Source organism: Mytilus trossulus, chromosome 10, assembly GCF_036588685.1.
Source record: "Mytilus trossulus isolate FHL-02 chromosome 10, PNRI_Mtr1.1.1.hap1, whole genome shotgun sequence".
Lineage (NCBI taxonomy): Eukaryota > Metazoa > Mollusca > Bivalvia > Mytilida > Mytilidae > Mytilus > Mytilus trossulus.
Window position 1 is genome coordinate 533,240 of NC_086382.1, and position 72,089 is coordinate 605,328.

The window sequence follows — 72,089 nt, forward strand, 5'->3', positions numbered from 1 at the left end:
ATTTAAAAGATTAGAGTTATATCCCTTTGTATAAAGTAACTTGCATGTATGCATATATGTTTGTTATTTGTGCATTTTCAGTGTTAATTATTGATTTCGAATGAAAGAAATTTTTAATCTAGACGAATTACTTTTGTTCCAATCAATGAGCCCTACAACATTTGGCTCCTGTGTGTTCGTTAGACGTTTCAACGACATCTTTCGATATAGAGCCTCACTAAAGAGATTGATCTACGACGTCACCATGGTCACATCAACCGGAAGACAAAAAAATAAAACAAGTGTGTGAAAGTTGTTTACTGTACAGGCTTTTTACTGTTCTATACGTTGTTCATGTAAAGAAATGGTGAGAATATACAATTAGGTTACACTTTATATAAATATATTACAAATATTTTGTATAAGAAAGCTATTATTTACTCAAGCGACACACTGTCCTTTGCAAAGCAGTGAGCGTAACGCTCTTTTGACTGTTGTTTATACAAATTAGATAAAATCACTGATTTGTCATTACCTCCTGATAAATTAATGGGTTGCAGAACCTAGTATATGTTAATTATTATTACAGGCATAGAAATATGCGTCATCTGTAATGGAAGTAAATAAAAATTAAAAAAAAAAATGTGGTTTGCTTGTGTTTTTAATTTATGCACATGTAATTATAAAATAAACTACATTTGTGTGCATCATTTTATACTTTTATATTATATATAGTTATACATGTAGATGGATATATATAGAGGTTGAATGAAAAACAAAGATATAATAATAAGTTGATACTTGTATTAAATGATATTTATTTATTAATCCTGTGAAATGGAAACAGATCAACCGTAAACAAAGAATAAGAACAGGTAAGCTTTTACGTTTTGATATTTAACCTGTTTTTGTATAGTTTTATACACTACCATTAAGTAACTTTAGATGAATTTACTTTAACATTTAACTCAGAAAATGAATGATTTCATAGAAACCAGTTTCGAATGACCACATACATGATTGCTTGTGTGTATAAGAGGGGGAAGAGGGGAGATTGATCAACAATTACATGTACATGCTTTTCCACAAACTATGCCAGATATGTATTTATGAGAGGCTTGCCTTACCAAAATTTACCTATGTTTTTATTTATACCATTAACATAAGTTGTATTAAAAAGGGTATAAGAAGAGTAAGGAAAACTAACTCCGTATTAGGAGATTACTTTAAGGCAATCCAAGGTGAACAGACAAACAGTATCAGTACAATGTATAATTAATCTACATAAAAAAGTTAAAAAAAGTGTGATTTTAAAAAAATGAATTCTTCTGGCAGTAAATTTTCCAGAGTAACAATTTGAAAGAGGATATATGAATACATGTTGACAATTTAGGGTTGGGGTGGGGGATGGGAGGTTTAATTATATGTTAAGGGAGACCAATCATTATTGAGCTTGTCAAATATAGATTATTAATAAAAAAAAATAATACTTCCAATATTTCACATTTTTTTTTCAAAATCATTCACATAAAAACCATCTCAAATTGAAGTTAACATCATTTAAGACAAACCCTCTAAAGTTGATTTTACTTTTCAGCAAAACACCAATCATCTGCAAGTAGTTAAAGATTTTAGTCTAATAACCACTTGGCATTAATAGAACTTGGGAAGATCACCAAATACTTACGCGAACTTGAAAACAATTTAATATGCACTATCCTACGGCAGGTTTCAAAATATAAAGATGACATATGCATAAATGTAGGGCCTAACAGTTGTCATTTGGATCAGACTTTACATACATGTATCAGCATAAGAATGGCTTCAAGTTTGGAAAAATTATGTTCTGCTCGTTTTGGCATCAGCACTAGGAAAACAAATCATAAAAATTCTTCGGCATAATCGTTCGCTTCATAATGACATAGAACTTTAGCAATATCTTGATTAAGTTAGAACTGATATCAACATAAGTAATATCGACCTATGAAGTCGAACACGATGAGTTTTTCACTTAGGTAGAACATTAAAAGACAGACGTGTGCGAGTGCGATGGTTGAGCTCAATATATCTAGAAATGTTTCTACATAAGCACTCGACGGAATACATCTGGAGGAGGAGGGACACACGTTTATACCAGAACACCTAAAATGGGATATTATGACATGTATGAAACCATATATATCAGAAAACATAGCCTCTGTATAAGGTGATGACTGTTCGAACACATGTTACTATTTGAAAGTAATCCATGTCCTAGTTGATCTGACAGTAAAAATTTTCCCAGGATAATGTTTGTGTTATCCTAGGACCATTGCTGCAACACACATTTTAAAAATACACCAGGAATTGTATTTCGCACTAATTACATATTTCGTTCATCTGAGGATTCTATTCCATCAAGATTTACAGCACGTCACCAGCTGAAAATGGGCGCTATGAGTGAACACATATATCATGCATCAAGAACACACAATGACGAAGCAATTGAACCTGATGAATTGATACAACCAAACTTATTTTCATCCCGCTTTGGTGAATAAACATACATCAACCATTTTAATGTGTTCAGATAATGGCTGCTGCATGAACAACTACTGGTTTAGATACAACTTGAGCATAAGTACATCAGTAAATTAAATATGATAACAATACTGTTAGAATTGAACAAATCAGGTCAAATGTGGCAGCTTTGGACTATCGGTTTAAAAAAAATAAATAGCAAATATATCGAACTCCGAGGAAAATAATAACCTTATTGTCCGTAAGAAAATGGCAAAATATAATGCTCAAACACATCGAACGAATGGACAACAACTATCATATTTCTGACTTGGTACAGGTATTTTCTTTGAATTCCGTCAAGAAGTTTCTATAATGCAATGTTAAATTACTAATGAACAGCCTGGTTCAACTCACAATGAACGTTGACTCACATCGTGGATAAAGGATACCATATCAGCTATGTACACTACCATTAACTGTTGAAGGAATTATCAATGCATATCTAACATTTTGCTGCACTCAAATAGCTGTGATGGAGATCGTTTTTGCAATTGCATAGACATAAAAACGAAGAAAGGGGGATAAAGATTTCTAGAGCATTGCAGATAAGCGAGATACCAACAACATTTTACAAAAAGTATGACAGAGATTTTAAACCTTGTTCAGTGTAGAATTTATAAAAAGTATCACTGAAATTTAGAATTTAGCTCAAGGCCCATACAATTCCCAAGATAGACAATTCACTTTTAAACAGCAGACAGACTGTAACGTTAAAATGTATTTAGGAAATATACAAGACTATCAAATTAATTAACATAAGCCTTGACACAATCTTGACCGTGACCAAATCAAGCCTCTGGAAAAAAAATTCTGGAGAGAAGAATACCACTACAGTGTTAGAACAAGAATATTTCAGAAACTTTGTTGGACAAGACAACATTATCCCTGGGTAACTATTTGATCAGAAGTAACCTCTGTACAAATGGTATAGATCACAAAGTATTAATTAACCAATTTAAAGCTATGAAAAATTCATAGAAGTATATGCCATGCGATAACAAATATTAAACCAGAACATGTCAATTTAGAAGAGAAACCGCAAAAAGCGAAAAAAAATGACAATGGATTTCAAAAACTTTAGTTCAATTAAAAATTTGTTCTTTCCTTATCAGTCATCAAACCTGACTGTTATAAATCAACCACGAACAAATCATGAAATGTAAAAGTCTTTGAATACAATACTGAAGAAATTAATAATCTAGCTGTAGAACCATCAAATAAGGACAAAAATGTTCCAATACTCAACAATCTACTTTTCTTCAATTTTAAAGATATGCCAAATCATATATCACTGCCAAAATAGTTGAATTTTGCAAGAGCAAACTTTAAACAGGTGCAACAACTGTTAAAATATGTATCCTGCAACATCATCAAGAAGCTCCTCACAGATTTATTAAGCGTGCAAAGAGTAATTGTTTGCGACGAAAAATATTCATTCATCCCTAGAATATTTATGGCTAGAACAAGATAAAACCGCTTATTGTTATTCATGCGTAATTACTTAGTTCACGGAAAAAGTATGTACTATGAAAATTAGAAGGCAAATTCAAGCAATTTGATTGGACGAGAAGTTGTAAGTATGTGCTAAGGTAGATGTTTCCATAATTTCTTAATGTCTGTTATGGAATTTCCCGAGACCTCGGTATCACTGCACGCAGCTGATAAAAAGGCTTACTTTCCGCTCGAATGCAAATGGTGTAACTGCAAAGGATCGTGCACAATCAAGACGTGCAAATGCAGAAAAAGTTATGGTACCGTGTGGAAGTAAATGCCATCCTTAGCGTAAATTTAAGAATACAATTCGCAATGAAAACTAACTGTGGCATCAATATTGGATTTTTATATAGCCTTTGATTATACAATTTATACATTTTCATGTTAACATCATTGTTTTGTTTTAGATAAAGTTTATTAATTTTTGAAAAAAACCTATATGGTCCAAATACTCATGTGGTCCGGCCCGTTAATAACCAAACCAGTATATATATACCCATACGCGTACGGTCGGACCATATGAGTATACGTATATGGTCATGATAATACGCGTATGGTCCAAATACTCATATGGTCCGGAACAAATATATGCTTAGTATACTTATGCATTCTTTTCACCAGGAAACAATCATTACTATAATTGAGTTATCTTTCTTTGCACATTGTGTATATTATACTTAGATAAATTGATTAAGTTATTTCAGAAACTGATTGTACTTTATAATTTCATCAGTCATTTGCATTAGTATTTTGCATTGGAGATATAGACTTATTATTGGTTTAATTATTATTTTCAGTTGTCTTTTATTAATCCAAAATTTAATTCAACTTATGAGATTGTAAAAGAAAGCTGACTGAATTTATTTTTATTTTTATCTTCTAATACTTTTATTTATTAATACTTAAAATTTCTTTTTCAGTTAGTTTAGTTACATTATACCAGATTTAATGCTCTAATTTGATTTTTCAGATCTATTGATTATTATCTAATTTGTATATACAACTGTTTCGCAAATCGCGCCTCTTTTGGGGAGATTTATACTATTCATAGTTATTCTGTTATGTTGACATACGGGTTCCCAGATATTATCTCTATGTTTATCTCGTAGACACATACCTTTGTGATGTTACCCGTCTAAATAGACATAAGTAGCGGTGAAATTGAATTTTGAGGACGACCCAAAGTGAAAGTACAGAATTTTAGTATAACTTTGAACGCTAAGAACGTCAGGGCATATAAATGAGTAATTTATGCTGAACAGCACAATATTTGACATTTGACAAATAGAAGCGTTTATAAGCTTTCCTTGCTAGGATTATTTTTACGAAACTTAAAAGTAAAAGTGATACAGTTTTATCTTCCTCTTTAATTTTATACTTGTTTAGCTTTCTATATGTTTTGAATCTGAGCGTCACTCATAAGTCTAGGCATAGATTACCTTAGCCGTATTTGGCATAACTTTTTGGAATTCAACCCTAACCCTTCAATGCTTCTCAACTTTATACTTGTTTGGTTTTCTAACTATTTTGATACAGGGAACGCTTACCCTTCCGGACCACCTGATTTCACTCCCAGTTTTTTAGTGGAGTTCGTGTTGTTTCTTTATTTTTATTTATAACTGTTGATGTAAATGTTCTTTGGTTTTGTGAGTCTTTCAATACTCCTTGGTTTTGATTGTTATTATCTTGATCTGAGTGTCACTGGTGAGTCTTAATGCTGGCGTCACACATTGGCGTATAGACCGAAGTGCACTAGACGTACATGGACAAATTGACCAAGTCCGTAAACGTTAGGTGCACACATAAGTTTGAAGTACGTCGACATACATAGGTATACGCGTGGTGAATTTTTTTCAATTTCACCTAGGTCTAGCGTTTGTCAAGCATATACCTGTTCGCTACACGCAGGTAAAACATTCGTTAAAAGCGCGTTGAAAAACGCTATAGATAAGTTTGAGACACGTTTAGATCACGTTGTATACGCCTCAAGACCGTCCGAATTTTACCAGGACTTTTACTTGGACGTATGCGGGCCGTGTTTGTAACATACGCCTGTCGTAGTTTCAGCGCTCCCGAAAATAAAACAAAACAAAACAGCACCCGTGACGTATGCAAACGTATTATGACATTCAACGAATCTTGCTCTGACATTTATATAATCGCATATGTCCTTGAATATACAAGACCAGGTATATCCAGAATTAGTACAAACAATGAAATTGAGATACAAATGGGGTATATGTCAAAGAGACAACAATTCGACCAAAGAGAAGATTACAGCCGAAGGCTACCGAAAGGTAAGTTGACATCAGCTGTGTCAACTCGGAAGCAGAAAAAAATGTATTAATTATGTTGACTACTTCAGACTATTGATGTTTGATATTTGTGTCAATATTATATTTGATAATGCTTTAGTGGATTATACTGAGTCTTTTGTAGACGAAACGCGCGTCTGGCGTATATACTAAATTTAGTCCTGGTATCTATGATGAGTTTTTTTCATTAGATAACTAATGGTTGCAGTATCAGTGCATCGCAGCATCATATATTAATATATTTCAATCGTTTTTCTTATATGTATTATGTTAAAAAGTTCGAAATGACATGGACGTCATTTTAGATGCCAGGGTACCGTAGAGATAAAATCAAAAGATACTTTGTTCATAATATTTATTCTAGAATAGTTGTTTTATTCTATATCTATGAACCGTTCATCAATTCTTCTATTATCTTATGTAATCTTAGTTTCTTGCTATGATACCACTTCTAAGTACTGTAGTTTAACTCTATTTTCTGATTCATTAGTCAGTCAGTAATATGTCAAGGTACCTTGTCTGCAAATTCATTGCGTTCAAAGTTTACCACACGTTTTGTATAACTTAAGCTTGAGAGAGAAAGTTTTTATGTCATAGAATACAACAGCCATACTTATAATATTTAAAGTGTTATATATTCTAAACACCAAATCCATATTATTCAGGTAAGTTACTGAATAATGATGACACCAGGGTTTTCGATATCACAAACAAGTCAAAACATTTACTAAATTTTATCATCGGTATAAGGACATCATTCGTAAATATAGCTTAACATGCAGACTTCTCATACGTTCAGGTATTTCACATCTAATTTTTTTATGGAAATATTCTTTATTAAGCACAAAGGTGTCAGAAACTATCAAAACCTTTGAATAGACTTATTAAGAAGGGATTTAGTTACGATTCTGTTGTCAGGTCATTAAAGATTGCATATTTTGGCGTTAATATTGATTCACTTATAGGGTCGTTGCATCGAAACTAAACACATTTATTAAAAAAAACAAGTTGTTGGCATGACACGGGTTATGTTCTTCTCATATATGTTATGATGGTATGATACTGAACCCGTAACGGGAAGGATTGTGCCTTATGTTCATAGAATGAAATCTTTCAGTCAGTTTAATTGAAGTCTGGAGCTGGTAGTCTGTTGTTATTTATGTATTATTGTCATTTTGTTTATTTTCTTTGGTTACATCTTCTGATATCGGACTCGGATTTCCCTTGAACTGAATTTAAATGTGCGTAGTGTTATGCGTTTTCTTTTCTACATTGGCTAGAGGTATAGGGGAGGGTTGAGATCTCACAAACATGTTAACCCCGCCGCATTTTTGCGCCTGACCCAAGTCAGGAGCCTCTGGCCTTTGTAAGTCTTGTATTATTTTAATTTTAGTTTCTTTGGAAATTAGTATCGCGTTCATTATCACTGAACTAGTATATATTTGTTTAGGGGCCAACTGAAGGACGCCTGTTTTTTTTTTCTATAGTCGGGTTGTTGTCTTTTTGACCTATTCTTCATTTCCATTCTCAATTTTAAAAATCAAAGTAATAAATTGATTATTCATGAATCAATGAATGGTTTGATTGAATGGGTTGTGTACTTTAATTGAACAGAATGTATCATTTAATGCCGACTTTATATATTTTTGTAGTGTCATTGAATTATAAATTTAAAATACATAAACTGTAATTGGTTGTATTCGAATTTAACTGACCCATTTTTATCGTATTTCACTGCTCTTTATCCGTTTTCAAGATAAGAGTAATATCCCTTTGTACGTTGTATTGTCTATGTAAAATATTTTGTTAATTGTGTATTTTCAGGTCATCTATTTATCTTGAATGTCATACTAGTAATCGCCTTTAATCTAGACGATTCACTTTTATTAAATAAACCAACCAAATAACGAATATGTTACATATAAATGAATGTTGTAATTTTATTATGAACTAAATTGTTAAGGAGTAAAAAAGTCCTGCTCAGTATGAAAATAACTTAATCATCATGTTCATATAAAAGTCATAAATTAAAACAAAACTACAAAAATCTGTCATCATGATTCGTCGACAAAATTCTTAAAAAAATCGAACAAATATTAATATATATACATGTATATAAAATGAACAGTTACATTTTTCACTTGGAACAGGGGCAGAACTAAATCAGTAGATTAGATTTTGCACATGATATATCATTCTAATGTGGTTTTAAAGTTATTATGTTTGTTACAGAGTCTAGGATTTAGCCATGACTGATCCAATTGAAATAAGGCAGAATGGAGTTCAGCCTGTTGACGAAAAAACAGGTTTGTATAGATAATTGCGATTCTACCAATTTCTTGACCTTGTCTTTAGTCATTCCGAACAATTTAATTAAACATGAGAACCTCGGAGGATAGAACCGCTAATTTTTGAAATACTAAGGCTTTTCTAACTCCGAAATATATGCTGATACATCCCGTCAGTGTGTTTGTATTGTCTTTTGTTTTATCTGGTGTGTTTTGTATATGCGACTTTTTGTGTTTTTTTCGATCTTATAACGTGACTCTGTACTTAAAAAGATCCCGTCATAATGTTATTGTTCTATTATATGTCATTATGTGATAGTTCTATTGAAAATTAGAAAATACTTTGAACGACAAAATGATTTAAATAGCACAATGGTATTAACCATTTGTGGATTCTTAAAAGTTCCAAAGAACTTCTAAACAATTTTAAATCGCGGTCTATTTCTGATATTAATTCTTACATATTTTTGTTTTTTATCCCTGTATGCCAACTTTTTCAATGTGAAATTAAAAAAATGATTTGAATAAACATTAAACGACAAAATTTCTTCCTATGTGACATATACATTCTCTGACGTCAGACATGCGAAGCAATGAATGCGTTTTTAATTTGATAGACGCTTTTGTGCTTTTTGTAAAATTGTTTGTTTTAAGATTGTAACACAGTGAAAACTGCTATACCCATATTAAGACTATGTTATCTATTATTTCTGTTTTGATCACGCATCGTTGTAAATATAACGGAATTTGATGAGACTGTCGAACAAGTGAGAGGTTACGCGCTATAAAACCATGTTCTATCCACCATTTTCCACATTTGATAATACATATACCAAGTCAGAAATATGACAGTTGTTGTCCATTCGTTTCATGTGCTTTATCATTTGATGTTGCCATGTGATTATGGACTTTCCGATTGAATTTTGCTCGCAGTTCAGTATTTTTGTGATTTTACTTTTTACCTTAGCTGTATTTGGCAAAACTTTTAGGAATTTAGGTCCTCAATGCTCTTCAACTTCGTACTTTGTTTGGCATTTTAACTTTTTTGGATTCGAGCGTCACTGATGAGTCTTTTGTAGACGAAATACGCGAAAGTAGTACATATTAAAAACATAAACAGTTCCTTCTCATTGCTCTTTTTTTACCAGTAGATGATTTGTTTTGGAAGTTCAAGTATCAAATGAAATCCTGTGGACTTGTGATCACCATAAAACCCTTGTTGTAAATTTCTTGTAGTCAGTACTTCGATATTGACATGCATACCAATTATATTTTTATAAATTTCCTGTTACAAAACTTAGATTTTTTCACAGAACTAAAGAGTTTCTTATCTAAAGAATATATTTCTGTAGTCTATTTGGCAGAACTTTTTTTAAGATATTGGGTCTTCAATGCTTTTAAACTTGTACTAGTTTCGCATTATAACTATTTTGATCTGAGCGTCACTGGTGAATCTTATGTAGACGAAACGCGCGTTTGGCGTTTAAATTATAATGATTATCCTGTTACCTTTGATAACTATTGACATGAAATAACTGCCACTTTATTTCAACTTAAGACAAAGTAGCTATTAATGTTTGAAATTGTAGATTTTTTAAAATACAGAAAGCAATGGGCTATAAATTAGTGGTATTATACCTAAAGAGCATGTAATGCTAACCTAGATCAACATGTTTCTCAAGTAATGTAAGACTTTCACGAAAGACAGTTGTACCTGATTATGAAATAACAACTTTTAAGTACACTGGTGTAAATGTTTATTCACAGTGCAGAGCAAAGATAAGAAATAACTAGAAAAAAATGCTACTTAGAATGATATGACTTAATTTGAAAGTATTTTTTAAAAACTCTATTATTGATAGAAAAATATGTGGGATGAGTAACAAGTATGTTGGTAGACAAAATATCGTTAATAATTGTTATATTCAAATAATCGAAAAAGTATAACAAAAATATCGAAGTCCAAGGTTATTTTAAAAAAACAAAGGGCAGTCCTTTTTAAATATAACATTAGTAAAAATGTAACTTTTTTACAAATTAGTCGAGTCACAATGTGGTATAATAAAATGAAATACCAAATTGTAAAAAAGGAAATATGTCGATAAAAAAAAAAACAACATTCGGGAACCCATTGAAAAATAGAGGGTTTTCCATATATATATATAAAAAAAATGGAACTTTGTTCCACTTCTCATATATAACCGATAGTTTTCCCAACCTACTCACATATTATCAAACTATAAAGGTGACATTTTCAAGCGGCACGTCCTATCACTTTGTATGAAGTCCCCCTCCCTCTCGATGTAAACATGCATCAACAACATACAACACAACTGTTTAAAAATACCAAACAATCATATCAATATATCTAACAAAGACGCATACAGAAAATGTGTAAAACATAGTTTATTTGAATTAAACAATGACATCAACACAAAGTATTTGTTGTTGGTCTCATATACTATATACTTTAGAGATAAGGTTAATATTAAGCAAATACAAATACAAATAAGAAAAAAAAAACCACTGTAAAAACGCTTTGGGTATGAATCATGATATGGCAAGCCGTTTTACTATTCATTCAAATTATATCTAAGATATCGAATAAACCTCATACTATATCTTATATTTAGTTTATAAGACATCTCATTTCTGTAAACGATATATTTAATACACTATTTAAGATATCTTATTTGCTATACGAGATCTTTGTTAAACCATATGAGATATCTTATAAACTGTTTGAGATAGCTTGTAATCTGTATGATATATTTTATAAAAAGAGAGGGACGAAAGATACCAAAGGGACAGTCAAACTAATAAATCTAAAACAAACTGACAACGCCAAGCCTAAAATAACAAAAAAACAAACAGAAAAACAATAGTACACAGGACACAACATAGAAAACTAAAGAATAAACAACACGAACCCCACCAAAAACTAGGGGTGATCTCAGGTGATTCGGAAGGGTAAGCAGATCCTGCTCAACATGTGGAACCCGTCGTGTTGCTTATCAAAAGTAAAAAACACAAAAATACTGAACTCCGGGGAAATTTCATAAAGGAAAATCAAAAATCAAAAGTCAAAATCGAATGTCCAAACACATCAAACGAATGGATAACAAATGTCATATTCCTGACTTGGTACAGGCATTTTCTAATGTAGAAAATGGTGGATTAAACCAGGTTTTATAGCTAGCTTAACCTCTCACTTGTATGACAGTTGCGTACAAAATGTCAAAAATAGGGTACAGCAGTCAATATTATGTTATCGTCTTAATATCACTACAAAAACAACAAATGTAACGAAGAAACCAAAAAGGCATACATCAAATTTAACATACTCATTTTGTTTTTCTTATAAAGTAAAGTCTACCCGTAAAGGACAGAAGGTTTTCAGTACTGGTGTGAAATTGCGCGTTTGAAATTCGCACAGGTAGACATAAAAAATAATTTTGTCGTTCAACGTATGACGGCATACATAAATGCAGATTCACGTAAAGTAGATATAACAAAAACAGACTAAACATAAAGTAATGATAATAAATAAAATAATAGCGTGGTTCAAAGTATGACGGAATACATAAGTACAGTTTCACGTCAAATGTATATCATAAAAACAGACTGAACAGAAAAAGTAGTATAATTGAATAAAATAGTTTTGTCATTCATAGTATGTCAAGGTCAATAAGTAAAAGTAATATTAATTAATGAAATAATTTTGTCGTTCAAAGTATGATGATTTACATAACCACAGAGTCACTTTAAAAGAATATCTCAAAAAACTGACTTAACAGTACAAGTAATATTAATAAAGACAAATAAAAGAATACTATAACACGTTATTAAGATGATAACCAACGTCAGTACGCAAAATCTATAAATTCAAGACCATCTTGTATTATTTGTGAAGTTGGTACGGAATATTTATCAATAAGTTCTGGGTATCTTCCGATGAACTTTTTTAGAAAAAGGACGAGACGTTCTATGACATACCCCTGATTCATCAACTTTCTGCTCAGACACTGGTGACGTTTTACAAAGTCTGAGTAGGCGCTGCAAGCTCTTTAATACCCAATAAGTTGGGAAATGTATATTCCATATACAGGTGAAGTTGGTATATTACTTCTAAGGTGGTGATAATTTCAAAATTAAAATCGTCTTGTTTGTCATAGATTCTGGTACTGACATGACTGTGTATGTCAAATTCGAATTATAAGTCTAAAAATGAGGCGGAGGAAGCCGTGTCTGTGGTCTCTTTGATTTCTAGTTCTGGTGGGTATATTAATGGAACCCAATCAGAAAAGTTCGGATTGTTGATGGAAAGAACATCATCAATATATCTGAAAGTAAAATTAAATAACCTGGCTTCTTTGATCTTCTTGTTTTTGACAAGTGTCTGAAGGAACTCCGATTCATATGAAAATAAGAAGAGGCGGACAGTTCGTTCCCATAGGAATGTCGACAATTTGTTGAAAAAGTCTACCTCCAAATTCAACTAATATGTTGTCAATCAGAAACCCCAGCATACTGATTACTTGCTCCTCTGTGTAGTATGTTTTACCCTTTTGTTCCTTATTAACAAAATATGCCTTATGGTATCCCAAAGTGATAAATTTATAGCGTATTATACCATTTTTATGATGAAAAGCATTGTGGATTATTTCTGTTAGACGGTTTTTCAATTTTACATGGGGAATGGTAGTATTCAAGTTTGAAGAATCAAAAGTTTTAATAGAACTAATTTCAGAAAAAGACCGAGATTTAAAATTATCCAGAAGTTCTTTAGAGTTTTTAAGAATCCACAAACTGTTAATACCACTACGCGAGTAAACAGTTTCACAGCATATCTGAAGACCCTCTTTAATTGCGGACAGAATTTTAGTCAATCTAATGGACAATTCTTTAGTAGAACAAACAGTTGAGCCGGCAATGTATCGCTGTTTGTACGGAATTTTGTGAAGTTAAGGTATCCAATACAAACAAGGTAAGATATCCGATTTGTTGTGATTACAAATCCGGTAAATGGTCCGAGAACACAATTATTTCGTAGTGCATTTCTTTTAGAACATAAATGTAAATAAAAAAAGTCCCACCTGCGCTTTCTCAAAGAAACTTTTACAGTGTGTTGTACTACTTTTGGGACAAATTATATCAAAAGTATAGAAAACTTCATCGGCTCTAACTCAAAATATGGACAATTGTATGTTTCGGGCGTCTTGAAATCTTTTGACAGCTTCCGAAGTGCTAATTTTAAACTTTTTTCAGCCGGACCAAATCACTACTTTCCTTATAAAATTCTGGACCCACATTTTTTACAGTGTAAGTTCACCCCCCTACATGCAATTTGAGGCATTAAACATGGAGAAATAAATTTGGAAGGGGTAAACAAATTAATGGCAAGTAACCCACTGTCAACACTTGGGTTTATATTTGTGAACAACGAGAATCAAGGGAGACAATGGTGGTCTCGGACCAAATAGTCTTATTCGGTAGGTTACATTCATGAAAGGGAATGTGATTGTAGTTACGACGTAAGGAACATATCCGATATCATTTGTGAAACGGTTATTCCAGTACGGTCAACCAACTCGTGATGACGTCCGTAAAATTTACGGAGGGATGATTTTAACTTCACCATTTGGAACTCTTGGTTTTATAGCTTCCTTGTGAGCAGCAACCCTCTTTCAAGAAAATCATGATAGAAAATGCAAGCACAGGAAAATCGTATCAATTGGGAGATATATACCACGCATGCAGGTGCTGCTGGAATGTTGCTACTTAGAAATGGAAAGTTCACAATTGGAAAGCTGAAATCATCTCTTTTGTCGTAAAGTTTTGTTTTCAACCGACCGTTATTGTCAATTTCTAGATGTAAGTCAAGATATGAAGACGATATAAAGTATCTTATAAACTCTATGATTTATCATATGAAGTATCTACAATATCATATACAAAAAGTTTTTAAGCGATATATAATACAAAATATAAAAAAAATCTTCATAAGATATCTTTTATAAAAATATTTATAAGTATGATATAAATAAAAGTATTTTTTAGATATCTTCGATAAAAAATTATTGGTACGAGTTTATAAATCTAATTTTTATAGATATCTTAAAACAATATTCAGAAGATGTTCTATTTAAAAAATATTTATATGTATCTTAGATATAAAATATTTATAAGTATCTTATATATAAAATATTTATAAGTATATCTTATATATAAAATATTTAAAAGGATATCTAATAAAAAATGTTTTAATAAGATATCTTATAGAAATAAATATTAGCAGGATATCTAATATTTATTACAAGACTATTTAAAATATGTTTTAGATATCGTATATAAAAACTATTTATAAGATATCTTGATAAATATCTTCTATAAAACAATATTAATTATATATCTTATTTGAAAAATATTAAGCATTTTTAAAGTCATAAGAAACCTGAAATTAAAAAAAATAATGCATATGTTATTTTATAACTAAATGGACAGTTTTCATCATAAAACTTATGTACATATACTTTTTTCTGCAGAACATTCTTAAATTTTTTCATATTAAGAAGAGATTTACTTTATTTTTTAATTGCTTCCTACCAGGAAGCAATTTTCAGACATATTTTCATCTCGTAAAATTCCGTTAATCGCAATACGCATGGATGTCCGTAAAATAAACTATTATCTGATTGTACATGTTCAACACGTGCTCAATATCCATGCTTTTTTGTTGATTGTTGAAAAACAGGTGACAATCGTTAAACTTCGGCCTCAAAACCAGAACTTTAATTACCTGTTATATTTTCACAACACTGACCGATTGAAAAAAAATGATGATTAGACGAAAATTACGCGAAAAAAATTATAAAATCGTGAAGTCTGAGTTAGTGATTTATTTATACATTGGTTCAATAATTGGAATAACATTATTTTTCAGCGGTCACTCTTTTTATATGACTTTAAACACAAGAGTATCCCCCCCCCAAAAAAAAAAATAACACACACGGAAACCGTCTGTGTTCGAATCGCACATATGTAAAAACCCAGAGGCGGGATACATAAATACGTCAAAGTCACGTCAAAGAGACGGGATACATAAATACGTCAAAGTCAATTTAAAAGTCATACGACCAAAAGAAACACTGAAGACAAATAACAGGAAAACTAAAGAAAGTTAAAAAGATGCACAATTTCAGCACCTATAATTTATATATAGTTAAAACTGGAGACCATATTGTATTATTTGGGAAGTAGACACTGAATATTTATGTCTATTTAGTCTTGGAACTTTTCGATAGACCTGTTTTGAAGAAGGACGAGACATTTCTTTGTAAAAACACAGACTCGAAGATTTTTTTCTAAGACACCGGTAATCAGGTGCATATGGTATGTTACTAGCACGGTGCACATTCGAATCCAGACATTTTCATAAGTGAGGGCTCACTGACTGTCTAAGAAGGGGCATGCTCCAGTCATGCTTCAGTGATTACCTATATACGCAAAACAATTTTTTCCCCAAAAGGGAGGGGGCCGCCCCCTGCCCCCTAAATCCGCCTCCGAGGTGAGGAAAAAAAAAATCGAAATTGAAACCATCTCCTTTGTCAAAAATTTTTGCACCGAGACGATCGCTGGTAAAGGTCTAGAAATAATCCAGAGGAAGCTGTATTTGTAATTTCCTTGATTTTATGTTCATCAGCAGAATAAGTACGGGAAAAGTGTGAATTTTTAAAAGAAAAACATAATAATTATACCTGAGTGTATATAATTCAATATTTAGCTTCTTTTATCCCTTTGTATTTTTTCTTGTGCAAGAAAAAACTCTTAGTAATACATGTATGTACAGGTCGACCCGAAGAGATGGCCATTTGATTCCAATAGGAAAGCAAAAATGCTGATGAAAAATCTACCTCCAAATTCAGCAATTATATGTTGTCAATGATAAACTCTCATATACTGATCTCTTGTTCTTCGGTGTAGCATGTTTTATTATAAGACTTACTAAACAAAATATGAAAAATTATATCCAGACACAAGAAATTTGTAGCGTATAGTAATAATTTTATGAAGGAAAGCATTGTAGATTATTTCTTTGAGACGGGTTTTTAATTTTTCATATGGTATGGTAGTGTACAGGGTGGAAAATGCAGAGGTTTTCATAGAATCAAAATCCTTAAAACAATATGAAAAAACGCAAATCGTTAAATCCTCATTTAGCTACATTCCAGCAAAACAGTTCTACTGCAAACCAGGGGTATAACTTGCTTCGTATTATAGTTTTGCAGATAAATTTACTGAGTTTCTGAAAAAGACTACGGACGATTAGATATTTCTAAAACTACTTTATGCAAAACTAATTCCCAAAGTGGAAGGTGTTTTTTTAAAGATTTTTTCCCCAAAGAACAATGAACACCATTTTGAATAAAAATAAGTTACTTTATATTTTGTTTTTATTGCAAATGTACATTTTCATTGCCTACGTAACATGTGTAAGGATATAAGCAATTGAAACTCAAATTCAAATATCCTACACTTTAATTAAAAAAATATTTTTTCCTTATTAGTTTAACATTAATCAAATGAAAAATGTTTATGGAAAAAAGATGTACAAATTGGTTTACCGTCTGAAATGAAAATCTCCATCTTTTTGGCAATAAAATAAAAATAACTTCATTAATCATTTCTTCTTGATGTTATACGTAATTTTTTGGGATAAAAAAACAATGAACATTACTAACATGTGTTTGAAAAAAAACCCAGTATCTATAGTATATGTTTGAATACAAATAGAAATCCTTTAAGTTTAAATTTATTTAGACAAGATTATTTCATCAACTGGCATAACATTACTTAATTTTGTAACGTCAGTAATGTTTATGTGGAATGATAATGAAAACGACGTTCTACATTTTAACCTTGTATTTACGGTTTCTTTTACATTATTTTTATAGGATATATGTGATGTTAAAGTCTTCCTGTGTGACGTTTACATTTTTTGTCGTTAAACACGCAAAGCAAAGAATATTGTTTTAAAATTTGATAGATGCTTTTTGTGCGTTTTTGTTACATATTTGTTTGTTTTGAGATTTTGGCACAGTGATGACTGCTGTACCTTATTTTGAGTATTTTACCTTCAAGTTGTATGTCTGTTTTTGTTCACGCATCGTTGATCATATAATGGAATTTGATGCAACTGTCATACAAGTAAGAGGTTCAGCGCTATATAACCAGGTTAAATCCACCATTTTCTACATTTGAAAATGCCCATACCAAGTCATAAATATGACAGTTGTTTTCCATTTGTTTGATGCATTTCATCATTTGATTTTTCCAATTGATTAGGGATTTTCCGTTTTGAATTTTCCTCGGCGTTCAGTATGTTAGTGCTTTTACTTTTGACGTCAACAACGCATGCCAGATAACGGATGCCTAGTGATAATAACAGCTTACACTTGTCCTTGTCCTTTTGAAGTTAATCATCTTATCTATTTAATTTACTTGGTGTAAACAAGTTATAAGCTGTAAATAAAAGCATTACCTTGTCAAATTCCAAAATATAAATATCGACGGAATGTCAGACCATGATTGTTCATAGCTGTACATTATAATTAACATTGAAAATAATCACAATGACCTAGCGCCGTCAAGGACCAAATTGAATGATCTTATTACAGTGTCAAATGTATAACCCTTACGAATTAAGTTTACGGAATCATGTTTATGAACGATATCAGATATAACACTTGAATATGAAATACAATGTACTTCTTTTTCTGCAGGTACGACAGAACTTTAAACCCCAATCTGTACAAATGTATATATGAAACAAGAACTATCTTTAAAAAAGAAATCCGACGTATTTAAATTTGAGTATCTGTTTAAAACTATCATTTCGATAACCTTCACAAGCACAATGACTTACTGATGCAGGACCTCTTTGATAAAATCTCCATCTGAATGTAACTGCAAGAAAGTCTTTACTAAGTCTGTTTATATTAAGGCAATATTATATAAGAATATTGTGATGGCACCTAAAAAAAATGTTTGTCTAAAGAAATGCAGTGCAAATAACAAGAAACAAATATACATTTACTACTGTTTACATTAAACTTAATTCGTGGTTAACAAAGCTAGAAACTATTGGTAGTATAAGTCGTATCTTTCTGTTTACATTCACATAAACCCCGCGAAAATCTCACATGCTTAGGTGCGTTCTAAAAGTCATGTACGTTCGTACAACAAATTAACATTAAAAATTATATAATTGTCCCGAGTAAACAGCTGTCATGGATGCAAAGAGCTATTGGAGAAACAATTATTTTAATAAAAATATAAATCTTTGTAACATCTAGATCAAATATTTATAGTTTTTCACTTGCTTTCAATCACGATATAATTTTCGAGACGTTTTTGCAAACACAACTAAATCACCCACCATGACAGCATTTTGTCAAATCACAGGAAAGATTTTCGAGCATGCGTATTCTGTTGCCATTGTTAAGCGTCCTTTAGTTCAAAGGGCACAAACCGAAACTATACCGACTACGTCGGAAAAATGAAGTATTGGTTACAAATGATGTGTTATTACGAAATCCCTGACTTAAATTATTCAAACATATCTAATACGTCACGATAGAGCTAAACATTTTTCGTTCATTTTTTATATAAACAAGGCCGTTAGTTTTCTTGTTTGGGTTGTTTAACATTGTCTTATTGGGGCCTTTTATAGCTGACTATGCGGTATGGGCTTTGCTCATTGTTGAAGGCCGTACGGTGACCTATAGTTGTTAATGTCTGTGTCATTTTGGTCTCTTGTGGACAGTTGCCTCATTGGCAATCATACCGCACCTTCTTTTTATACTAAACACAAAGATTGATTTGTGAAATATGTACACCGACGTTTTTGCCATAAGTGCATCAACGTTCAAAAAAAAAGAAGAAAATTCACAATAAGGAATGAAAACTCGTCTTTTAAAGTTTTGATATTTTGAAAAGAGTTGCCAATTTGAAACTGAATTTTCGAAATTGTATATTCTTTTGTGTTCACTCTTTTAATCATATGATTGAGTTTAAAGAATATGAAAAAACGCGTTGCAACAAAGAAATGTTATACCGGCGTCACACATCAGCGTATAGCTCCGACGTACGCCGGACGAATTAAAAAATCATGTACGCTGCAAATACGCTAGTAATTTTGGATGCATTCAAACCGGTCAATCATATCTGTAACGTGTGCACAACGAGCTTAAAGCGTACGTTGGGCGCACAAGCAGAGTACCTAAGCGTTTATCGGGCGTTCACAAAATGTATGTTGGCGTATATCTGGCGTTTGTTTAACGTAGAAGGAATGCACGCTACGATGGAAAAAAGCTTCTCGGACGTATTTGAGACGCGTCCTAGTCGTGTCTTGAACTTTCTATTTTGGGGTGTGCACCCGCAAACGTTTTAGTTAAAGTCGAACGATCTTGAACCGTATACTACGTACCCTAAACGTGTCTCAAACTTATCTGTAGCTCGTTAAACGCCCATGTAGCATATGTATTACATGCGTGTAGCGTACAGCTATACGCTAGACACACGCTTGAGCTCAATGAAAATTTTTATGCAGCATTAAAATTCCCTCGAGTTGTAGCGTTCACCAAGCGTATACCTTTGTATTTTGACGTACTTTAAACTTATGAAACGCGCGTTTAACGTTTTTTAGCGTTCCTCTGGCGTGCAACTAACATATACCGACTTCGTCAATTTTTCTCTGTACATTTGGTGCACGCCAGTCTAAACGCCATCGTATTGATTTTTTTAGTTGATTTAAGAATTAAGTCTTACACAACCAAAAACTATTCAATCAAACAGCTCCCCAATAGCTTAAATAGCCTATCAAAAGTTATATCAAAATTGGGTTAAGCAATATTTTTTGTTCCAAGTATCATCTTGCCTTATTAGATTATAAAAAGGTGCACCCCATTAAGAAGATGTATAAATCGTGTTAGTAGAACATTTAAATGTGATAAGCTTTCGTAATATATTTGTATCAAAATACTCCAGCTTTGTGGATTAATTCTTCCTAAAATTATCAAATAATTCAACATATTTTAATATTTTTAATAAACACTCTCACTTAAGATCTCCTTTTGTTACCACATATATATGCATCACATATAAATTGTCATTAAAACATATTTCAGTGCATGGTTTAAATAGATTACATGGTACTTATTTAATACGAGGAACAACCATTCTGAAAAAAATATTTGCCTAGAAGTATAGAAAATATTTGTATAGTTTGATTTGGTTTAAACCTTATTGTCATATAAATCAAGTTATTTGATTTGTGACGAAAACAAAGAAAACATAGTATACGATAAATGACAAGGACAAAGCATGTGTGATGAAAAATGGTTTGCGTAGTCGTGCACATAAATTAAGAATGAAAATCGGGAATGTACCAAAGAGACAACAACCCGACCATAGATCAAACAACAGCAGAAGGTCACCGATAGGTCTCCAATGCAACGAGAAATTCCCGCAACCGGAGGCGTCCTACCGCTGGCCCCTAAACAAATATATACTATTTCAGTGATAATGAACGCCATACTAAACTACATTTTTCTTTAACGAAAATAAGGTACTGGTAAACATGTGCATTGATGTATTCAAATTCAGTCTAAGGGAAAATTTAAATTATTTGTGCTGTATTAACTTATGCAGTTGTTAAAATGGTCACCATAATGGTTATTTCATATGCATGTATTTATCTTAGAACAAAATTTACAATGGGAATTTAAATTATTTGAAAATGTAGAAAGTTAAAAATTTAAGATTAATAAAATAGGTCGATTTTGATATAGTTGAAATAAAAGTCTAGTACAGGCCGAGAAAGGAATACGACTATTTTAGCCCTGTCATTTGAGTATTGAAAAGGGAAGATCTTGTTAAATTGAAGTCTAGTAATTTCCCAAAATAATAACATACATTGATAAACACCTCCCCGTTTTTTTGTCCTTTATTTGTTTTGTAAAACATCATTTCATAATAAATCGGGATTGTCATTTTCTCTGCATACTTCATATTGAGACAGTCATATCCTCAATAGTATACTCACATCACTTAAAATTTTAACACATTTACTTAATATATTTACTTACAGTGAAAAAAGAAAAGAGTTACAACATTTTTGATGTGCATGATGTAGATATAAGAAATGGAAAGACAGATATTATCTTGCAGCTGATTTGCGCATGCCTAAATTCAAAACAAAGAAGCCTTCACGAATTTGAACTTCAATTCAATATTGTTAAATATTCTGAACGGATAACATCGAAAGAGTTTGATGACTTTTATAAAAAGATTGAGACCAAACTACTGGAAACCTTCCGTAAAAACTTTTGTGATTTTATAGAAAGGAAAGGTGATTGTGACTCAAACCGGTTGATAATCATTGTGAAGAAGTCCCCAGAGCTATATAGCCTTAAAAACTATTTATATATACCAACTGCATCAAGTGTATATGAATCACAATATGAAAAGACAGTTTGTATCCTTAAACAGACAGGAGATTCAGAGAAATTACCAAAACCAGTTGAAAAAGGTAGTTATAAAATATGTGAAATCGTCACTAATTTGCGGCAAGAAAATGTTGATGTACAGTTCAAGACCTTAAATACAGAAAAGAATATTGCAAAAAATATGGCAGATCATTTCAAATACATTTCAGCGTTTGCTAATAAAGATGGTGGTTGTCTTTATTTTGGTATAGAGGACAAAGATGGCAGGGTAGTAGGTGTTAATTCAGAACAGAGAGATACAATAGGTGGGTATATGTTTATGAATCATATATCAATAGACAGAAGTTGACTGAATTTTTACCTGAACATTTAGCAATGAAGTTTTTTATTGCAAAAGATACGCCAAGATAATGAACAAATACAAACTGGCATTAAGGTTCATTGTTCAACAATCAAGATAATGATCGAATGCATGCATAAATATCTCAATTTGCAGGAACCCATTTAGATGGTTGGTTTAAACACCATGGAGGTCCTGTTCTACATGTGGTATCAGTCGTGTTGACCATGAAAATATAAATTCCTTCAATATAAAAAGGCACTTGTCGAAGACAAACTGATAATGCTCTGGAATAAAACAGAAAGCGACAGGTTCACAAACAACTACACATGAAACTAAACAATAAGCAACATGGACCCATCAAACCAAAGTGGTATCAAAGGAGATAAACGGATCCTTATGTGACCACAATCATTTTGCTCATATAATTACAAATGCGCTGAAAAGTATCATTCGAAAAAAAGGACGGCTTGTGGTAACGACAATATATGTGGTTAACTGTAGAATAAAAATCTAGCTACCCCCTTTCAAAGTAATCTTGATAGAAATCGCTTCTCTTGAAGACTGTATTTTTGTCAGTATTTTTGTCAGAAGAGAGTACGGGTATGTGGGTTATAAAAACAGAATTATATTCACTTATAACCCCGTCCCTCGTTACCCGAATGTGACCTACTGAATTAGACTTATTACTGGGTGTTTACTAACATGAGCACCACTACCGGTGCCACATGTAGAGCAAGATCTGCTTACCCTGCCGGAGCACCAGAGATCAACCCATTGTTTTGTAGGGTTCCAGTTATCCAGTCTTTAATTTTCTATTTTGTGTTTTGTTTATAGTTAATTGTCTGTTTGTCTGTTTGTCTTTTTCGTTTTTGGCCATGGTGTTGTCAGTTTATTTTTGACTTGCCTCTCTCTGAGTGTAAGCTGTGACACAGACATTTCTTAACTGATATTAACGTTTATTAAACATTCGGACGGTTTACTATAAATGATTAAATCAAAATATTATATACCGTTTATTGTCAAATGTGAACATATTACTCAATAAATTCTGTAATAATTATTTGATGCACATTTCCCGTTTTGCCCGTTTTATCAATTGATTTATATGAAGACAATTATAATGAAACTTTTTGTATTTATTATATAAATTATATTCTCTAAACTAAGTTTCATTACACGTAATACTGTACAAGCATAGGATTATCGTAATTAGTAATCGTTTACGGATTAACCAATTACATTTTGTAATCAGTAATCAAGTATTTTCACATTAAAACTAATCGTAAAAGTGGGGCGAAAGATACCAGAAGGACAGTAATGTAATCAATTAATAAGCAAATAAAAAAACAGGCTCCATCCTGATATCGTTTATAATACTTTAAATTTTTAACTTGCCGACTACCAATTTATTTGATGGATTTGCTTTTGATTTACAAGCAGGCATAAAAAAATTAATCAAACAAACGTTTACTGCAATTGATCATGTTTCAATATGATTGATATTAACTATTTTATAATATTAGTATATACACAGACAGTTTTTTTTAATGAATTAACCTTTCCTAATATTTCATTTTTAGATTTATTCTCTGTACTACAATATATCTGCTATGCAAATAATTTGTGCTCCTACTTTTATCAGCAAAGACATATAATTCCAATTTCAAACACATGTCCTTGCTCGCTGAAAAAAACACATATTAAATTTTCTTCATTCTCTGCCATTAAAATAACATCATCAGCATATAACAAAATAGCTATTTTTTCTTCATCTATGTTAATACCAATATTCAACGAATAAATATCAATCAAATTATATATCAAACATTATAGATGATAAACACAACCTTGTTTCAATCATGAATCAATATTAAACCATTCAGTCATGTTACCATTTTACACGTACGCTACATTCTGCATTAGAGTATAAAGTTTAAAAAAAATACATAAACTTTGAACTTATACCTACATTTTTGAGTTTGTTAAACAAAAAAACTCTATTAATTGAGTCCTACGCTTTCTTTAAGTCTATAAAAGCTACATATGATGATAATTCATACTTTTTCCCGGTTTCTATTATTGATGTTATAGTGCTTATATGATCAATTATACTTTTGCCTTTCATAAAACCGATTTGCTCGTCGTGTATTATCTCCCTTTCATCTAACCATTTAACTAATGTTTCATTTATAATACTACAATACAGCTTGTATGTGAATGGAGCTAGAGTTATGCCCCTATAAGATAAAGGGTATCTTGGATCTGACGTAGAATTTTGGTATTGATGTTATAATTCCCTTATTCCACATATTTGGTACATTACCAGAACTAAAACATAAGTTAAATAATTTATGTAAAATAGAAATAATAGAAATATTTTTACAAAACTCAGCTTGAATTAGGTCAATTCCTGCACTTTTACATTTTTTTTTGCATTCATTACAACTTTATGAACCTCATCCATAGTTATTACCTTATCTAAATCAGTACAAATAATATTTTCTTTAAGAATACATTTTACAACCTAATTATAGACTGCATTTACATTTGGGTTCAATAGACTGTGAAAACTGCTTTTCCGTTTACTTAAACTAGTTTCTAAATTGTTAGATATAGTTCCATCATCTAAAGTAACTTCATTCGGAATACGCATCTGTCTCTCGTTACCGATACCAATTTGACTAATTCTACGCCAAAAACTGATTTGCATCCTTGTCACTAAAACTAACCAGCTGTTTCTGGCAGTGGAACCAATACTGACGTTTATATTTTTATGTAAGCTTGTCAAAGTCTTAACGTAATTGTTGTTGTAAGCTACCCTGTTTACAAGTTACATAGTCTCTTTCTGCCGTGCAAACAATGTTCCATTCATTTGTTAGATTGTCATTGCACCATGGTTTCTTTATTCGTCTTTTTCGATTGTTTGTACTGCTCAGAACTTTGACCTTAGTTTCTAGTTTATCATTCATTTCAGAGTGAAGAATTTCAACAAATTTATTATATAATTTATCAACTTCAAATTGTCTCCCTTTATAACATTGTATATTATTTATTCACATATCAATTTTATCCAATACATCATTATTTGTCATCCAATCACTTGGGATGTTATTTTACATCATATGAAACATATGTTTTATTTCGTTTGTTCAAGCTATTGTGAGCACTATGTGACAAATCAATAGAACAAATTTCGTTTATGTTATCAAAATTGGTTTCAAATTCCCAACATAATACAGAATGATCAGGTATTTGATTTGCTCTAAATGAACTTGGTTGAGCACTTTTATTACATAAAAAACTTGCTCTGATAAATTAAAACTTCAAACTTTGCAGCTATTATGTTCAACTTGTATCTTATCACAATTCACCTCTCCTCCTTTTTTTTTTACCCACAACACACTTCCCCAATTTGGTTCTACAGGGACCGAAAATCTATAGAAATGAAAAAACGCCACCTGTGCTGTTAATCCAACTATAAAATTGCAAAACTTTTTATGCGCAAAAACTTCCGAAATAAAAGTCAATCCCTGCCAAAATATGTTCCAATTCATGTATTTTCTGAAATTAATTGATACATCTTTTGTAAAAAAAACTATAACAACCGCATTAATTTGGTGTGCATGTAATGAATGTAGACCAGTGATCAGCGATTAGACAATAGCTTACCTGTAAAATGAATCTAGAAAATTTATTACCGTAGCACTATACATACATGTGCTAGCCGCTTTACGTCCTGATCTTGAGTGAGAAATTAAAATCTTTGACATAGTAATCGCACTCAAGTTCTTAATTATTAGTGAATTTCTACATTTAAATTTGTAAAAACAAATCTGTGCTCCAGTCAATATGTGTACGAGAAAAGCATTCATGATCAGACACAAATGACCTGTAAAAAATAAAATCAATAGTTATTATGTTACTCTTATCAAAACATTTGTTGTCTGTTCAACGGTCTCCCCTAAAAAGGAATAGTATATATTTTCCCAGACATATATATACGAGCATCACGTGACTTCACAAAAACCACCTCGCACCCACCAATTTAGAATAAAAACGTTCCTCATCCAAATAAAGAAAATTATTCTTCCATTTTAAAACAAAATGCACACACAATAAACAGTGAAACATGAAGTCCGATTTTCCGTAGAAAAATAGAGAAAATTCTTATCAGAAAGATGTTAGTTTTTGTTAATAATGCATCCAGGACGTCAGTTTGGGTGTGCGGGATGTAAAAAGACACTGTCACGTTCGGTCAGCCTGGGGACGTTCAATCCAGTAATCCATCTATCAATCCACCAATCAACCAAACAAAAATCAATCAAGTAACCATTTAACCTAGCAATCTATAACCCTATCAACCTATCATGTGTCATCCCTATGTGTATAATAGGTTATATATGCTATCAACTTCATTTTCCCTTATTCTTATATGCATACTCCCATGGGTTTAATCAGTCATTTAACCAACCAACCAACTAAAATCAAGCAACCCACAAATCAACCAATCAATCAATTAATTAAACAACCAACCAATCAATCAATTTATACATCAATAAATCATTTTTTGTCCTATGTGTGTGATAAGGGAACTAGGGTCTCAAGTCCCTTTTTGGTTATTCCTAGAGTTTCGGTCCCATGTATTTTATTATCAATTTAACCAACCAACCAACACATCTATCAATGAATCATGTTTCTGCCTCATGTACGAATAGAATCTAGGCTCTCAATTCCTTTTATTTGTTCCTATAGTCTGGTCTGAGTTTTATCAGTCAACTTAACAACCAACGAACAAACCAAAACAACTCTCAAACCAAACAGACAAATAATCAATCAAATGTGTTCCGGAGAGGAAAGCAATTTTTGGTTTGAAGTCCTTGGTCCATTAGAAAGTAAATTTGGTTAAAGTCAAAAGTCAAATCATATTCTAAATTTGGGCTTGTTATCATTTTAAGATATTGTATAAAATATCGACATAATACTTTTACAGAATTGTTAGTTGTGACATTTAGTAACACAACATTTTGGATGAAAGGGAACATGTATGTAGATATTTAATTGCAATTGTCTCCCCTCTTGTATCTAAAATTAGCTGTATGGTGATATAATTCATTAACAATACATGTACATAATCATGATAATGAATACCTAAGCTCTTTTGATTGAATGTCCTTGTTTCATATCCTTTAAATTGAGGTCAAGGTCAAGGGTAAAGTTTGATTTGACGTTTTAGATTTTGAACTTCGAATTATTTAATTTTTATTGGTTCAAGATGAAGTCAAAGAAACATTAACATTCGGTTTTAGATATACGACCTGGAAGGAGATCAATCGGAATTGACCTTTTGTAAACCAGAAGTAGCTACTTTTGCATTATTTTCATGTAACAATTTACTAGACTTTTATAATTTTGCAATCATTGTGAAGTTACAAAGGTACAATCAACAGTTTGTTTTCTATGACGTCATATTTCAGCGACTATGCATAAGTGACCCTTAGTGGTGGACTGATAAAGATACTTGTATAAAACTAGATAACACTGGGATCAGAATGTTCTCTAGTTTATAACGCAATAAAAATAAAGTGTACTTTTAATATATTCAATTAATTCCTTCCAGAAAACTTGGAGTAAAAAATGCCTAATTTGCATATAAAAAGCCTGAAATCAGGTCATGTGCAAACCCATGAAGATATAATACATGCACATTTTACATAATCAAAACTGTATGAAATTTATAGGTTTTTAGCCTTTCAAAAATATCTTGTGTCCGAAAAGAGCTACAGTGGCATCAAATAAGTTTTAAATTTTCACTGCCAAAACAAAAACCAGGATGTTTGCAGTGTTGTCTCCCCTCAAAACATGTATTTAATATATTTTTTTAAAAATTATTTTAATCATTCAACCTGTTTTGATTGAAAGCTTATCAACTAATTTTTAAAATCAATTACAAAAATCATGATACTTTTTACCAATAAAGTAAATAAACAGGGGCAAAGACCATACTTTTTTCGGAATCAGCATAAATTAAGCTAATATCTGATTCCAAAGTTTACATTTTACAACAGTTGGTTTTTAATTATTTATTTTTTCTTATTTTAATGTTCTTACTAAAAAATTACTTGAATTTAAATGAAATAGCAAGATGTACAGCACTTTCTTCACACTTCAACTCTCAGATAGATCTTACAATTGAAACACAAAAAAAGACACAAATATAAAATATGAATCCAGTTATATATAATTATATCCGACATTATGTTTATGAAACTGATGCTGTTAACAAATCTTTCAGAATATCATTTAAAAAATAATGGATTTTAATACGAGAGGATTTTTTTAGATAAAGTTTTGACAAACAGAATTAATTCTATGATATTGGCTTCTGGCTATGAAGAAGGAAGAAAATTGGAACGTGGTGTTCATTGGAATATTGAATACTTCCACATAGAGGTACGTTCTTTCAATATCAAGTTTAAAGTATGTGTTTGCTTGACTTTTTTTATTGAAAATGAAGTTTATTTAATTAAACTTTCCTCAAATGCAATATGTAAGAGGAAATTTAATAGTTAACTCTTTCGATCATAGTTTTACTAATTAAATTATGCTGTTATTAAATAACTAATACAGACCTTTAATGTTGTAAACTTCCAAAATAAACGTTTATGATGTAATGGTGTATGGCATATGGTGCAATGTTGTAAAGTGTATGGTGCTATGGTGTAAGGAGATTGGTGTAATGGTGTTTGAGGAATGGTGTGATTGTGTTAAGTAACATTTTACTGGTTGAAAACGAAGTTCGTTTTATTTTATTTTTTCGAAGTGTAAACATAAACAATAATAATAACCTTAATATTTGAAAGGAGTAGGTCCGGTAAGACCCCTTTTTGGCCCTTAAAATATAACAGTTTTAAAAAATTGTTAAAATGTAAACTATTATATATTTATTGGACAGTTGAATGCTTCTGCTACATAAATATGAGCTGTTTTTGACAATACAATGCACATATATCGGGTTGTAGCACCATTAAGTCATGCTAAATTACTGAAATCTTCAAAATTCTATCATTTTAGTTAAATTTTAGACGGTTTCCCTGTAAAACGAAAGTGGCCACATTCGTGTTCATCCTTAATATTGAAATGGAAGTTGTATTTTATGATAATACATAACATATAAAAAGGTTGTGGATGAACACGGATGCGGCCACTTTCATTTTTGACAAAAACCATCTGAAAAGTGACTTTTTTTGGCATATTTGAGAGATTTTCCATATTTGAGCTTGAATCGGATCGTTTTTAATGACTAAGTTAAGATCTTTCACTTATACTAATTGAATCAAGTGAAATAGACACTTAAGTGTTTAAAAAGTGGTCAAAATCTTTCGTCAGACGAAACTGAAATTTGAGGCCAAAATGAGTCCTTACCGGACCTACTCCTTTAATTACATTACGGGTAATTTCGGCTCGTGTAGATAGAGTGGGGAATGGTGTATGGTGTAATGTATAAGGTATATGGTGCAAAGGTGTAATGTGTATGGTGTAAAGATACAATGTGTATGCTGTAATGATGTATGGTGTATCGTGTAATGGTGTATGGTGTAAGTTAAAGTGGGAAGTTTACACCATCCAAGGACTGTAGGTGGTATCTTGCTTGTTAAACTATCAAATACATTCGTCCATTTAATTGGAGTATGGTAGTGGTAAACATTTCTGTTCTGCAACAAGTCGTTTATCTTCACGTGATAGAAAGTAAATAACAAAAAATACTGTGCTCCGAAGAAAAGTATCTAAGCAAAGGGCAAAATCAAAAGGTTAAACAAAACAAACGAATGGATAACGACTGTTGCACTTGTTTGACTTATAAATATTTTGATATAAGCGTCATTAATGTGTCTTATCTAGACGAAACGCGCGGCTGGCGTACTAAAATATAATCCTGGTAACTTTGATAACTAATTTATATTCCTGACTTTGCACAGGCATTTTATTATTTAGAAAACAAAGGATCAAACCTGGTTTTAAAGCTAGCGAAACCTTTCATTTATATGACAGTATCAGAAAATTCCTTATATTGAACAAAACATACAGACGTAATAGGTAAAAAGGTTTTTCGTGTTTTTATAGATTAGACGGTTGGTTTCTGTTTGAATGGTTATACACCAGTCATTTTGGGACCTTTATAGCTTGCGTTTAATGTGAGTCAACACTCCGTGTTAAAATCCGTACTGTGACCTAAGATGGATGACTTTTTCTTGATAAGTCTTATGTAGACGAAACGCGCGTCTGGCGTACAAAATTATAATCCTGGTACTTTTGATAACTATAATCATTACTGGGTCAACACCATTGCTGGTGGACGTTTCATCCACGATGGTATCACCAGCCCAGTAGTCAAAACTGCGGTGTTGACAAGAATATCAATTTTAAAATTTCCTATTTAAAAGACTTTGAGTTTTTCGAAAAACAAAGAATTTTCTTATCCCAGGCACATATTAACTTATTCGTATTTGGTACAACCTTTTGGAATTTTGGATCGCTCTTCAACTTTGTGCTTTTGGCTTTACAGCTGTTTTAATATGGTCGTCACATATAAGTCTTATGAGAGCTTTCTTACAAATTGACGAAAAGTACGTATATGCTTGATGAATCATACGTAAGTTTTAGGGATCTTTTATTTTGACATAATCATCATGATCCTTCGATGGCATTTCACCCTTAATGTTAGCCTACTGAGGACCATTACACTACATACAACGACACTTATTAAATTATATTTTTCGTGCTATATAGGATTTGGGACGTAAACTAGGTAAACATATAATACCACCAGGTGAAAGGATATAACTGTACAAAATATACTAAGTATATGGAAGACAGAAGAAAACATACTCATTATAACAAAACAAAAAAAGACGTCCAATCCACCTCCCACAACAATTTTCCAAAAAAATTACAATATTGCATGACTTAACCAAAGTAATACAACTGCAACTACATTGTAATTTTTTTGGAAAATTGTTGTGGGAGGTGGATTGGACGTCTTTTTTTTGTTTTGTTATAATGAGTATGTTTTCTTCTGTCTTCCATATACTTAGTATATTTTGTACAGTTATATCCTTTCCCTGAGAAAAAATAAAAAAAAATAAAATATTCCATTATTTGCACCGCCCACAATAATAAAATGAAAAAAAAGATGACCTTCATGCTATGTCATATACATTTTGTAGCAAATTTAACTTGTGATTATTTTGCCTGTAATGAGCGTCTTTAATTGACAATAATTCTTTTATGATTTGCATATCTTTAAATACTTAAATTGGATTGGTCAATACGTAATTTTCTCTTGGTTTACACTTCGATAAACCATGTTTCCGAAACTACTTTCATAATCTGTTCATGCGCGATACACATTCTTGCAGGGAAACTGGAATTCTCAGCAAATTGAGACTAAAAAACAAATGTATAACAGTTGGTTCTATTCTAATGTAAAAACAACAATAAATAAATAAAATAAATGCACTAAAGCATCGAAAAATGTATAACAATAAGATTTAAAGAAAATTCCGCGAAATTTCATGAACGATTTAGCGAATTTACGTCATAGCAGACACGACGTGGTACGAATGAAAACTTTAAAGGGAAAGATTATTTCGTTACGTGTACGCTTCAAATTTGACAATACCTCATTAAAATGAACTTTTGGAGGTAGGTGTTATTTTATTTTAATTTCTGTTGGGTTTTGTAGAACATTTATTTATTTTAAAAAGTCAATAAGGCGGCTAAGGTCAGTTGTGCATGTGATGGTAATTGTAGAAGCCTTCTCACAAACAAATGTTAATAAGAAATTGCGAATATTTGGCTTACAAATTAAAAGGATTAAACATATAAAGGTTATTGATGTGTAAACCGGGGCTCTTACTAACAAACTTTTCTTTCGGACTTTAATTCAGTCTGTGAGTTAATCGCCCCGGTTTACACATCAATAACCTCTGGAAGAAATGTGTTTAATCCTATAATAAAATATATTTGATTTATACAGGTGATCATTTAATAATTGGTAAATCACCGCCTCTCCCTGGATAATATTCATTGCACTATGTGGTGTGTTCATACACCAGAGTTAGTCTCTTTTATGGGATCGTTTTTATAGCGTATGATTGTGTTTTGGTACTGAACATTCATGAAATAATACCCACTGGACGTCAATACGTCTATCTCCCAAGCATGTTGTGTGTTTAAACGTCATTATGAAATCCACAACCATGACGCCCTCCCACAAATGCTGTTTTACCGGAAATAACACAGACTCTTTTAACTGTAATTGTGGAAATGTAATATATGCTCCGTTTACGTTCGTTCGTACCTTTCGTCGATTTGTAAGAAAGCTCTATGAAGACGAAACGCGCGTCTGGCGTACTAAATTATGATGCTGGCAACTTTGATAACTACTTATCATAAGAGTCTCCTGCTCTGCCTTCATCACTTCATGTGCGAACATGATTACATGACATAGTTAACTGTTACCAATAAGGACATTTCCCCGATAGACTCCAATCTTTGCATAATATCTCTATCCGATTGATGCAATGTATTTTAACTTTAAAAATATTACGAAATTTTAGTTACCGCTCATCTGGTAATCAGTTTCTATTCAACTTTTACATTTGTCAAAATTCAGGATACTAAGTGTTTTGGAAACCTGTGCTCAAGCAGTTATTAGAGTATAAAGTTATCAAAGGTACCAGGATTATAATTTAGTACGCCAGACGCGCGTTTCGTCTACATAAGACTCATCAGTGACGCTCATATCAAAATACTTATAAAGCCAAACGAGTACAAAGTTGAAGAGCATTGAGGATTCAAAATTCCAAAAAGTTATGCCAAATACGGCTAAGGTTATCTATGCCAAGGATAAGAAAATCCTTAGTTTTTTGAAAAATTCAAAATTTTGTAAACAGAAAATTTATAAAAATGACCACATTATTGATATTCATGTCAACACAGAAGTGTTGACTACTGGGCTGGTGATACCCTCGGGGACGAAACGTTCACCAGCAGTGGCATCGACCCAGTGGTGTAAAAAGCTATCAAATGTACCAGGATTATAATTTAGTACGCCAGACGCGCGTTTCGTCTACATAAGACTCATCAGTGACGCTCATATCAAAATACTTATAAAGCCAAACGAGTACAAAGTTGAAGAGCATTGAGGATTCAAAATTCCAAAAAGTTATGCCAAATACGGCTAAGGTAATCTATGCCTGGGATAAGAAAATCCTTAGTTTTTTTTAAAAATTCAAAATTTTGTAATCAGAAAATTTATAAAAATGACCACATTATTGATATTCATGTCAACACAGAAGTGTTGACTACTGGGCTGGTGATAACCTCGGGGACGAAACGTCCACCAGCAGTGGCATCGACCCAGTGGTGTAAAAAGTTATCAAAGGTACCAGGATTATAATTTAGTACGCCAGACGCGCGTTTCGTCTACATAAGACTCATCAGTGACGCTCATATCAAAATACTTATAAAGCCAAACGAGTAAAAAGTTGAAGAGCATTGAGGATTCAAAATTCCAAAAAGTTATGCCAAATACGGCTAAGGTAATCTATGCCTGGGATAAGAAAATCCTTAGTTTTTTGAAAAAATCAAAATTTTGTAAACAGAAAATTTATAAAAATGACCACATTATTCATATTCATGTCAACACAGAAGTGTTATACTAATAAACATATTATTTGTTTTGTCAATACTGCATTTCAAAGCTGCATCCATTAATATTTTCAAAATTCGGAAATACGGTTAACATCAACATCAACGGGCATTTCAAACATTAGGCATTGGATGATTCGATTGAGTCAATTAAAGAGGGACGAAAGATACCAGAGGAACCTCCTTACTCATAAATCTAAAAATAAACTGACAACAGACCCGTCGTGTTGCTTATGTAATTACAAATCCAGTAAATAGTCTAATTCGGTTGGTCACATTCATGTAAAGGGAAGGGAATTGATGTTACGACGTAGGAAGCATATCCGGTATCCTTGTGAGCAGCAACTCTCTATGAAGGAAATCATGATACGAAATACACGCGCAGGAATATTGTATCAATTGGGAGATATATACTCCATATGCAGGCGCTGCTGAAATGTTGCTACATAAGAAAAGGTTCACAATTTGGAAGCTGAAATCATCTTGTTTGTCGCAAAATCTTGTTTTCAACCGACCTTTATTGTCAATTTCAAGAAGTAAGTCAATATATGAGACAGACTTAACTGTATATGTTATATCCTTTATCTCTAGTTATATCCTGGAATCGATGCGTTCAACATCGCACCAAATTTTGAATTATTTATTTTCATCACAGTTGGGTCTAAGTTGTATATTTTTGATATTTTAGGCTGACAACACTCTAGGTGACTTGTTTGTATCTAAGTGCAATTCAATTCATTTGAATTGTAAATCTAAAGAGTTATTAGAACGTATTTCAAATGATGGCCGAGACTTGGGGACGTTCAAGCAAAGGAAAAAGCGAAGAGATGATGAACACGAAGAAGAAAATATTGGATTTGTATGGATGTCATCTGTTATAAAAGTAAGTTTTTTATTCCTATTCTTTTTTGTTGCTGATGAAATAATAAAACTTTTATTGCAGATAGCCCGAGTAACATTTCAGTAAGCTTAAAAGGTCAGTTATTATCCATTCTCCACACAAATCGAATAGTTTTATTCAGTTATTAGATTTCCGACATCTTAAAGTTAAGAGACTGTTGTTTTAAAAAGTAGTTATCGTTTATTGGTGTGGTTCATTAGTGTTAATCGTTTGTTTTAATATTTTTTTTATAAAGACCAGACTACTAGTTTTCCTGTTTAAATGGTTTTACACTAGTCATGTTGGAGCCCTTTATAGCTTGCTTTTTGATGTGAGCCAAGGATCCATGTTGAAGGTCGTCCATACATGTTATGCAGAGGATGTGCAACAGCAAACGATTTCCTACCGTAACCTATAATTGTTAACTTTTTATACGTTGTGACTTGGATGGAGAGTTGTCTCATTTGCACTCACAATACTCATGCCACATTTTTTTATTTATATCTAATCAATAAAAAAACGTATTCAAAGATTCAATATTTATAAGGGTAGAATGTATCCTAAATTTTATTGTGAAGGTACCGAATAGTTAAGTTAAAGTTCTCCCTAATGAGTTGTTTGATGGTTAAGGAATATCTATGTCACAGGTGAAAATGGATATGCTCCAGTTGTCGTAACCACATTCCTGTCCTCTTTCCGATTCCGACTTTTCACTGAATATGTAGTTGTATTGGTATCGCAGTGGTGGCAGATATTGAGTAGAAACATGTAGTGTTTCTCGGACTTGTTTGCTTTTTCGTCAATATATTTTGCTTGGCTGATCAATTTTGAAATTTCTCTTGGTATTTTACTGCCTACTTTTTACGATCCTAAATGTGCAAAACTGTTCAAACAGTATTGTGAAAAAAAACCCACTAAAATCCACAAAAAAAATTAATTTTTACGATCATTGTCACGATTTGGTTGACCGATAAGCTATGAAAAAAGTAAAGCAATATAAAGAACTTCAAGGCAATTTAGAAGAGGGAAAATCAATAGAACCTGGATCAAAGATCTTCTTATCATAGACACAAGGCCTTAATGTTGTTCGCTAGAAGCTTGTTTCGTCTACAAAAGACGATTTAGTGACGCTCAATATAAATATCGTAAGCATATATTCAAATATTAATATGAAAATTCAAAGTTGAAGCTGGTGTCTTAAATTTCGGGAACTTAAACTTGAATTTAGAAAAGAAACCCTATTTACATAGTATCATTTATGCTTCGATGGAATGCAAGGAATTCACTATACATTTATAAGGATTTTGAATAAGTCTTGTTTAATTCTAATTTTTCAAAACTAAGGATTTTCTTACCCCAGAGGTAGATTACCTTAGCCGTATTTGGCACAATTTTTTGGAATTTTGGATCCTCACTGCTCTTCAACTTTGTATTTATTTGGCTTTTTAACTATTTCGATCTGAGCGTCATTGATGAGTCTTATGTAGACGAAACGCGCGTCTGGCGTATAAAATTATAATCCTGGTACTTTTGATAACTATTGTTCTTACTTGGTGTATAATTTTACTATGGTCAATGTGTATTTTTAAGGTTAACTTTGTTTTTTAGATACTTTAAGGATGATAAGCAATAAGTCTTTTATATTAAATGCATCTAAGTATAAATTGGTAGGTGTACATATCTGACTGGAATGGTTCATCTGACCTTGACATTTTCATGGTTCAATGGTTAATGTTAGTTTTCCTTGTTAAGTTTATTCTTAGAAAAAGAGGGACGAAAGATACCAAAGGGACAGTCAAACTCATAAATCTAAAACAAACTGACAACGCCATGGCTAAAAATGAAAAAAAAAACTAACAGAAAAACAATAGTACACATGACACAACATAGAAACTAAAGAATAAACAACACGAACCCCACCAAAAACTAGGGGTGATCTCAGGTTATCGGGAAGGGTAAGCAGATCCTGCTCCACATGTGGCACCCGTCGTGTTGCTTATTTGATTACAAATTCGGTAAATAGTCTAATTCGGTAGCTCACATTTATGAAAGCGAAGGGGATTGTAGTTACGACGTAAGGAACATATCCGATATCATTTGTGAAACGGTTATTCCATAACGGTCAACCAACTCGTGATGGCGTCCGTAAAATTTATGAAGGAATGATTTCAACTTCACCATTTGGAACTCTTGGTTTAATAGCTTCCTTGTGAGCAGTAACCCTCTATCAAGAAAATCATTATAGGAAATGCAAGCACGGGAATATCGTATCAATTGGATGATATTTACCCCGTATGCAGGTGCTGCTGGAATGTTGCTACTTAGAAATGGAAAGTTCACAATTGGAAAGCGGAAATTATCTCTTTTGTCGTAAAGTTTTGTTTTCAACCGACCCTCATTGTCAATTTCTAGATGTAAGTCAAGATATGAAGCCGACTTAACTGTATCTGTAGTATCCTTTATCTTCAATTAGATGGGATAGATGCGTTCCACATAGTCACCAAATTTTTAATTGTTTAGTGAAAGAACGTCATCTATATAGCGGAAAGTAGAGTTAAAGGATATTGCTAACTTCTTATCTTTCTTCCTAAGAAGTCCCTGCATGAAGTCTATAGGTAATAGGCCAACTGTAATCGATGTATGGAATAATTGTAAGGTGTACATGTAATTCCGGTTTGGTTTATTTGACCTTGAACTCTTTTTTTTTATCCTTTTAATTTTGTGTAATACTTGTAGTAAAGCTTTATAGTAGAGAGTATCAACTTAAAATCAATGGTCAGTAAAGCAGGCGAGACATTCCAGCGTGTGCACTCTTTTTTATTTAATTTCGTAAATAAGGTAACAGTAGTATACTGCTGTTCGAAATTCATCAATCGATTGAGAAAAAAACCAAATCCGGATTACAAACTAAAACTGATGGAAGCACAACTAATATAAGAGGAGAACTACGACACAACAGAAACACAACATTAAAATGTTATACACACAGAAACGAACTATAATATAACAATTGATTTTCCTGCCTTACTACAGAACATTTGTAGAGAAAATGTGGGTTGAACCTGGTTTTGTGGCATGCCTAACCTCTCGCTCACAATTAATTATAGTTTTATAATATATGCATAGCAGTCATAATATGTTTTTGTTTCTTTTGCTAAAAGTGTTTCCGATATGAAGCAAGTAGTGAATATAAAGATGAATCTGTAAAGGAAGGAGATATATTAACGTCTTCTGAAAATGCAGGAGCTACAGATGGACGTATCAACTGTACAAAAACAAACGGCGACAAGTAAAAAATGCCCTTTAAAATGTTATCTAAGGTAAATAATTTAGATACGTTTCTGATATACGGTTGAATTTTCTTTATAAGAAATATTAGAGATCAACACAAAACGTTGTGAAATCTGTGACTATTTTAGTTTTTAATCAAATAATTTGAACTAATTACCATACATGTGTCGTTTACTTTATTACTTGAGGTACAATGCAATAAAATATTACCGTACAGTTGTTTTCCGATCTTCAAATCTTGTAAATCAAGTGAGGACAGAAAAATAAAAAAAAGTAAGGAGCACACCATTGATTATGAAGTCTGTATATTAATAATACAAAGGTATATAAAACTAATGAGAAAAGTGAGGTGGAAAATTGAAAAATTGAAATCATTCAGTATATCAAATGAAATTACAGAGTTCTTTATATTTTTTTCGTTGGTTCAGTAAACGTTTAAACTTTATCGTACCGACACAAATTCTCACAAAAACAATACAGGATTTAGTTCTGTGTATCATTATTTATCGTCTCTTTAATAACCCGGCATACACATAAAGTTGGACTAATCGAAAAAAAGATTTTTAATAACACAAACTAATACTTATCTATCAAATTACGTTTGTAAATGTAAAAAAAACAGTAGTGGTACAATTTTGAATCCATTGAAATACCGATTGTCTGCTTAATATAAATAGATGTTATGCCATAAATCTTGCAGATTGAGAAAAGCCTAATTCGTATGGTATTTTTGTATCGTAAATCGAATACAATAAATATATTGATTGGTTAACTTTCGGAGATTATTTTGTTTTGCACTAGAAAAAGTTATCCCAGCGGTCACTGTTAATGAGAAATGCAAATAATTTGTTTTTAAAGTTCATTACATCATTTTCATATTTTAAAGGGTGATCTGTTATAGATAATGCATATTTTAAGGGTTTTCTTGTCGTAGAACACACTGAGGGGTGTGTTCTACGACAAGAAAAACCTTAAAATATGCATTATCTGACTTATATACCGTCAAAAAATATTAATTTTATATAGATTTGTAAAATTTAGTATCCTATTTTACCGATAACTGAAGTGGGATATTCCTTTCTAATGCGTTCAGGTTTTTATACGCCCTGCGGCTCATTTAAAATGTGAAATAAAACTCACTAAATAATTTAGATATAAACCTTTTAAAAATTGTTAACCATACACAAAAAAAATATTACTGTAACTGCATGAAGTAAGACACACATGTATTGTTACCATCCGATTATGGTGTATAACAAATACAAGACAAATTGTAAGTTATTTATTGTATCACTTAGCTTATTGAAAAGGGGGAGGGGTGTGATTAAAAGAATATGTAGGTTTTCGTTTTGTTATGTTATTTCTATCGCGAAAAAGTTGTTATTTATTTAACCATTTTACTTGAATCGAATAAAAAATTCAGAAAGATTGTCTTTCGAATAGCAATACATTTTATTAAAAGATAATCAGGATAAAATTATATACCCTCCGCATCGATCCTATCGTGAGTTACGTTAATGTTATTCAATAGAATATAAGATTATTTTATTAGTTGATCATTTGATAGAGTAAAAGGTATACATAAATTTTAAAAAGTTACGAACTGACACAAAGACGAATATAAATACATGTAGGTCACAGTATGATTCCTATTCAGTGTGTATCGTTCTGAAGATGCATGAAATATTTGCCACTGGACGTTAAGCAATCAACCTTTTCAGTTTGACTCAATTTTCAAAATCTTACACACGAATATGTTAAATCTGGATTTATTTTATGAAAGTCTACATTAAAATTCATCTGACCTATATGATAATGTTTCTTTATTAAAGCGATAAATCAACAAAACTTCACGTTATTTGTTTCTAAAATTAAATTGCGGGTCTACAATGACGGTTTCTTTTACATCTATCATCGGTTGAACTTTAGAAAATAAATTTCCAAATCGGCAACAAAAAACTATTAGACGAATAAAATTTTGAAGTAAATATTAGATTGCATGTTTATCAAGGAAAATAATGACCTTACACAGGTCATTATTTTATGCCTTGGAGCATATACCATTGAAATATGGTATCGTCCGGGTTGATTCTGAAAAAGAATGACCTGACGTTCTGAAAGAAAATAACTCCATATAGGTATATAAATAAAGAAGCATGAATTAAAAAAAAACAATCCCTGCTTTATTGTTTATCAATATGATCTGTCATCTGAAAAAATGTCAAGTCAACCAGAGTTTCAAAACATTGTTAATAGTATATTCATGTACAGAATTGAATGCTATTTTTTATGAAATGAAAGCGAAAGTAAAAAACTTAATGAAAATGCTTTAGGATCCTAAAAAGTAAAATTCCAAAAATAATGAGCAAAGCCCATACCGCACAGTCAACTATAAAAGGCCCCGATAAAACACTATAAAACAATTCAAACGAGAAAACTAACGGCCATATTTATGTAAACAAATAGTTTCTTCTTTTATTCAATAACTCATTATTTTAGTCCATTTTTAATAAAAAAAATACATAATTAGTTATCATATAAATAAAACTCTCATATAGTCTATACAAAATATGAAAAATTGCATTTGGCTTACACTAGAAAAATCATTCTTCGGGTTCTCCCAAGATGTATTTATGTGTGCGGTGTACATGTATATGCCACCTTTATCACCAAGCTACTATGGTTATGAAATAATATCTCTGGAAGAAGAAATATGCTCTTTTTCTTGTAAAGGTAAAATACTTCTTATAGGAGATTTTAATGCAAGGACAGCAATAAACCAGACTATATTAAAGAAGATTCTCCTCATATAAACTAATTTGATGGTAAAATTGTTCTACCTGATGGATGCATATCTGATAATAAACATGATAGAAGAAATCAAGATTTAACTCTTAATACACAGGGTTAACATTTAGAGCTGTGCCTAACTTCGAGACTACGCGTATTAAATGGTAGGAGATTCCCTTGGTTATTTTACTTGTATGTTTAACAATGGTTATAGAACTGTTGATTACGCAGTTGTCAGTGATAGTCTCCTTTCCTCAGTGAAATACTTGAAGACAAATAATTTTGCATATTTGTCGGATCATGTACAGCATGTACAATTAGAACTATATATAGACTGCAGATTAAATTTTGATAAAAGAAAGTGTTAGATGGGAAAAAATAGCAACAAATGAAATCTTACAAATGGTTCGAAAATTCTTAAAAATTATTAGTTGACGCATTAATAGGAGAAAATGTTAAAAGGGAGGTATATATTTAGAGTTAAAAACATGCAAAGAGAACTAATTTGGGGTTGATGAGTATACATATAGATTAACTAATATCTTGGAGGAAATTTCAACTGCTGCTTGTAAAACTCTTACTAAACCTTATAAACTTAGGAAAAAATAATGATAAACAAGCATGGTCAGATGAAGTTATTTATGTAACTAAAAAATGAATAAATGCATTATGATATAAAATAAAACATAGACCAGACCAAAATTTATTAAAAAAAAGATATTTTCTACTCGGTAAACAACTAAAAAAGAGCAGTTAAAAAGAAGAATAGGGATAATAAACAAAAGATATTTGACTTATCAACAAATAACATAGAAAAGACCCAAAAGAATATTGGAAAATATTGAAATTAAAAGATGATGAAGAAGAAATACATGAAATTCATTAGGAAGAAGAAATTATAATTAAACATATCCAAAATCAGGAAAATCCTCCAACCGTAGATATTGAGTTCCAAAAGAACATTGAAACTATTTTAAGCAACCTAGAAAAAAACTGGAATTTAAAAAAGAAACTGATCAACGTATTACCTTTTCAGAAATTAAACAATTAATTATCCAATTAAAGACTGGAAAATCAGCAGGACCAGACAAAATTTTAAATGAAATTATTAAATATATATATCCAGTGATAGGAAATTTATTTCGTAAACTTTTTAATCTTATTTTAAAATCAGGTAAATATCCAAATACATGGAAAAATCTTTTTTGATAGCTCTTCATAAATCAGGAGATCTTAATGATCTAAACAATTACAGAGGCATATCATTAATTGATTGTCTTCCAAATTTTTTTAATGCAATTTTAAATAACAGATTGAATAAAGTAATAGATTGGCAACTCAGTGAAAATCAGTTTTGTTTTCGAGAAATCCATCGGACTTCTGACAGCATTTTTATATTAAAATCTTTTTAAGTCATAGAAAACGAGTGACCAGTGAAAAATAATGTTATTTTCCAATTCTTTCACCAATGCATACAAACATCATAAAATTAGTTTTCTGTGCACGAATTTATATTTTTTTTCGCACAAATTTCGTATAATCTTAATTTTTTTTCAATCGGTCATTGTTGTTGTGAGAATATGGCAGGTAATTAAAGTTCGTGTTTTGAAGCCGAAGTTAAACGATTGCCACTTGTTTGTCAACAATCAAAAAAAAACATGGATTTTTAGCACGTGTTTAACATGAACTGTCAGATTATAGTTTATTTCAAGGACATCCATGCGTATTGCGACCATCGGATTCTTACGAGAAGGGTCACATTGAGGTCACTTTGCATACAGAAAAAAAGTCGGGGAATTGCTTCATGGAAGGCAATTAAAATAAAGTAAACTTCTGCTAAATATGAACAAATTAAAGAAATTATAGAAAAAAAGTATATATACATAAGTTTTATAATGAAAACTATCCATTGATTTATAAAAAAAACATAAGCATTAATTTTTTTTAAAGTTTCTTTGGACTTTATTTAGTAAATACATTCATACAAAACAGGTTATATATTTGTTTTGTTGACCTCCATAAAGCTTTCGATTATGTGTTGAGAAAAGGTCTATTGTATAAATTAGTGAAAACAGATGTGGGAAAACAATTTTTCAGTGTTATAAAAGAGCAATATAATAAAAAGGAATCTTTATTTTTTTTTAAAAATATTTTGATATTTCAAGAGGCGTAAAACAACGTAATTAATTTAGTCCAACATTATTTAACCGTTTTATCAATAATGTAATCAAATAGTTAGATAAAAGCAATTCAGATCTAGTTTCATTAGTTTCTTCACATATTAACTCTCTTCTTTTTGCAGATAATCTTCTTTTTATATCTGAAACTAAAGATGGATTACAAGTAGTTTAAACCATTTAAGTGCTTTTTATGATAATTGGCCATTAAGTATAAATGTAAATAAAACTATGATTTTAAAGCAAACACAAAACTGTTCCAAAACAGCTAATTCATTTGCAACATACAAAGATATCCAATATCAGAAACAAATGTGTATACATGTTTAGGAATGTCTTTTAAAAATAATCTTTCGCACAGTACTATAGATCTAACAAAAAAGCTAAACAAATTCTCTTTGCGATGAAGTCATATACTAGTCCATTGAATGATATACCAGTTAAAGTTACAAATAACTTCTTTGTTTCATTTGAAAAAACCTAAAGCTTTATATAATTCTGAAGTTACATGTTTAGACTCCTATATAACATATTTAAGAGCCAAAAAAAGACCAAATAACTCTGGAAAACAATTGGACCTTTTTTTTGCATTGATAAAAACTCCTTTAGAAAAGTTAAACCTATAGTTTAGTTAATATACACTTGGTATAAGAAAAACGTCTTCAAATTTAGGTGCAATAGTCGTCTGGGGAGACTTCCTTTGGAACTTAATTTGAAATTTCAAATATGTTGCATCATATTAGTTCATATCCTGAAGAAATTAATCCTCTCTTAAAGAATCCTTTATCTTGTCTCAAAACCTATACTCGGCAGAAATTTACCCTTGGTTCTCATATCTAAAACATATAGTAGAATAAACTGATATGGATGTGGACACTTTGAAAATATATTCCTCACAAAAGATAACTTAAAGTATAAGGGAACAAATAAAATTAAAACTAAAGCATTTTTATGAAAAACTAGTAAATGATAAACTATCAGATATAAAGGATAACAGCAAACTCACTATTTATAAACATGTAAAAATAAATAATACAGAAGAAAAATATTTAACTTGCTTAAAACTTGAATTCAGAAACCTGATATATTTTTTTAGATTAAGCGACCATAATTTATTAATAGAAAAGGGATACTTTAAAATACAGAGAGAAGAAAGATTATGCAAAAACTGTAAACAAATTGATGAAATTTATTTCTTTTTACATTGTAATAGAAAAGTTTATTTAAATTTTTTAATAAATGAGAATATCCACTTTATAAATTTAAATGACATAGATAAAACAACATATATACTCAACCCAATTTCACACATTCAGTTAAATAAGGTAGGATCCTTTTTAGAACAGTCTTTTGAATTGAGAACAGGGGACACTTAAGATATTTTCTTTTATTGGTATATTAATGATCTTGTTGTTAGTTGTTATTTTCTTTTTGTTATGTTCATGATGTTGTGTCATATACTATAAATTTGTAGTTTTATGGCAATAAAGATTTGAATCAACTTGAATTAAGTAATTTAATTTGTAGCTTTATTAGAAGCTCCGTGACTCATATACTTTATTATATTGAAAAAAAGTATGACAAATACTTTATTTTGGCATATTATTGAAAAATTCTATGCATTTTAATCTAAACCTTCATCTACCTTAAGGGAGTTCGCTTCTTATAATTAGTTTCAGAGTTATTAACTTTTCAAAACACTACTTTATATAGATAAGTAAAGGATTCCAAAGAGCGAAAAACAAGAATATGTAGGTTACCGTGCTTGGTTTCAAAGTAGCAATTGAAATATTGGCGGGAAAATATTCTCTCTTGACTTTTCATAGCTTTATCATTGACAAGTTAAAGTTCTCAAATATAAAAAAAGAAGATGTGGTATGATTGCCAATGAGACAACTATCAACAAAAGACCAAAATGACACAAACATTAACAACTATAGGTAACCGTACGGACTTCAACAATGAGCAATGCCCATACCGCATAGTCAGCTACAAAAGGCCCCGATAAGACAATGTAAAACAATTCAAACGAGAAAACTAACGGCCTTATTTATGTAAAAAAAAATGAACGAAAAACAAATGTGTAACACATAAACAAACCACTTAATTACAGGCTCCTGACTTGGGACAGGCACATACATAAATAATGTGACGGGGTTAAACATGTTAGCGGGATCCCAACCCTCCCATAACCTGGGACAGTGGTATAACATTACATCATAAGAACGAACTATATAAATAAGTTGAAAAAGGCTTAACTCATCAGATGGACAAAAATACTAGTTGACGTGGCCGGGTACTTTTACATCCCGACACAAAAAGACAAAATGAACAGATCTGAGAGTACTCGCAATTATCTGACAGCTAGTTCAAAGCCACTAACAACTAATAAAGAAATCATGCATCTAAGACTAAACGATCAATCCGTACACATCCAACATCCAATGGATTTAGTGTAAAGACGTCATAAACAGCCAGAGAAAAACATGACCTAGTGCAATGCCAAATTACAGGTATCGACAGATTGTAGATCCATGAATATGTATATGTATATAACATACTAGTAATATTTAGTTTGCTTTTAATCTACTGATAACAAAATCAATATTTATACCAATAAAAAACAATATTCAATGATCTAATTACAGTGCTGGATAGGTAACCTTTTAGAATTAGTCAAAAACTGTTGAAAAGTAATTAAAATTTTATAAGACTTTTACAGATGGCTTATCATTATACATGTAAAAGATTTACAAAAAGAAAAATGGTGGTCACCGGGCAAAATTTTTCAAGGCATTCAAATGGAAAAAAGAATGGAAAAAAACAGAGGATTCCGAAAGTCTAACAAAAAATCCACAACATGACAAGCCAGCCTCCTAAAGCTTGTATATGTTTTGTCCTTTGAAGGGGCCATTGAAGCAGCCACAAATTGATGTCATAATACAATTACATACTTTTGCGGGCGACTCCTCATTAGCGTTCTGAAACACGGGACATTGACGTATTCAGTTCTTTAGTTTGATACTCGCTGTTTAGCGTCCCAATTTTATCTCTTAGTTCTGAATTTACAATTTAAATTGTAGAGTGACGGGGAATGGTACATATATACTTCTGGAAAACATGCTACAAATAAAAATAAGTTTGATATGTCCTACGGAAAGGATGATGTGCTAGAATTTGTCAAACGAGATTCAAGTGATAACAAATGGTGGAAGATGAAAAAACTAATTAACAAGAAGGAATTCAGCATGCCTCGTTCACATTTAAAAAAGGTAGGTTTAAATACAGTTACTATGCTATTTAGTTCTAACATATGTGTATGTCTGCAGGCAGCGGCATCATTTGTGTACATGTAAATATACTTATCTACACAGATGTTAACGTAAGAATTCCAAAAATCATATTAACACTTGTATTTTAGGGCAATCTATACAATAGATTAGACGTATTGAATTTTATTGTTTCATGTGTGTAAGGGTGATATTGCCTGTATTCAGATTTCATTTTTGCAATACAATCATTCTTGAATGAAAATAATATTTGTTACTTTCATTGTATAATAAGCATTGATGATAGACAGATTTTTAGAGTATATAGGACGCAATATGTATGTCATATTCATTTAATAATTTTTCTAGAATGACATCTGGATCATATCGTTTAATCAAAAGAGTGGTTAAGACAAATAATACAGTTATGCTCGACGCCATAATATTGGTTATTCCAAAAGCGTACACATTCTGGTTGAGAACTGATATAACTTTAAAGATAAAACAGAGCTACGAAATAAGTTATTGATAATGCATATTTCAAGGTTTTCTTGTCGTAGAACACACCAAGGAGTGTCAGGATTGATGAAATGAAAGACCGACCGTAGGGAGCAATGCTGACACCCCGAGGTGTGTTATACTACAAGTAAAACCTTAAAATATGTATTATCTGACTTATCAGTGTTCTAGCCAGGATTTGAAAAGAGCAGGCTGCTAGTCAGGAAAAGAGCAATTTTACGCGCTAAGTAATGTCACTGAAAAAAGGCAATTATTTAAGCCTCATAATTAATTAGCACATACCTTTTATTATGCATTCTTGTAAATCTAAATTTAAGTTAAAATGGAGTAAATACTTCAATACTTTTGGTACAATTTTATATGGTTGACTTCATAAATCTATGGTTATGATGCTTTTAGGAATCTGTTTCTTTCATATTATAAAGTTGCTGTTACAATACCTGTCTCACCAAGAATGTAAACAAATATTGTGAACTTTTTATACTCCATTGCACTTGAAAGTTCAGTAAATGGAAGTAAAGATGCAAAATATAATTTTCAAAATATTTATTTTTTAAGTGTATAAAAGTGAAAATAATTTAAATTAATATTCTAATATGCATTTGCATTAAATTGATTTTGTATTGAATCCTTTTTACCGTCAAAAAGATATTAATTTTTATAAAGATTTGCAAAATTTAGTATCCTATTTTACCCACCACACTAAAGTGGGATATTCCTTTCTAATGCGTTCAGGTTTTGATATTATGTAAGTACATTACCTCCAAATAGCTAGATATATAACCGTATTACAATCCAGTTCAAACTCATCAAATCTTTAAACAAAAATATTAGAAAAGGTTATATTGTCAATGCTGTAATTCGATCTTTGAATATTGTTTACATTGAAACTTACACATCGATTTCATCATCAGCAAATTAAAACATCATTTAATTATGTCACCCTCAATGGAGTTGGGGTGACATATAGTTATTCTACGTTTCTTTTTTTCATATTTTTATTTTTCTTCCACCTTTTTTGTCTAGGCGATTTCTCGAAACTACTTCCGTACTCCTAACAACAAAATTATTGTATTATAATTTACCTGTGGACGTTGTTTTATTTAAGAACATTTTGTCCGAGGTTAGAGTTGTCTTTTTTTGACACTGTTCCTAAAACGTTTTTATCACTATCTGCACCTATGTTTTAGTATTGTCAGTATAGTTTGTCATTCGTTTAGTGTATGTTTACCTTATATGTTTACCTTATTTAAAGTATTTTTGATCGAGTTGAGCCAATTCAATTGATATTTTAGAGTGTGTCTTTTTATGTTTGAACGTTACACTACTGATTCATGTAAGTGTTAGGGTTGGCGACTGTTTAAACGTTTCAACCCGCGTCCTTTTATGCAGGAGCCTTTTGTTCAGTGGTTGCCCTGTTTGTTGGTGTGGTTCATAAATGTTTTTGATTTCTCGTTTTCTATATTGATTGGACCGTTGCTTTTTTTTGGTTTAAATTGTTATACAACAGTTATTTTTGGACCCCTTTAAAGCTTGCTGGTCGGTGTGAGACGTGTTTTACTTTAACCTTGAACTGTAATCTTTTTATGCATTGTGACTTAGATGGAGAGTTGTCTCATTAGCACTCAGACCCCATCTTCTTGTTTATATTTTATGCTTCTGATGTGAATGCGTTTGTCTAAGCACCAACAATGATTGCAAAAAATCTATCACATAGTTATAACTTTGTAAAAAATATATCATCATGTTCAGTTATCCGTGAAACCTATGTCACAACCTTATCACCGGTAATAAACTTCTCATTAATAACACATTACTCGAAACCTACACATTAAATCACTTAAAACATAACATCAATCTCCCACATTTACATGTTTAAATCTGGTGTAATATATTAAACAATTCAATTCATAGTTTCGTCCCCGAGGGTATCATCAGCCCAGTAGTCAACACATCGCTAATATATCAATAATGTGGTATTTTTTTTTTATAAATTTCCTGTTATCCGAAACTTTGAATAAACAAAAAACTAAGGATTTTCTTATCTCAGGCATAGAATACCTCAGCCGTATTTGGCAAAACTTTTTTGGAATTTTGGATCCTAAATGCTCGTCAACATTGTACTTGTTCGGCTTTATAAATATTTTGATATGATCGTCACTGATGAGTCTTATGTAGACGAAACGTGCGTCTGGCGTACTAAATTATAATCCTGGTACCTTTGATAACTATAGTGAGCATGGGTTCAAAATGTCAAGTTGATCTCCTAATGTCGCTTTAGCGCGCGGCAGTGCAGTGGGTTATGATGAAAAAGGATGGGCATGATTATTGTTTTGTAATAATTCTAATTCTAATCGTCTTGTAACAAAGCCTCATTTAATTTTACAGTTTTTATAAACCAATATTATGCGTTACCATGAAATTTGCTTGGAATAAATTGAATGCATATGTTACAGTGACTTTGTTAAGTCCCTGACATTTCTGGGATTTAATAAAATCACTAAACTGATTAGTGATTTCATAAATCCTTGAATTTGACAAGGGATTTTACAAAATCACTGAAATAATTCAGAGCATTTCTACAGATTCCCTGATTAAATTCAGTGAATTTGTAAAAAAAGTAATTCTTTTTTTTTAAAAATTACTCATAAACAATTCTACAGTTGTTAAACACAAGAGTAAGGCGAAGTTAGTCTTCAATGTTAATACTAAATGAGCAATCGTTATCAAACAAATGCCGTACTGTAGAAAAATGAATCAGACACATATGCCCTTAAATTAAGAGCAAACTTACTCACAAAAGTTGATTCTTATAGTTGAGAGAAAATTAAAATTTAACATATTGAACATTGAGAAAATAAGAAGAAGCGTAAAAGTTAAACTCTAACAGGCCAGAAAGAACACAATGTCAGCTCTTATTTTAAACTTGTTTGAAACCTAGTTAAGGTTTATTATACAGCTATAGTGATGGTGATATTCTAGAGTAATTAATGAACAGTATTAAATAAAGACAGTGCATTGTAGTGACTGCATTCATTAGAGATAAAAAACACAAATGAAAATAGTAAGAAATTGAGTTGTTCAGGCTCTATGATCGAATGGCAAATGTTATATCCATATTTTATTGTGACATGAAAATTGGCATAAAAAAGCATATGAGTGTTGTAATAATAATTTGCAGCCTTTAAAAGACATTTATATGCACAAAATAATAATTGTAACAAAAAAGACAATAAATAGGTATTGAAGGCCGTACGATGACCTATAGTTGTTAATGTCTGTGTAATTTTGGTCTTTTGTGGATAGTTGTCTCATTGGCAATCATACCACATCTTCTTTTTTATAGTTAAAAATTATTTGTTTTGGACATCAGCTGGAAACTTACTGATTCATAGTTTTTGAGTCCATCAGCTGTAATAATTGACAATCTAACTGCCTTTCATTTGAAATTGACAAGGCTGTTTTAAGATGTGGACGTTATTGACAAATTCTATGTGAACTAAATAGGCGTGTTTGTAAAAAAGCAGAGCAAATGTGTACTAGTTGATGTCAACCAAAAAAGTAAAAAAATGCAAATTGTAGTCCTAATATCACAAAATCACATTTTCTAATATTGAGTTATCTTATAATTAAGGATTAAACAAAATCCCTGGCAATATTTTCAGTGATTTTGAAAATCCCTAAAATGATTCAAAATCACTTATTATTCAAGGGATTTTATACATGTTTTATAAGATTAAAATGCATGTAATGTAATGGATTCCGAAATTGCTATATAATTATATAAAGTATGGTACATGAGTATTCGAATCTTACTCGTGGTAACATTTAGTTTTCTCGTTTGAATTGTTTTTCATTGTCTTATCGGGGCCTTTTATAGCTGACTATGCGGTACGGGCTTTGTTCATTGTTGATGATGGCCGTACGGTGACCTATAGTTGTAAATGTTTGTGTCATTTTGGTCTTTTGTGGATAGTTGTCTCCTTGGCAATCATACCACATCTTCTTTTTTATATTATATCCATAATTGTTTCAATAAAATTTCGATCTCATTATACATTGTAGACAACAATCCCATATTCTGATATATTTTTTGGTAATAATAATCCAATTGGTCAAAAAATATTGTATTAACTTAAAAAATAAGACGAACAAACCAAATTTCCGCGAAGTACTCGAACACACATGTGTAGTTATCATTGTACTCTTGAACATGAACTGATTGTAAAATTGCCTAAACGTAGACTCATTTATCCATCTGCTGATTTTAGTATAGAATTTACTAGCACTCCAGCTCTAAAAGCTGCTTATGTACTAGCTACCATAGTACTGTAGAAATATTTACACCTGTAAGCTTTAAAACCAATTAAATCCATTTACTAACTGTTGACATTGTAGGATGATGGTTTGGTTTTACAAATGTTATAAAAAGGTGTTGAGATGCACGTATGAGCAGATCTTTCGATATACGCTTTTAAAACAGTCACAATGAGTCTTTAACCAATGGTGGCAAGCACTTTGGTGATAAATATTTATCTGGTTTTGATGTTTTCAAAATCTCATTAATATCAATTACAACATTTTTATCTGTTTCTTTATGTGTCTGTTCCATTGTCGTTTGTATTTGTTCACTTCAGTGTTTCTGTTGTTTCATTGTCGAAGTGTACTTTAGTAATATTGTATTGCTTATTAGCGTATTGCGTATTTCTGTCCTGAATGTTCTTGTATTTGTACTATTTCTAATAGTGTAATTTTAGTCCTATACTTAACATTGTCAAACAAGTGCGAGGTTTGGTTAGCTACAAAACTAGGTGCAACCCATCATTTTTTTCTTAAAATTTCCTCATTATAGTTCGTTTCTGTGTGTGCTATATTTAAGTGTTGTGTTTCTGACGTGTCAAAGTTCTCCTCTTATACTTGATGTGTTTCTCCCAGTTTTAGTTTGTATCCTGGATTCGTTTTGTTCTCAATCGATTTATGAATTTCGAACAGCGGCATACTACTGTTGCCTTTAATTGCATGTAATTTAAACATACAAAAAGTAAAAATCTGTATTCTCTTTCCAGTAACTAGCGCTTATAAAAAGTAAAAACATAAAAATACTGAACTCCGAGGAAAATTAAAAAAGGAAAGACCAAAATCAAAAGGCAAAAACAAAAGTCCAAACACATCAAACGAATGGATAACAACTGTCATATTCCTGACTTGGTACATGCATTTTCTAATGTAGAAAATGATGGATTGAACCCGGTGGATTATAAAATTTCTTAGTTTAAGGTTAAACATCTCAATGATAAAACCTTTACAGGCGATAAGGTAGAAAAAAAAACCCCAAAACATTAACATCTGTTGATACCTGTAACTTGGCATTGCACAATGTCATGTTTTTCTCTGGCTGTTTATGACGCCGTTATACTAAATCCATTGGATGTTGGATGTGTACGGATTGATAGTTTAGTCTTTAAATGCATGATTTTTTTATTAGTTGTTAGTGGCTTTGAACTAGCTGTCTGATACCTGCAATTACCCTCAGATATGTTTATTGTGTCTTTTTGTGTCGGGATGTATAAGTACCCGGCAACGTCCACTTGTATTTTTGTCCATCTGATGAGTTAAGCCTTTTTCAACTGATTTTCATAGTTTGTTCTTATGTTGTACTGTTATACCACTGTCCCAGGTAAGGAGGAGGGTTTGAGTCCCGCTAACATGTTTAACCCCGCCACATTACTTATGTATGTGCCTGTCCGAAGTCAGGAGCCTGTAATTCAGTGGTTGTCGTTTGTTTATGTGTTACATATTTGTTTTTCGTTCATGTCTTTTTTACATACATAAGGTCATAAGTTTTCTCGTTTGAATTGTTTTATATTGTTTTATCGGGGCCTTTTATAGCTGACTATGCGGTAAGGGCTTTGCTCATTGTTGAAGGCCGTACGGTGACCTATAATTGTTAATGTCTGTGTCATTTTTGTCTTTTGTGGGTAGTTGTGTCATTGGCAATCATACTACATCTTCTTTTTTATATCCAATGTCTGCTGATATCTAGAAAACATTGGTCGCTTATTAAAAGCATCTCGAAGGAACCTTTTAACTAAAGAGCACTGCCCAATTGGCAGGGTTTTTCCCAATGTTGAATATGATGACCACGCATCCAATATAGACAAGACAACTTTCCTACAGCAATCCTTATAGAACTTCCTTCCAACTTACCAACTAGAAACAAGCAGGCTCATTGGTTTTGATTCTTATCGGCATCAATTATGGTTGGAAGAACAACAGAGTAAGAATATTTATGCAAAAAGAAAAAAAAAATTAAGAAGCTATTAAATCGTAAAAGAAGTATATATATACATGTAGTCATTTGCGAAATTAAACATAAAATATTGTAATTTTAATATGAAAATATGAAGATAAGATGTTGAACAATGGTCAATGAGAAAACTCTCCATTACTTATGAATATATTTAAAAAAAACCCAACTTTTGTTTATTTAACATGTTTTCTAAATATAATTTATGAAGTTCAGGTTGCTACCCAGATGACGGCCATTAACCAGAGTTGTGATTGTACTCTACATTACACGCATACTAGCACTTGTCCTTTTTCAAGCCCGTAACAACATCAAGTACCTGAAAAAGTTAAAATACATTATGAGACAGCTTTTCTTCTTCTACCAAAATTCACCTGTTCGAACGCATGGTCTGAAAAAGATATAGTATATGAATATATTTTTAAATTTCTTATATTTTTTAATTTATAAATAAATAGATAAAGTTTAACAGTTATTAATACTCCTCCTATTTTTTTGTCAAATAAAGTAAACTGTGTGTGTAACAAAATGTATCAATCATATTTATGAAATTAATTTTCTTTTTCCATTACAGAACAGTCTTGGTGACCCAGTTGTAAAACTCAAGGACATTTGTGACACCAGATCATACCTTCTCGCAGTAGAAACAGTCAAGCGTTGGAATCCGACACGCATTGCCAGTTGCTAGAGGGAAGCTTCTGAGCGCACAAATACAACAGTACCTAGACTAGCCCTGATTGTAAAGTCACCATTCTTCTATGTGCAATTGTCATGTTACTAGATACCATACCGAAACTGAACCGCCTGTCAAAATTGTTCCAGAAAACATCAATAAATTTCAGCATGGTAGACACACTCTTCAACTCAGATGATACTGACCAACTTTCATGATAACGTAGGACCCAACAAAAAAAACTAAACATAAATATTTCATGTCGGTTGAGAATAAGATTCTCTTATTGGATTAAAAGGGGTCACATGACATTCATTATTCTTCATTAATAAATGCCATCGGTCATAAACAGAAAAAACGGACCAGAAAACCGGTCGTTAACGAACTTTTACATGATAATGACTGGTGGTGCGTGGTTTCCGTCTGATAATGACCGGTTGGGCGTGATTTCTCTGCTAATGACCGGTGGGGCGTAGTTTTTCTGTTGATAGAAATGTACCTTTTATAAAACATGTTCCTGTTTTTGATATTATATTTCAGTTGTTGAATTGTTTAATATGTTTTTGTTAATTAGGAAACTAAAGATAACTTGAATAAGTATTTATATACTGAAAAATTGCACTAAAATGAATGGCAGTATTACTACGACTGGTCTTCACTCTTTGCCTTAGAAATCGTACAAACTACTCGAGTTCGCTGTAGGCATTTTGAATTTATGAGAATTTTCCAAAACATGGTTCCTCAATGAAATAAACATAATAGTTCCTGAAAAACTGGTCATATTCGGCTCAGTCATATCACTATCTTAGACAAAACCACTGTCCTGTGGGCAGTCCATATATCACGATAATGACCATTTTTTCAAGAACTATTATATAAATACATACTTCAACAGCCTTCAATAAGTATTTGCATTTTTAGAAGTTGAAAAGGTATTAGAAAAGAACGCACAGATGCCTGTCCTCTACCAAGTACTTAGTAAATACTGATAGGTTGCCTTGGTATTACTTGTGTCCCATGCAGATTGTGAACGAACCTTCAGCACCTTTAATAGAATAAAGAGCATCCTTTAAGAAACAGTCTCAGCCAATACATACTGAACTGCCTGATGACCATGTCTAAAGAGGGACCTCCTTTACAAAAATTTTCAAGCCTGTGTATCAGCATTTCCAAAAAAAAAGAAGAGGAAACTGAACATTTATTTATAGACATTCGTGCTTTGTGAATTAATGTATTCCTTAATTAATAAACTATTGTAAGATTTGAAATTTTGTGCTTTTAACTTGAGTATTGTGTATTGATGCTTGTTTTTGTTGTAACTAGTATATTCTATTATTAAAGTATACAGAACTTATTTTTTCTCTCTATTTTATCATTAATATAGACATATAGACACCTCTGTGCCAATATGACATATACTTTTACATTACAAAACAAAACAAAATGACAAAATCGTAATGGCGCAGCAAATGACAAGGGAAAAAATCATGTTTATTTTTGTTTACGCTAAATGTTTCAAGGTAAAAAGTAAAATTACAAATAAACTGAACTCAGAGGAAAATCAAATCGGAAAATCCCTAATCACATCGCAAAATGAAATGACAAAACACATAAAAAACGAATGGAAAAGAACTGTCATTTTCCTGACTTGGTACAGACATTTTCAAATGTAGAAAATAATGGATTAAACACTGTGACGTGACCACAACACACAGAATAATAACTTAACCTACTTACAACCAAAACTTTCAACCTGATACAGACCAACATATTATGCCCTCTCCTAACGTAGGTATGGAATATGATTCACTCGATGTTAAGGGTTGATGTGGATTGCACTCTTGAATTAACTTTATTTATAAACCCGTGTATTTGAACGTCATAATAGTTTAAGGTCTCAGTCTATTTAGAAAAGTCACATTTGCTAATACCATTATATATGATACAAATTCCATCTACTAAGCAGCAAGACAAACATCTATTTTCTTGTTTATTTCAGTTACACATTGGAAAAGGCTTACAGGGAACAATACAGGATATGGAAACGGTATTTTACATTTTATTAATAACATCAAATCGTTAAAAAATTGGAAAAAAGAAACTTTTATTATTCGTTAATTATATTACATTTCTATTCACCAATTAAAGTTTGCATTTCACTAAAATTATACATCCAGAAGTAAATATAGACCACGAGTAAAGTGAACAACATTTTAAGGTAATATAGTTTCATTTTCTAGGCACTTTATATGTTCCGGACCATACGAGTATTTGGACCATACGCGTATGGTCATGACCATATAAGTATACTCATATGGTCCAACCATACGCGTATGGTCCAACATTCGCGTATGGTCTAACCTTATGAGTATATTTACAGATCTAACATTGTTGGGTTGATGTTTAGACGAGTTGTATAGTTTACAGATCTAACATTGTTGGGTTGATGTTTAGACGAGTTGTATATATATATTTCTCTAATTCTATGGAAATTTATCACTTTCCGAACCCATTGTATAAAAATATTTAATCAACGTGTGGTTGCTGGTGATCTCAAAAGATCATTGGATGAGTGTTAGGGTCATGACCTATTTAGCTAACTGGATGAATCAAAATTTGATAACAGGTGTTAATGAAATTGACAAGTTCGTGCAATATGAAAGGCACTCTTAGGGTATTTTCGGTTAACAAAAAAAGGAAATGTCTTTTTAATCATTAGAGAAACAGATTCTTACATAGTTACTCGTGGATTATCGGATTTATCCAATCTCGATAGTTAAATTATAAATTTTAAAGTCCTCACCGAGGCGGCTCGGACTTTAAAATTGATAATTTAACTATCTCGATTGGATAAATCCAATAATCCACTGGTATCAATGTAAGAATCTATATATATGCGGGACGGCTGCAGTGCAGGCGATTTGGTGTCACGATATCACAGTAGCATGGGTTCGAATCCCGGCGAGGGAAGAATCAAAAATTTGCGAAAGCAAATTTACAGATCTAACATTGTTGGGTTGATGTTTAGACGAGTTGTATATACATTATGTACACAGCCATGTATCACCATCATTGATGGCGATCCGATGGATACATCTGTTGTAGGGTTGTCACTGACTCAGACGTACTTATGAATATAATTATTTTCTGTGACTGTATCTTACATTAATTTGTAGGATCCTTTACTATAGATAATTTAGCTGATCTGTAACAATAGCATCTTCATGCCTAATATATCATGTACTGTAGTACGCCGCTAGATTAAAACTGACGTGGAAAGGTAACATATGGCCACCGAAAGCTCTTTTTTTGAGAGCCCAGGTGGTCGTGTGGTCTAGTGGGACGGCTGCAGTGCAGGCGATTTGGTGCCACGATATCACAGTAGCATGAGTTCGAATCCCGGCGAGGGAAGAACCAAAAATTTGCGAAAGCAAATTTACAGATCTAACATTGTTGGGTTGACGTTTAGACGAGTTATATATATATATATATATAAAACGTCTGTATAGAAGTCAACGATTTTCCCCACGAGGGCGCTGGATCGTTACGAGTAACGATACATGTACACAATAAATAAATTATATAAACGCCTAAAAAAGTGTACACAACAACTCCAAATACAACAAAAGGTAACTATAAATGTAATTATTTATAAACATTTCGGATAACAATTTGGTAATTTTACAGACGTTATAATGCGTATACATGTTATATCATCATTGTCGTTCCCGATACAGTTTTAGAATTGTGCTAGTTCACATCGCACATTATTATTTGTATTTAAAGCATATATATGAGCTCTCTGTTGTAATACACCATATAACCTATGTCATGTTAACATTTTTTTTAGAATGGTGCAAGCGTCTTTACTGATATTCGGTTTGACTTTTTTTATTGTATAAAATTCAAGATTTAGTAAAAGTTTAATCTAACGAGACTCAAAGATGATTCATTTCACATCAGAATCTGACTGACGATGGATATCTGTTATCCGAAATATTTATAAATAATTACATTTATAGTTACCTTTTTTTGTATTTGGAGTTGTTGTGTACACTTTTTTAGGCGTTTATATATATATATATATATATATTATAAACGAGTCTAAATTGAAAACTACGTTCAAACCTATGACTGCGTTGGATAAAAACCGCAATTTTTATACGTGTGCATGTCAAACAAATTTCGTTGTAGAAGGGTCTAAAAACAGCACAAACAACATTTTCCAAAAGACCAAAGGCGTGAAAAAGTATATTTAAACAAAACGCATTTGACTAACATATATATATATATATATAATATATATATATAAGTACGTCTGAGTCAGTGACAACCCTACAACAGATGTATCCATTGGATCGCCATCAATGATGGTGATACATGGCTATATATACGAGTCTAAATTGAAAACTAAGTTCAAACCTAAGACTGCGTTGGATAAAAACCGCAATTTTTATACGTGTGCATGTTAAATAAATTTCGTTGAAGAAGGGTCTAAAAACAGCACAAACAACATTTTCCAAAAGACCAAAAAAGTGAAAAAGTATATATAAACAAAACGCATTTGACTAACAGGACGACCAACTGATGTTCTTTAACCCTGTTGACTGCCATTGGCGATTGCCAAATAAAATTGATCACAAGATGTAACAAAATGGATCTTAAAATAAATTTAATACTAAACAGAAAAACTTTTTAAATTTGTGGCCGCGATGTTATGCCACAAACATACGGTGTCAATATATTTTAGTACACCAGATCCGGATTTCGACAATAAATGTCTCTTCAGTGATGTTAGGGATCGAAACGGTATTTGGAAGGCCATATAAAGAGTATCCTCATTTTTAGAAAAAGTACCCTCATTTTTAGCTCACCTGGCCCGAAGGGCCAAGTGAGCGTATGCCATCACTTGGCGTCCGTCGTCTGTCGTCGTCTGTCGTCGTCTGTCGTCGTTTGTCGTCGTCTGTCGTCGTCGTCCGTCGTCGTCTGTCGTCGTAAACTATTTCAAGAATCTTCTCCTCTGAAACTACTGGGCCAAATACTTCCAAACTTTAACTGAATGTTTCTTAGGGTATCTAGTTTATAAATTGTATCCGAAGTTTTGATCTATTAACAAACATGGTCGCCATTGCTAAAAATAGAACATAGGGGTCGAATGCAGGTTTAGGCTTATAACTCAAAAACCAAAGCATTTAGAGCAATCTGACAAGGGATAATATTGTTTATCAAGTCAAGATCTATCTGCCCTGTAATTTTCAGATGAATCAGATAACCTGTTGTTTGGTTGCTGCCCCTGAATTGGTAATTTTAAGGAAATTTTGCTGTTTTTGGTTATTATCTTGAATATTATTATAGATAGCGATAAACTGTAAACAGCAATAATGTTCAGCAAAGTAAGATTTACAAATAAGTCAACATGACCGAAATGGTCAGTTGACCCCTTTAGGAGTCATTAGCCTTTATAGTCAATTTTTAACCATTTTTCGTAAATTTTAGTAATCTTTTACAAAAATCTTTTTCTCTGAAACTGCTGGGCCAAATACTTCCAAACTTTAACTGAATGTTCCTTAGGGTATCTAATTAAATTGTATCCGAAGTTATGATCTATCAACAAACATCGTCGCCATTGCTAAAAATAGAACATAAGGGTCAAATGCAGTTTTTGGCTTTAACTAAAAAAACCAAAGCATATAGAGCAAATCTGACATGGGGTTATATTGTTTATCAGGTCAAGATCTATCTGCCCTGAAATTTTCAGATGAATCAGACAACCCGTTGTTGGGTTGCTGCCCCTGAATTGGTAATTTTAAGGAAATTTTGCTGTTTTTTGGTTATTATCTTGAATATTATTATAGATAGAGATAAACTGTAAACAGCAATAATGTTCAGCAAAGTAAGATTTACAAATAAGTCACATGACCGAAATGGTCAGTTGACCCCTTTAGGAGTTATTGCCCTTTATAGTCAATTTTTAACCATTTTTCGTAAATCTTAGTAATCTTTTACAAAAATATTCTCTGAAACTACTGGGCCAAATACTTCCAAACTTGAACTGAATGTTCCTTAGGGTATCTAGTTTATAAATTGTATCCGAAGTTTTGATCTATCAACAAACATGGTGGACATTGCTAAACACAAAACATAGGGGTTTAAATGCAGTTTTTGGCTTATAACTCAAAAACCAAAGCATTTAGAGCAAATCTGACATGGGGGTTATATTGTTTATCAGGTCATGATCTATCTGCCCTGAAATTTTCAGATGAATCAGACAACCTGTTGTTGGGTTACTGCCCCTGAATTGATAATTTTACGGAAATTTTGCTGTTTTTGTTTATTATCTTGAATATTATTATAGATAGAGATAAACTGTAAGCAGCAATAATGTTCAGCAAAGTAAGATCTTCAAATAAGTCAATTTGACCAAAATTGTCAATTGACCCCTTAAGGAGTTATTGCCCTTTAAAGACTTTTTTTCACAATTTGTTCATCATGTTGACTTACTTTAAAAAATCTTCTCCTTTGAAACTTCTGTATCAATTTCAGCCAAACTTAGGCTAAACGAGTTTTAGAGTATCCTGTATAAATTTTATATTTTATTTCCTTGTATTTCAAGAAACTTAGCTCCTATGGCTAAAATAGAACATAGGAGAAAATGATTATTTTTTTTGGCTTTTGAAGAAAATAGGACGATCCAAAGAACATTTAAATAAATTGAAAAGCCAAAATAATCATTGATGAGAGATTTAACCAAAAGAATTAAGGTGAGCGATTCAGGCTCTTGAGAGCCTCTTGTTAGATAAACTCTTGAATTTAAAGAGTCAATATAGGATGAACGGATCATATAAACTGGAGGGAAAATATGATACAAAGCCCAAACAAAAAAATGTAAACGAGTCTAAATTGAAAACTACGTTCAAACCTATGATTTCGTTGGATAAAAACCGCAATTTTTATACGTGTGCATGTTAAACAAATTTCGTTGTAGAAGGGTCTAAAAATTACAATATCAAGTCACAAAAACCCCGGATACGCAATTCTGTCAGATTATTCTTGGCGAAGCGGAGATCAAAGGGAGATAACTCGGTGCGCGCATCGTAGGAAATTGCAAGTTCACAACAGTAAATATGAGTAAAATCAATGATTGCAGATCTATTTCGACGAGTTCTTGAATACCTTTCAATATTCCATGTTCCTCTACTGTTGTAACATTAAAATAGTCATTGAAAGGTTGAATATGACATTTTTTTCAAGTTCTTACAGGTTTTTGAACACTTCCAAAGAAGACAATTACCAACATTTTATATCAGACTGACTCTCTGAAACTTGAATATATTGTATATATTCTCAAACACCCTTTTAGTAGATAGAAGGATACAAGATGGGTTTATCAGTCATTTGTCAGAAGAACCTGTGTAACAATAGAAGCAGAAGCATAAGATTACATTTAAACAAAAATATGGAAAAAAAAAGGAAATATATAGTCTTCAAAATTGTGACCATTACCATAGATTGAAAATAAAATCAATCTGAAGTAGCCAGAAGTACATGTACAATTTGTGTTTTATTATAGCTGCTTTAAGATACAGTTGCAGATCTCAGGGAGTCTGATGATTGAAACCTCCTCTTTTTATGGAAGATTAATGCATTTGAATGGGATCATGCATATAGTTGGAACCCTCCTTTTATCCTTGGTTGAGAATACCACCACTTATGTTTAAAATTTTCTGGATTCACCCTGAGATATGAAACTACATAAGTTGTACAAGTTCTGTTGCTTGTCTTAATCAAGAGAAAAAAATCTGAACCTTCAAAGAACCAGAAATGGATTTAAAACATAATAATCAACACAAAGATCACTGAACAAACGCTGTATTGTAATCTGATATATCCTGCAGTTATCATAAATCCTGTTATATGTATTATTTGAAGTTTTGCTTCATATTTTTTCTTCTTTCTTATATTTGAATTCAAAAGTCCTGCAACCAACTGTTCAGTCCTTGATAATCAATTATTGATTGGATAATAACATCAGCTGACCAGTAAATAAAATTTGAAAATGCTTTGTTGAAATAAAATAGTGGTATTATGTCATTAGATATACTGAATCAACTTCAAATTTAATCCAAATTCACATTTACCTGCTCTAAAATGCATAGTCAATTGGACTACAAAAACCTGAGACTACTTCAATGTATAACATAGAGATTGTGGTCACCTCCCATGTTATAGTAGTCTTAAACAAAAACCAAACTGACTTCACTTAAATACAGTATGTTCAGAATTCTTTTGAAAAAGGACAAAGTTCAAAAAGAAATTTATTATTCTTATATCAGAAATAATCTCATAGTATCAAAGCAGAATGTCAGTTCTTTTAATTGAGATAACCAGTTTAATCACATTATTTACTTTTATAAAAAAAAACTCATGATATTATCTGGATTTACAATCATTGACTAAGCTTGTCATCAACTCACTTACTTTACAAATGCTTTTAAAAGTTAACCTGTCAGTACTAAAATAAAGAAATGTGGTATAAGACAAGATATTTTATTCCAATTAAAGGGCATAGGAAGAGCAAAGTAATGTACATGTATTACAATGATTTATATATGTGTATATATAATGGATCAATGATGTTGATATAAATCAGATAAATATGGAGATAACCAACTCCATTCTTAGATTTTAAACCACAGCTAGTTCAGAGCCACACATATATATTTGAAAAGGCATATAATAATTATATCTTCAATTAACAGGCAAATATTCCCAAATGCCCAATTAAAACATTATCTGTACTCTCTATATATATTGATAACTTTCTGAGTTCAAAACATTTATTTTAAATTGCAACACAGTCACTTTTCAATGCCTCTAGGTTTTCTTGAATAAAAGCCAATTAGATTTGTCACTTGTGCTTATTAATAACTTTACAATTTTTTTTACAACTTATTATTATATTATCATTAAATTCTTTTCTTAAAAACTTATAAAGGGGAAACTGACATTTATGGTATAGTTGCCAATGACATAACAGCCTGGAAACTTATCACCAGAGTCCAAGTCTCTGTTAGCAGTGACAGTTAAATTACAAGTCACTTGAGTCTGACATACATCAACAATCAATACATTCCATTGTTTTAAGGCAAATGAGGAAAATAAGAGTAACAATAGCTTTTGCCTTACTACATGCAGAAGAGAATATTAGAAATTATAATATAAATTAGTAAATATCAGAGGCAAAAAAGACAGGACTTAGCCACTGGACTTTTAGTAAAGTACCCTTACTAACCCTTAGAGGAGCTGCTGTATACTAGAAAAAAATATGTTGATGATTTGACCCCATCAATCAGCATTTTAGCATTACATTATTGTCAATTGCTATCTGCTCTATTTGTTCCAACCTGTCATGAGAGTCAAAATGTATACCTAGGGTAGGAATTAAACCCATGTACGTTCATTTACTTTATTGTTCTTTGTGTACACAAAAAATAATGTACATGTCCATGAAATATATCAAATGCAAAAAATGCTGTAATGTATCATTACACCCTCATTAGTTAAGGACCAAGTAAAAGAAGTCCCTGCACCTACCTAGACGTATTTCTTGGGTAAGATTTATTATATAACTATTGAAAGTATAACACCATAAAGGTTATTGGTAAGAATATAGTAACATCAACGTGCAATTCAAGTAAACAAACTGTCAAACATAAACAATCTACCACGTGTTTGTCTGCTGTGCTTGAATTCAAAACGATCCATCAGGCTTATTTACACGAATTTTTGCTCAAGCAGACAGTTGTGTCCGTTTACCTTATGGGGTCTGTTAAGAATGTATTTGCTGTTATGAATTGTGTATGCATGTAAATATAAGGAAGATAACATTGATTTTTACCGTAACTTTTGAATACACAACATTCCCAAGGTATCCCCACAAAACACATGGCTACTTTGTAACGACGGCTGGTAACGTGTAGCCACTTTCTAACGGCAAATGCAATTGGATGATCTTCAAAGATCAATAATAAAATTGCTAATAAATGATTGGATACGAGATTCTGTCAGATTATAAATAGGTGAAAAAATGTAAACATTGAAATCCGCCATCTTGTCGTAGGAAACAAACTAATTTTCAGTCTTGGATTAAAGGACATTGCGCACATTGCCAGCGTATCATGCATAAACAGTCATCTGCAAATATATCTTTCAATTTGTGTTTTACACTTACTTTTCTATGTTTTAGTTAATTTAATGTTTTAATTTACTACAGAATGCGACATCGTTCTCAAAGATGCCGTAGAAAAAATTATAGGTGGCGCTGTTTGTGGGCGTAAACATTTTACATACGGGTTCTTTTTTTGTCGACAAATTGACCTCTATCTGTCAGATTCAGGCGTTTGCCTTCCAACTGAAAACAGCACAAACAACATTTTCCAAAAGACCAAAAAAGTGAAAAAGTATATTTAAACAAAACGCATTTGACTAACAGGTCGACCAACTGATGTTCTTTAATCCTGCTGACTGCCATTGGCGATTGCAAACTAAAATTGATCACAAGATGTAACAAAATGGATCTTAAAATAAATTTAATACTTAACAGAAAAACTTTTTAAACTTGTGGCCGCGATGTTATGCCACAAACATACGGTGTCAACATATTTAAGTACACCAGATCCGGATTTCGACAATAAATGTCTCTTCAGTGATGTTAGGGATATATATATATATAAATATAACTCGTCTAAACATCAACCCAACAATGTTAGATCTGTAAATTTGCTTTCGCAAATTTTTGGTCCTTCCCTCGCCGGGATTCGAACCCATGCTACTGTGATATCGTGACACCAAATCGCCTGCACTGCAGCCGTCCCGCTAGACCACACGACCACCTGGGCTCTACAAAAATAAAGCTTTTATTGGTCGTGTGTTACTTTTCCTCGTCAGTTATATAAAGACTTATTTGTGAAAGCTGCCGTCTCCTCTAATAAAAGCTGTTCAACTACAGAATAGTGCAAGTCGTGTGGTAACAAACGATGTCTGACTTGCCAACAAATACTGAATACTCAAACATTTACTTGCCACTCCAATAAGTCAGTGTACACAATATTTTGTAATGTAACTTGCAAAACCCAGAATGTTGTATACATTCTTTAGTGTTGACGTGGCTTGCAGTATGTTGGCGAGACAGAACAGCCATTCAAAAGGTCATCGTAATGACTTCACCTGCAATGCAAGCCCGACCTCCCCGTATGTCGTCATTTAAGATCTTAAAATACTTACCATCACTATCATAGATCATAAGGAGGATTGGTCAAAGGCCGACAGACTTGCTCGGGAAAGTTTTTGGATAAGAAAGCTCAGGACAGTTTCCCAAGAGGGCATTAATGAAAAAACATAAAAGAGTCACTCATTTTCCCTACCATTATTAATTTCCTGCCATCACTTGTGTCCAGTAACTCCGGCTTCCGTACTGGACTCCTACACTTTTCAGGAATTTTGAATTGTACTAGCTTTAATAACAGTTGGCAGGGATGTGTAAATACGCAGTAGCGTGGGTTCGAATCCCGGCGAGGGAAGAACCAAAAATTTGCGAAAGTAAATTTACAGATCTAACATTGTTAGGTTGATGTTTAGACTGGTTGTATATATATATATATATATATATATATATATTACTGGTTAACTTGGATTGCAATCTAATTTAAACTGCTGTTTACAACAGCAAAAAAAAATGTGTATCATTTCATTTTACTAAACCAAACGAAAGGGATGACGGATTTTGTTTCTTTTCATAAGTCATGGTTAAACTATTCTCATGATGCACCATATACCAAAGTTTATGGTAAACTGGCCGACTTTTATATTTCTTATGGTAATATAATACATTGTTTATCCAACGCAATAATAGGTTCGAACGTAGTTTTTAATTTAGACTTGTATATATTTATATATATTGCATTTCGAAATCTTTTAAATTTTCGTGTTGTTAGACACTTTTCATATTTTAAAAAAGCGCACAACTATTTTGTCAATAGATATCTCTCTAAGTATTGAAAATTGAACAACTTTAAGTGTCAATGGAAAGATGTATTACAAATGTATGTCAGTTGGTCTCTGATGGACAATTGTTATTTTACGAATCCTGCCACATCTTCATATTTTAGGCCAATTACATAGAACATTGGTCTTACAGGGTCAAATGAGCCTCTCATATTCATTTGTTGTTTTTGCTGCAGTTATACAATCTGTAACAGTAAACATTTTGTGATATATTTTTCACTTTCTTGATATATTACTTAATTAAGTTTGTGGGTTTTTTTTTTATAGGAGGAGAGGAATATAATTGTTATAACGGTTGCCAAAATTCCTGGAGGTGTTCTTACGGCTTGCCCAGTGTCTTATTATGCAGACGAGGAAGGCTGCGTACAAAAATACACATTTCCTCAATGGAAAGTAGACATGGTGAAATCTCGACCAGGTCAGTTTCAACTAAAGGGTATTTGCATCATTCATGTTAACATTCAAGGACAACAGAAAGAGATTCATTTGTTTGGTTTTTAAATTAAAAAAATAAATTGAGAAAATTGGAAAAAAACAGTTATTGTCAGAAAGGTATAAAAGATAACATGAGCTAAAAGAAAAAAAGACATATTTTGATTTTCAAATGTAGATGCATACGACATGGTATCTCAATCCGAGGTATCTCACACTTACATAGGTTAAGCATTAGCAAAGAAAACGACAGTCACACTTAATCATTATTTCCCTTATAAAGCAAACTTCGATTCATTTTTGTCGAGCCTTCGTCTTTTGTAGAAAGGACGAGACATAGCGATCCTACATTTCATCGTCGGTGTCGTCGTCTGTGGCGTCTACAAATGTTCACTCCGTGGTAAGAGTTTTTTGAAATTTAAAAACTTTCTGAAACTACCATGGATATGTATCCAAGTTTTGGACAAAAGATTGTTGATGATCATAGGATAGTATCCAAAAGTAAATTTTGTGAAAAAAACCCTGTTTTTCTGTATTTTACTTATAAATGGACTTAGTTCTTCTGCCAGGTAACATTAAATTCAATCTGTTGTTGAAGTTTAGGACAATTTAATAGGTTTCTAATTAAAACTACTAGTATCTTGGATGTGTACCAAACTTAAACAAAAGCTTGTTTATGATCAAAAGCCAGAAGTAGGAAATTTTGTTAAAATTTTGTACCTGTTTTTCCGTATTTTCCTTATATATGGACTTCGTTTTTCTTCCTATTTACATAACAAACTGTCTACAGTTAAAGTTTTTAAAACATTTATTAAATTCATTAACTATCCTGGATTTTTATTAAAATTTGACAGAGGCTTCATACGATTAAATATTTTTATATGATGAGTTTATTTACTAATTCTTTCTTTCATTTTTATCGAGCATGCGATGTACTACAGCAAAAGTAGCCGAGACACTGGATTCCGCGAATAAACCATTTGTTTAACTTCGAGTCTAATAAAGATTAAACATTGTCGTTTACCATAGTGCACGATGGTGAATAATTTTTCTTGTCAGGTTGTTAGTGATTGATAAACTGATCCTAAACATGCTAAAAAACCAAAAAAATGGTTTTGATGAGTATAACAAATTTTTTTTTTTTATCAAATTAACAATGTTAAATTCAATTATGTAATAGTTTGTCGTGCCTCATAGTATACTTTTACCTGAAAAAACAAGTATGCAGCTAAGTTCATTTCTTTCTAGTAGTTCTACTCTTTTTTCGACGCTCTTAGATCTACCCTTATTTGCCTCAAATACTTTTGTTTGTAAAATTATAAATAACCTTAAAGTAAACTTGTATTTTGCACCATTTTCCCCCATGAAGTTTTTATTAGCGAGTCTGATCCTCTTTCTTTAGAACGCGAATCAGATAAGTCTGACTTCGGTTCGTATAATACAAAAACTATCTTTACCTGAATGACTTTAACAGCTTTGTGAACTCTTGTTATTTAACTGACAAACCCACATCCAGGATAGACGGAAAGACACAAACAGACTCCGAACGTTAAACAAATATCACGTTCTATAATGGAAAATAGATGCATCACGTTAATACCACTTCCATTCTGTCCATTTGACGAATTTCCTTATGTTAATTTTGTCCGTTACCCCCTCTCTATATGTAATTTTTTTAATGTGAAAACGACGTGAATGCACGTGCTGTCGTACATATTTAGGGCAGATGATTTGAAAGGCATATCATATGCTTGTGAAAAACTTAGAGTAAGGGCACGTCTTCACTATCAGGCAGTTTTTATTCAGGCCAGACACTACTCTATGACAGCATTTTGAAGACCAAATCAAAACCAGATGCACTTTTTTGAAAATTATTGCGATTTCCATGTATAATTATGGTCGCCGTTAATTTTCCATATAACTTGTTCATCCGTTTTATCCGGTACGCTTCCGTTAGGTGTGCGTTGGCTGTACGTTGGACATCCGTTCTGTCCGGTACGTTTCCTTTTTTTTCTAAAGTTGCATATCTAGATTGTGTGTTCGTTATGCATTAGTTTCGCGTCCGTTTTAATTCGTCAGTACATCAACTTCCATTTTTGTCAGTGAAGGATTCAGACCTGAATCGAAAGATACTTCAGAGTAATATTTTAACTCAATACAAATTTTTGAAGAGTTCTGAAGTACTTATTTGTGAAAATTCTGTTTTTTCTAGTAGAGATCAAGCAATTAGAAGATTTTTTATTTCTGATGGACTTCATTTGTCCAAACAGGGAACCAGTTTGTTTGTAACAAACATGAAATTCTGGCTCAGAAAAGCTTTGAATATTAAGATTGAAAAGAGTAAGCATTCTTACAGAAATTTGAATGTACAAAACCATTATGATAGTTCTCAAACTCACTATGTAGGGTCAAGGTCAAATGGTAGATATATGTATGACACACATGATAGATATAATAATAGGGAATTCACACATGACAGATACAATAGAGAATTTACTAATGCAGGACATAATGCATACTGGTAATCAATATTCAAGCTACATGTATAATGGGTCTGGGTAGAACAATCATGAATAGAACAAAAAGGTGCATTTTCTATGTTTTATATTCAAAATATGAATATATAAAGTGTTTAAAGAATCACATGTTGAAATTAAATTTTATTCTTTACTATTTGTTTTGCATACTTTTAGGTGTTTAGTGTCATGACTGTACTGATTGACTGTTATATTTAGAAAGGATATTCACTAAAAACACAAATTTTGCCAAAAAATGTTAACTTGAAAATTAAGCAAGTTTGGTAATACATGTATAATGATAAATGTTATAACTCATAGAACTTTTAGAAAGATAGTCTATGAAAGTATTTCAATAAGTGAAAAGCTTAGATGTGAAGTGTAAGAAATTTCAAATTTCAAAAAATATTTCTTTGATGATTATCAGTACTAGTACAGTCAGACAAGTCAATATATCTAAGATTACAAGAGTTATCTTTCTTATCACATGTGATATAGTTGTAATTGTTCTTGTTGGCCATTGGTATATATTTTTCTTTGTACATAGTATTAGTATAAAAACTTTGTGTCAAGTATAAAAAATGTGTATATTCACAAAGAAATCGAAATTACATATCAGTTGCTGGAATATAAATGGTTTTAAAAGTAAAGGGTACAATAAATATCAGGACTTTAGATTTTTAAAAGAAATAGAAACAAAGGATATTGTTTGTTTATTGGAGACACATTGTACCTATGAGGAATCATTAGTTATTAATGGGTTTAACTCAGTCCATTTATCAAGAGCAAAATTCAAAAAGTCCAATAAAATATCGGGAGGAATTTCAGTTTTTGTAAAATCAAACTTGAAAGCTGGGGTCAAATTTTTAGAACACAAAACTAATGATTATATATGGTTAAAACTTTGTAGCACATTTTTCAGCACAACTGAGGATATATATCTTTGTTTTATTTATAATCCACCCTCTAATTCTTCTTACACGCAATCTCTAGATGAAGACATTTTTGACCTTTTGGAAATAGATATTGAGAAATATTCAAAAAGTGGAAGTATAATTTTAGCAGGAGATTTGAATTCTAGAACAGGTACTAAACAACCAGATTTTATTGAGGGGGATAATAGAAATGATGTAAACCAGATTTTTAATAACTTTGATCCAGATATAAATGTACCTGTACGTTATAGTATGGACGAAACTATCTCGTCTAGGGGTAAATTTTTAAATGATATCTGTATTGAAACAGGTCTTAGAATTTTGAATGGACGAACTACTGGAGACTCTATTGGCCAATTAACATGCTATACTCCAAATGGATGTAGTGTTGTAGATTATTTTATTGTATCAGAAAATTTATTATCAAAAGTATGTTTTTTTAAAGTCCATAACTTATTGGGCGATCTCTCTGATCATTGTCAAATTTCTGTGTTATTGAACATACATTGTAAAATAAAAGGAGATACATGTCAAACTCAGATGTCTCTTAAAAGTTATAAATGGAATGAGAACTCTACTGAATTATTTCAGGAAGCATTATCTTCAGGCAGTATGCAACAAAAAATTTTGAATTTTAATAAAACTGAATACCATTCTGATATAAATAACATGATTAAAGATGTTAATACTATATTCTATGAAGCTGCAAATTTATCACTAAAACAAAAGCCTACTAAAAAATCAACAAGCAAGTTAAAACAAAATGTAAAGAAAAAACCCAATTGGTTAGATGCTTCATTATCTAAATTAAAAAATAACTTAAATGACAAGAAAAATTATTACAAAAATATCCTTTTGATCCAGTAATACGGTCATCTTTTTTCAGTCTATTAAAACATTACAGAAAAACAAGGAAGAAAAAAATAAGGGATTTTCGACAAGATTTAATAGATGAATTAGATAATTTAAAAGACAATAATCCAAGTCAATATTGGGCACTGCTTCATGAGTTATCAGATACAAATAGGGAGAATACCACATCTGATGTGTCAACAGATGCTTGGTTTTCTTATTTTAAAAATTTAAATGAAAAAGACACTAATGCATCCTGTGATTATTTAAAAGATAAGCTAAAAGACATGGAAAGAGAAAAAATATTTACTGAACTTGATAATTTGATTTCAAAAGCAGAAATAGAAAAGGCGATTAGTACACTAAAAAATAAAAAGACGAAGAGCCTTTGATACTGTTAATCATGATGGACTTTTTTATAAACTGAGAAATATTGGAGTCAGTGATTTATTATATAACACTCTAAAAGATATGTATAATAATACTGAACTTTGTGTAAAGGTAAACAAATATTCTATGACTGAAAACTTTACATCTAACATAGGAGTCAAACAAGGGGATAATTTAAGCCCCACTTTATTTAAAATTTTTATAAATGATATTCTTGACTCTTTTGATGAGACATGTAAACCTGCTATTTTAAATTCCTTACACCTTAATTGCTTATTGTATGCAGATGACTTAGTATTGATGTCAGAAACAGCTGATGGTCTACAGAGGTGTATTGATAAACTATATAATTACTGTGATAAATGGGGGCTCCAAATAAATATAAAGAAAACTAAATCAGTAGTATTTAATAAAACAGGAAAACTAGATGAAAAAATATTTAATATTAATAATATACCTATTGAAAGGGCTAGGGGCTATAAATATTTAGGAATTTATGTAAGCGCAAGTGGAAGCTTTACAGAGGCTAAAGATGATTTATATAAAAGGGGACTGAAAGCTTTATTTAAATATAAAAAAAGTTTTAACTTATATAAACCTAAAATTAACACACTTTCACATATATTTGATCATACTGTGAAACCTGTGTTGTTATATGGGAGTGAAATATGGGGATCTTCAGTAATAAATAAACTAAATAAAAATGAACATAATCTTTTTAAACTATGCAAGGACATGAAACAAGAAAGTGTTCATGTCAAATTCTGTAAATTTTCTTTGGGTTTAGGTAAAAA

At 31.6% G+C, this 72,089-nt stretch overlaps 1 protein-coding gene across 1 annotated transcript; it reads left to right on the forward strand.

Moving 5' to 3' along the window:
• The first annotated feature begins 252 nt into the window (after positions 1 to 252).
• LOC134685981 (uncharacterized) lies at positions 253 to 46,498 on the forward strand. The gene is made up of 7 exons (XM_063545694.1): positions 253 to 346; positions 8,583 to 8,656; positions 21,789 to 22,451; positions 28,830 to 28,939; positions 34,890 to 35,084; positions 38,243 to 38,401; positions 46,423 to 46,498. Exons 2-6 carry the CDS (start codon positions 8,599 to 8,601, stop codon positions 38,372 to 38,374), a joined length of 1,158 nt encoding a protein of 385 aa, XP_063401764.1. The 5' UTR covers positions 253 to 346; positions 8,583 to 8,598; the 3' UTR covers positions 38,375 to 38,401; positions 46,423 to 46,498.
• Positions 46,499 to 72,089: the final 25,591 nt, after the last annotated feature.

What these genes read in the sequence shown, in the direction of transcription:
- LOC134685981 (XM_063545694.1), top strand. Translation starts at nt 8,599, where the DNA reads ATGACTGATCCAATTGAAATAAGGCAGAATGGAGTTCAGCCTGTTGAC. An exon ending in GCCTGTTGACGAAAAAACAG is followed by an intron (nt 8,657 to 21,788) that starts GTTTGTATAGAT and finishes ATTTACTTACAG; the next exon opens with TGAAAAAAGAAAAGAGTTAC. An exon ending in GGATGTCATCTGTTATAAAA is followed by an intron (nt 35,085 to 38,242) that starts GTAAGTTTTTTA and finishes TTTTGCTAAAAG; the next exon opens with TGTTTCCGATATGAAGCAAG.